The 50,541-nt window shown below is 39.2% G+C and overlaps 1 protein-coding gene across 1 annotated transcript; it reads right to left on the minus strand.

Moving 5' to 3' along the window:
* Window positions 1-17,643: 17,643 nt before the first annotated feature.
* LOC119783844 (TCDD-inducible poly(ADP-ribose) polymerase) lies at window positions 17,644-37,647 on the minus strand. Its single transcript, XM_038285536.1, has 7 exons — window positions 37,351-37,647; window positions 35,588-36,544; window positions 27,514-27,703; window positions 27,111-27,298; window positions 22,103-22,402; window positions 20,310-20,567; window positions 17,644-18,727 (listed from the first exon to the last, which is right to left on the minus strand). The coding sequence occupies exons 2-7, from the start codon at window positions 36,517-36,519 to the stop codon at window positions 18,538-18,540; spliced, it is 2,058 nt and encodes a 685-aa protein (XP_038141464.1). The 5' UTR covers window positions 36,520-36,544; window positions 37,351-37,647; the 3' UTR covers window positions 17,644-18,537.
* Between the last annotated feature and the right edge of the window lie 12,894 nt (window positions 37,648-50,541).

Genomic DNA, 50,541 nt, shown 5'->3' on the forward strand with positions numbered 1-50,541 from the left:
GATATTTAAAAGAAGGAAATGTTCTAAAAGAAGAGGAAAATTTACATAAAATATTTTTGCCAGCTGCTAAAAAAGGAATCATGAAACAATTGAATTAACTTATGATTCCTTAACTCATAAGTTTAAAGTCCAGTACTAAAAAAACTAGAAGAACTGGACTAAGTACTTATCAAATTGGAGAGACATAACAATCCAATTCTCTTCTCTAGTTTTTGTTTGCGTTTCACATTTTTATTTTAACATTTTCATAATAATTCAATAAAGAGTTTAAGGAGGGGGAAAAAATTCAATGCAGTTTTCATAGGCTACGTTCACACTGCAGGCCTTAATGCTCAATTCCGATTTTTTTGTGAAATCGGATTTTTTTGCGTGTCCGTTCACACTTCCAAGTATATGCGACTTGTATGTGATCTACTGTGTGAACTGAAAGCGTTCAACCGAAGTGTCCCGCATGCGCACTCGAGGACGCGATGACGTCACATGTAGCAAGCGTCCTCAGTGTTTGCGGAAGTAAACATGACTCTAAATACCGCAGCGTATATTGCGTTCTTTAAGTTCTTCTCCAACAGGAGCAGGTACATTACGAACGAAATCTTTTTAAGAAGATCAAAAAGAAAGAGAGCCAGGTTCCGGTAAGACCCTTCGAGTTTGATCTGAATCGAGCTATCTTTCCAAATATGAATTAAGTCAGCAACCTCACTTTCTCTCCATTGACTGCTCTCTGTGTTATCTTCCGCAATGGTTGTTAGTTTTTCCCGCCTCCGCTTAGTAGGACGCAGATTAGTAACGTTTAGTAACATTTGTCAAGTATCAATGACGTGTAGGTCAGATGAATGCGACCTGGCCGTACAGACATAGGTCGCATTTGAAAAGATCAGATACCTATCGGATTCAGGACCACATATCCAAGTGGCCTGGGTCGCATTTGAAAAAATCCGATCTGTGTCGTTCAGACTGTCATAAAAAGATCAGATACAGGTCACATATGGGCAAAACAATCGGAATTGGGTCACTTCAGGCTGCAGTGTGAACGTAGCCATAGTTTCCTAAATCTAGTGGCCTCTGTGATCATTGCAGTCTTTTACCAAAAAAACATGATGAATCAATCCAGGCTAACCATGAGTTGTGATTTAATACTGTGGTTCCGAACCTTTTTTGACGTGTGTTCCCCTTTGGGCATTCTGTCTCACCATGAGTTCTCCTCTCAGTCAAAAGTATTGATGATTGTCCAAAAGTGTAACGTATAACTAAAATAAAGAGTATTTTACTGAATCTTTTGATTTGAGCATTTAATTCTTATCATTTCATGCTTTCCATCTCAAATAAAAAAAAACCATCGTAAATATGTTGCCTGAAAGACAGTAAAGAATCGAAATAAATACAAAACAAAATCTTATTATAAAACTGTATTTATAAAATACATGAACTTAAACATATAAGAAGAACATACTTTTTAATTTATAAAATCCTGTTTATTTTTGCAATTGGGTTGTCAGAAAGCAAACCAGATCCAAGCCCTCTGTTATTTTACTACCTAAGAAATAAAATACTTTGATGTACCCCTTGTAATGCACTCGTAGACCACTAGGGGTACACCTACCCCCAATTGGGAAACACTGTTCAAATACATGTGGAGCTCCATGAACAATGTTTCATTAACAGAGTTTCGTCTGAACATTCAAAGCTTGGGGCAATCAAACATAAACCCAGACCCACAAAGCAGAACTTTCAGATCACAGATAAAGGATGTTTGACTGAGAGTTTGGAATATTTTAAGAGGCTAATAAAAACTAGAGCTATCTGTTCTTTGTAGACAAAAGGTCCTGAGTTCAAACCCGATGATGTTCTATGTGGAGTTTCCATTTTCATGCATTTGTTCTTTCTGGGTACTCCGGGTTCTTCCCTACATACCAAATCACACACACCCTCTAAATGATCCCTGGGGGAATACACATGGTTGAACGTCACCATGTTTTCCTATGATGAAATCGTTGTAACAGGACATGACAGTTCCTGATTTTTATTTTTATTTTTTTTTTTCACCATGGAACTGGTTTTGCACACAATAAAACATGTTTCACTTACTTTTTATTTTCTAATATGCATAAAGGAAAAAATTTACTTTAACATCTTTTCTATGATTTATGTTTTCCGCTGCTCTTAAAGGTCATACAAATGTTATTTGAATTACCCCAACAAATTGTAATTTGTGAGGAAAACTGCACAAAACCTCCAGTCCAGCAGGTGGTGGTAAAAAAAAAAAAATTATGAATGCAAACCTCACCTATCCCAGTGTAATCTGAAGGTTTACGCCGAGATCAGGAACTTTTATGCAAAAAGGTTTGTTCCAGGAAAATTCCAATCACTTAGGTAAAACCTTATCGAATGATAAGGAAGATTTTCAAAATCCAAAGTAAACTGTTGGGAATGGATTAACAGCCCCTTATCCCTGAACAGGAAAAGAATCTCTCCTGGTAAATTAATTAAAAAACAACTAAAACCTGTTAGATACTGTAAAGACTCTGGACTGGAGTTAAGGTTTAGATCATAGCGTAAATCTGGGTAAGAGTTGTAACCTAAATACCATTGAGAATTCTATGGTAAGAAATGAAAACCTTTATTTTTCATCTATCATTGTGAATCTTTTAAAAGACCTGTCCTCCCCACTTAAAAAAAAAAAATGCATGTGCGAGATCGTGCACAAGCCCATTTCTCCTCGTCCACACTCATAGCTCGTATAAGCTTGCTGTGTCCAAAGTCCGCCTTAACCCCTAAAATCCTCAATGACTATATAGAGCGAGACTATATTCTGGACTTTATAGTGAACTCAGTTAACTGACCATTCGGACAGATGATTTTGATCTGTTGGTCACATAACTCCTCCTCCACTGAGTGTTGCCGCTGTGACAGCAAATCCCATAATGCTTTGCAAGGACAGCTCTCCAGGCAAAGCATTCTGGGATATAGCTGCCTCTTCTGAGGCCTTTCTTTTCTTCTCATACACTTTGTAGACACTTTTTACATTACGACCCTCAACCATTTTCAAAGAAAGGTGAGCTTCAATGACTATCTGAAACTTTAGCTCACCACACAAAAAATAGCTTAAGGGATGACTGACAGATTGACCAGAATGATTGACAATTAGGAGGACCACTTATTTAGATGATCCACCTGGAAATAAAAGATTGTTACTACATACCGGTACTTATATTTATTTATTTGTATTTTTTGTAACTTTGAAAACCTAGAATGCAAATTAACCAAATTAGGGTTTTCTATCATAAAAGAAAATGTAAAAAATACCATAATCATTTTCTAAGATCCTGTTTCTTTAAAAGGTTCCACAAGGTTCAATTCAATTCAATTTATTTCTATAGCGCCAATTCACAACACATGTCATCTCAAGGCGTTTTACAGTTCACCGGTTGTCACTTAAAACTAGAAAAAGCTAGCTCTGGTTTCAAGGATTTTCTTAGCTAAAAAAAACAGGACACGAAGAAATAGTAGAATGACTGAAAATGACAAAAACTATCAAGATAATCATTAAGAAAGAACAATCAGAAATCAAGTGATCATGAAGAACACAATGCAGGCCTAAAATTTGATCTTGTCGCTAATAGTTCACACATTCATAAGTTAACACCTTCATATTTTATATAGAAAAACCCTTCCATGTTTGTTTTTTTTCTTACTGTACAAATGGTCCTTTACATCACAGGATGGAAAACCAACAGGTGAGGCGATTTTCCAAACTGTTGCACGGCACAGAGCAGGCTGACAGCTAACAGCTAAAGGAATGCGGGCCTGCTGCGGCTGGTTCGCCATGCAGAGCTACAGTACGCAGCATGCAGTGCAAGAAGTGCAGTCTGTGCTGTTCTATTACATGGTGTGTTCTGTTCTGGTTTCCAGAATAATCAGGACAAATGGAGAGCAGCTGCTTTTTTTGGGACCGGGGATGAGGAGACACGGGGGAAAGAGGAAGGGCTGTGTTTGGGCAAAATGAAGAAGGCAGCCTTTTAACATAGGAAAAGAATGTGGATGAAATCAATGGGAAGAGAACATGCCCAAGGCTACTTTAGAAAAAAAAAAAAAAAAAAACATGATTTGTTTAGTGCTGCTGAGCTGACTAAATGTAAGACCCAAGGTCTAACTGATGTAGTTAGAAACACAATTTCTGACTTTATTTTCAGGGATTCTCTGTGTGAGTAGGATGGAGAGATAATCGCCTGTGACAACAAAGAGGCCACCGCGTTTCAAGTCGTGAGTCTCCATTTGTCTCTCAAAGCACCCTTGATATTTTGGGGTAAATATGACGTAAGCAAGAGCAGCAATATGTGAAGCAAGAGACGGGGAAATGCCAGCTATGAACCGCTACAGGAGAGGTTTGAGAGCAGACAGTAATAATAGGATCACACATTTTATCCTGTTCACTCTCTGTCTCCCTCCTTTTCATCATCGTTCCTAAGGAAGTCACTTTTGCCAACATCGGAAACAAACCCTGTTCATCTGTTTCTGTCCAGCACCACCTTCTTCTCTTTAATTCTATCCTCTAGCTCAGCTTACCCCCTGGCTCCTATCTGACTCATGTCATTTACAGAGAGGCCTGCAAAGAGGGGACCGTGCAAAGAGGAGGAAAGGAAGAAGGAAAGAGAGAGAAGGATGAGTTTCACAGACATGCCAGCAACTTGCACACATTCCTCAAGGGCTGTGCATCCTGTTCCTTTGTCCCCACCTCCATCAGAGCTCATACAGCGGTCTGCACGTACACAAACACTCACAGCCCCCTCCCCCAGAACAATGACTGCCACTCAGTCAATATGGTGGTGGCCATTACCTTTCTTTCTTTCTTTCTTTCTTTCTTTCTTTCTTTCTTTCTTTCTTTCTTTCTTTCTTTCTTTCTTTCTTTCTTTCTTTCTTTCTTTCTTTCTTTCTTTCTGGGTTTTAGTTTATTCTTGCGTTTATTGTTTCCATTATTTCCTGGGATTTATGTCCATATTAATTCAAAACATCCTTTCTTTGTTTTTCTTGCGTTTTTGTTGCTTTCTGACACTGGATCTATTTCTCTGTATCTATTTTTGTATTTTTCCTTAGCTTTTTATTATTAAAAATTCTATTTTTTGCCAGCCACTCTCAGCATTTGGGTCCCTTACTGTCAAAAATCCTGACAATAGTAGCTAAGGTTTTGAATTAATGTCTTCTCCTATTACAGGGCAGCTTCGGTTGTCTTCAACATGTCTGGCTGCCCTGAAATGGAGGCACTTTTTGTGTTTTCTAACCACATATCTCCTGATTTTACAACATTCGGCATCACTTGAGTGGAAAATAAAAGCTGCAGAATAAAATGAGAGGATTTTCTAGTTCACTACATAGATCAAACTGTTCTTTTCTTGATGGTAACTTGTTTTGTCTTAAAAGGCCCGAACAGGCCATTAACTGAAGAAGCACATCAGGATAGAACATGAACATGAATGGGTGTGCTGATTCACAGTCATCACATAGCTACTGCCAGTGTTTTGTCACGATCTTGTTTAATTATTAAAAGTGTACATAAGCCTGATTACATGAAGGGTGGAGGAGATTTAAAGCTTTCTGGTCTCAAATCCTTATTCGACCTACACTGAATATGAACACCTAAGAGATGCAACATGGCTGAGTGTTAGTCAGAAGCTTGAATGTGAGTTTCTAAGCTCTAATCCGGCAGGTAGGTGCACATACCCACTCTTTGCCTGTTGCCTCCTATTAATTCCACCTGTATGCACTCAGAATGAGCCCACGCTGACTCTCACCCTTCCTGTTCCCTCCCTGGATCCGCTCCTCCCTGACTCTAAATCCCCACACGTAGGCTTCCAAACACCAATAACGACCTGTCCGCTCTCTTCTGTTGCACGTTGTTCCTCCCTGCACACCATGTCCTCACTCTCTGCTCCACAGTTCTCCTGTTAATTCACAGGATGGGTATCTTTATTCAAATTGGGGACATTAAATGGCAATTTCACTGGAACACATCAGACAGCTGCCACATGGCTGCTGAACTCTTGATAATGTTGCCATGGGAATGAGAGCTGGCGCTGTGTGCCTGGGCCGCGCAGAGCTGAAGTGCTGCCAGCTGCAAGCTTTGGGTCGTGGTTTTTTCCGCTTGCACACACACACACACACACACAACACACACACCCATAAGCACAACATTATGCATGGCTATGATGCTATGTAACTCTTGAGGAAATTCGAAGCAGGGTAAAAAATAAACAAAACAAAAAAATCAACTACAGTGTGGTGAGGTATTTTTAAAGCTAGTTTTAAATATGCAACTTTTAGCAGATAAAGTAATATAAACAATAGGCAAAACTCTTAAGAAATGATTTAATGAATTTCTTCCTACAGTTGAACTGTAAATCAGGAAATATTGATTACTAAACTATATTTTGTGATGGTGCATCTCAGTTTTCCCATTGAATATTATATTCTTTTTTTCTCTGAAAAGCAGTCCTTTGAATTACGGACCTCCACTTATTGTTAAGAGATTCTGTATTACACCAGAGGTGTCAAGTTACAAAATACACATATTTTGTTACCATACTTAAGTAAAAATTTTGGCGATCTATACTTAACTTTTTACTTCTACTCCTTACATTTAAAAAATCGACCTATTAGTTTTATTTCATTTAAGCTCTTTTTTTTGTTGTAGCTGTTGGTATTTAAAAAAAAAAAATTAAAACCGTCAAAATAATTAGTTTCATCCAGACAATTTATTTCTTTGTGGTTGGATTCGAGGCTGCACCAACTTGTTATTTGCCCCAAACCAAAATAAATAGTTTTTTAAGATGATGTAAAGTTAAATTAGACCCTGTTATCATTAGTTATAAAACTAAGAACATTCAGTATAAGGAAATGATCATCCAGAATTGTAGAAAATCATATCTTTAATAGGGTAGTGCAGTAAAGTAAAATTTTTCCTGCATTACTTTTACTTTTATACTTTAAGTAGTTTTAAAAATTGTACTTTTACCGTACACTTTTAGTTGAGTGAAAAGCTTAAGTTGATACTCTAACTTCTACAAAAAATGCTTTTAAACAGTAGGATTTATACTTCTACTTGAGTAATAAACATTAATAGTTTTGACACCTCTGCACTACACAAACACAAAGTAGTGGATGATAGTGAGGAAAAATTTGACACGTTTTCCCAACATTTTTGTAATTAAAATATAGAAAATGTAACATAAAATCTCATTCAGCTCACCTTAGTCAACACTTTTTCAACATTTTGAGCTCCATGTAAGTCATTGTATTTGGTTGCAGCGTTGGACGTCTGAACTTTGATTGAATCCTTCTAATACATTAATATACACTCCATTACTGATCTGAACCTTATGGCAGAACTTTCAAGGTCTACTTTTCCATAATCTTTTAGCAGCTTTCCTGTATTGCTGGAAAAAAAGGCTTTCCACACCATGAATCTAATGCTGCCGTGTTTTTCTGTGGGAATGTTGTGCTTAGTGTGATGAAGACGATTACTTCTCAGATTTGGTCTTATCTGACCAGAGCAGCTTCCAAATCTTTGCCTCTTCTCTTAAATGCCATATGTGGCAAACTCTTATTAAACCATTTCTTTCTCTTCTTGCTTTTCCACAGAGGCCTTTTTTAGTGATATTATATGTTAATTAAGTGACCTCTAAAGACAACTAGCCTCACTAGATTTTATTTTGGGGTATCAGAATAAAAAGCCATGAAGACAAATATATGTGACACTTTTAAGATATTTCTTTGTAAACAAACACCAAAAAAAATGTATAAATGTTTCTTCCACTACACAAGCATCCATCTTTGTTGGTTGGATTAGCTATATTTTATTCTCATATAATCCTAGAGCCTTACCAGAGTAGCCGAAGCACTATCGCCGAGATCATTCATGTTAGAATCTCTTTGAATCTGGTTCTGGTCCCACAGGTTTCTGACTCACTTTAAATCAGGGTTCACTAAGACTAAAGGCAACATTGCTCAAGATGCGGATCAAAATCAGATACCCAAACTTTGGCAGCGGCGTCAACCTTTTATGTGGTGAAGAGGAAGATCGCACCTTTTTTTCCTGAAGGAAGATGAGATTAGATTGATGGTTTTCTTTCACAGTGACTCATAGGTCAGTGGGAAGGTGTGTGTTAATTTTTCTCACTGTTACATGGTTGCAGGAATGTTTTTAACACGTAAGGATGTACTAAGATTAACGAATGCAACTCAAAAAAGGTCAGAATTTAGTGTAGCTGCCTTTGGTAGTTAAACCTCAGTTTAAAATGAAAATGAGCATTAGCACCTCACTGGAGATGCTGGTTTCCTCTGAGGCATGAAATATCTTGGTGGGGTAATAGTTATTCACATATAAGGCTGTATGCTGGGATAAACCTTTGTTTCTTTGATAGCCACTGATTTTAATGGATGAATAAGCTCTGAAATCCCAGTTTGAGCTTGGTTTAAAGACTCACACACCACCCATACATTAAATCAGCTCTTTCAGTTCCTTCAAAGAGATGGAAGCGCCTGTCTCAATCCTTACACACGACAGAAACACCTTTAAAATTTGATTAAACTGTGTCATTGAGCTCACTGACAAGAATAAAGCAGCCAAACATCTGTAGCCACTTTTTCTGTCTGTCTCCCTTTAAACTGCCATATTACGCACATAAAAGAAGCAACCTGATTCAGCTGTGACTTTGAAAAAATGTTGCTCTGCACGTTTAAAAAGCAAAGCACTGCTGTGTGCCAAGGAGTGGCTAAAACACTATAGCTTAAAAAAAATTATAACAAACTCATTGATCACACAGTCCTATCCACTCATGGTGGTATTGTTCATGAGTTGATTGAACCAGGTTATTTGTGTTTTGCTCTATTAGTTAATATTTATTTGTATTTTATTTCTTTATTTTCTTAACTCTGTCATTTATTCTGTTTTTTATACACTTTTTTTAAAGGTCCACATTTGTGTGGCAACTTTTGCTATAATCTTTTTGATGATGTGACACCACAATTTCCTCATTGTGGGACAATAAAGGGATTTTCTATTCTATTCTATTCTATTCTATTTTTATTTAATCTATAAAAAACAAATCCATATACAGTAGCTGATCTGAGTACCACCTCTTCCTATGAAAAGCTGACATGGTGTCACCAGAAATATCTCTTAAAAGTCTCTGATTTCTGACATTTCTATAATTCATACCCAAGAAGACCTCTGTGATGCTTTTGAATCATAAAACACTCAAATGAAGGAGTAGCTGTCTCTTAAAGAAATTAAAGCTAAAGAAAAGGAGCATCTCAGATACCAGATAAAAAAAGTTCGGAATCGCTGTACACCATTAATATCACGTCTGAAAGCTAAAACACGCTGGTTTTCTTTTTTTGGATCCTTTAAACAGAAAAAATATAAGTCTATAAATTGATATAGAATAGGCTCTTTAACATGGCAGAACACCCCCTGGTTTCTGATTTCTCAAACAGTTCACATCAGCTCTGCTGTAAATGTGTTTACTTTAAGGGCTCCTATGAGGCCCTTTTGTCTTGCTCTGTCACCTCACGCTTGTCTCTGTTCTCTGTTTCCCTCCCCTGCTGGACGTACGTCCTCTGAACCCCAATTAGGTAAACGGGAGCTGACAGCAAGTCTGGTGGAGCGCAGTCAGTAAGATGCAGAATGCATAAGAGAGAGCAAACAGGAGCCAGACGCTAGAGGGTCTCAAGTTTAATGGCTCAGATCAAGAGGAGTTACCTGTTTCTTATGTGTCTCCTGCTGCCAGCATCAGCATGACTCTGCAGCACTGAGGACAATGCTTAAAAGCTGATCATGTTTTTGTTTTGTTTTTTTTATGTGGAACTTATTTCCATATCATGAGTCACGTCCAGGCTCCTGTTAGGTTTTATTTTCGAGGCTATTCAGGTGTCAGAAACCAAATGTAGACTCACCGTCTTCTGGGAAATCACACAGCTCCATCCTGTTTTTGCAACAGGCCGCCCCATTGTTGTAAAGCCTCTCTGCTCAAAGCTATGAGCGGTAACAGGTTGAAAATCCACGCTGAGCAGTTCCCCCTTTTAAACGTTTTACAGCATCAATAGGAAGTCATAAACTGGAACAGACGGAGAAAAGAGGACAAACAGCTCTGTGGCTGAGATGATCGGGAAGCTATTAAAACGAAAACAAAACTAGCCGAATGATGCTCTTGTGTCTAATATTTAGCATAGCACAGGTCATGAACTTTCTTGGACCTCACTGCAGCGGCACTTGTGTGCACATCCCTGTCTCATTGCTTTTCCTGATCGTGCAAAAGAGCCCCCAAAGCTCTCCACCTCAGGCGGGGTCTCAAAGGTCACGGCTCCCCATGCAGCTTTAGAAGGGTCGAGTAGAGTTCATGACACAAGCCATGCCATATTTGGCTGCTTGCACTCTTTAAGGCTTAGAGACGAAATTTGAAATGATACAGAGGGAGGGAAAAAGACAAACAGCACCGGGAATGTTCATTGGTTGCAGCTGGGCATGGTTGGAGGAATACGGAGAAGGGCTTAATGGAGGAAGTGGGCGTGTTTTTTCTGTATCTCTCTGTGTGAGGGAGTGCGTGCATATCTGGTGTTTACACGGGTGCATGCGTGTGAGAGAGGAGTTATGAGTTATTGGGTTAATGCAGACCAAAGCTAGGACACTTCCACACACATATGCATGTATGTGTGTGAAGCACATGTATGCCAAACCTTACATGCATGGCTGCATCTGTGTTAATGCCGGGGATATTAGAGCAATATAAAAAAGCTTAAATCTGCGGCAGTAAACTCAAACTTGCGTGAAGCATGTTTGGTTTTCAGAGAAGAGGTCAAAGAAATTTCTAAAAAACTGGTAAAAAAAAAAAAAAAAACATTTACTTCATGCCAACAGAAATTTGTTAGTATTTTATTTCTGTTATACGAACAATAAAAATAGCAAACATAGAACAGCTGCTTATTTTTGTATACAAGAATAAAAATGGAGCCGTAAATGATTTGTAGATTTGATTGATTTTTATTTTTTGATTTTTATTTTTTGCTTGTTGTCAATAACAAAATGAGGATTAGGGTCACCGATTTATTCTTGAAAATCTTTCTCTTGAAGCTGTAATAGTCCCTGATGGAACAAGTTTGTACCATTCTTTGAGCCGTTGAACTACACTTAGGATACCTCTGCTTTAATGGTCATATACTGTGAAGTATAACTGAGTAAATTCAATTCAGTTCAGTTTATTTATATAGCGCCAATTCACTGCACTTGTCATCTTAAGGCACTTTACAGTTCACCAGATTATACAGTCAAACTGATGGTACTCAGATAAAAAATATATATGTATAAAAAAAATTTAAAAATAAATGAAATAAATGAAAATATAATCGAAAACTGTGTTTGGTTAAAGTGAAATATATGTATATTATGTAGATAAATTAAACGGGGAGATACATTTAGAGTGTTTAGTTGGACTAAATTTAGATTATGGCTTACATCTAAGAAACCAAAAAATTCCACGCCATAAATTAAAAAAATTAAAACAAAAAATATTTGTATAGTCTATATGATGAAAGGAAATTCAATTAAGTTCAATTCAATTTATCTATAAAACGCCAATTCACAACACAGTTCATGTCAAGGCACTTTATACAGACATTATAGACAGATTGATTAAAAGTTTCTATCAAGGAAAAAAATGAGTTGATTGCATTGAGCCATTGACTTGCAAGAAAGCAATGCACATCCTGGATGAGCTTGCAGTGACAACCTTTGCTTGCATTTTATCATAAACTCTTCAGCAATCCATCACACCGAGCATGCATATAAGGAGACAGAAGCAGACATACAAAGTCAAAATCATGACTCAGATGTTAATTGTTTTGAATTTGTATCCCAAAGTGATGAGATGCCAAGTTATCCTATCCTTTATATCTCATTACTTTGACTTTAAAAGTCAGAACTAGGAGTTTGAAAATCATTTTGATAAACCATGTTTCAGCTCTTGTCTCTTTTTTTTTTGGCCTCCATTTTTTTAAAGGTTGAATATACTCCATTGAACCCTACCTCATAAATGGTCAAGAACTGTCCCTTTACTGGCCGTGTGCTTCTGGATCATCTGTGCAAAAAGCACAATAAGCCCATTTGACAAAAGAGACTCTGAATAATGCAGAACTAATCAACGTCAAATTGCCTCTATTTCTCTGCTGATTAAAAAACCTTTTTCAAACACATCATCTAAATTGGAAAGTTTAATTAGACTGATGGCTTCTGAAGTCTCTGTGCTTGTTTGTTTAGTCAACTACAGAACAGGATGAAGAACGAAACCCAAATGAATTATCAATCCTTTCAATCTGATCTAAATCTAGACTTTAGTCCTAAGTTGCTCTTTAAATAAAAAGCAAACATTTAGTGAAGATATGAATCCATAACAAGCAGTTGCATCAAACAGCACGTCCCTTTGAATAATTTAAAGTACTATGGCCAGACTTTATCTGTCCCTCGCAGACACAGCCTTTGTTTTTATGCAAACTCATCTTCCTTCCGCATCTGTTCCCTGTCTCATGAGTGTCCTCTGCACAACCTGATGCTCTCCTGCCATGTCTCACCTCTCCTAACATCAGCCACCAGGTCAAACAGTGCTGTCGCCATGTCAGCGGCAATTCCTGGAGGGCAGTCAGGCAAACAAACCCAGCCAGCAGCAGCTGGATGACTCACCATCAGATGGACGCCTATTGTGAGAAAGGGAAGGGGTCGAATCATTAAAGTGGGAGGAAAGAGAAGGTTCAGGATAGTTAGTAGACAGACTGGGGGTGTAAATTGGAAAAGAAGGCTAATAAAGGAAAGTACAAGGAGCAGGTGAGGCTGTAAGAGAGATTAGGAGAGGGAGGCACATGGAGAGACGGAAAGCGAAACAGAGATAGGAGGGGTAAACATAGGACAACCTGTGCAATCTTGCATGCACACGAGACAAGCAGAAAGGCACGCAGCTCAGAGAGGAGGCACGAAGAGGAGACAGTAACTCCTCCTCTCATCTGTCAGAACAAAGCTCACGCTACACGCTAGGAGACCTTAACACAGAGCAGCACATTTATGGACCAAATGAATAACAGGAGTAAAACGATTTAAAGGAGAATGAAAAAGCCAAGATGGACACTAAGAAATGGTGAGAATTAATACATGAAAGAGGTGGTGGTTTAGGAAAGAAGTCAGTTTTTCTTAAAACTGATTCAGTTTTTTCAGTGTAGGACATAAAAAAAAAAAAAACTGAATGTTGGAACTGTAACTATGCAGACATATGTTTACATCACTTTTTCATCACAGTGTTTTTATCAATGCTGCACTTTAAAACAAAAATAGTCTAGAAAACTGTACTTAACAAAATTTATTTTTGTTTACACTTGTGTGTACAAAATAAAATCTGTCTAAAAGGTGTGCAGTGGATGTTCAGAGTAGATACAAGGCTGCTTCGACAGCCTCACAGCTCTCCAGTTCAGATCTTCTCTGCAAAACCTCTTGTGTAGAATTTGTTGTTTCCAGCTTCCTCCTATTAATTTGAGAACATGGATCATTGATGATTTTAAAAAGACCTTATGGGAGTTCGTCTCATGTCTCTCTTTATTGATTCTGCTTCAAAAGTCTCCAAATCAGGAACCGTCATATAAGAGAACAGATGGATGGAGTGGATACCAGGATGTCGCACACTGGCAGGAGAGGAGGCCGGTCAATAAATGGTTTTAAACCATTGAACAAAATACAGAAACGTGATATAAGTTACAGTCAGAGGTATTAATGTCATTCATCTTTGCGGATTTAAATTAAACCTTTAGGTAAGAAAACTTCTTATGGTCAGCGGAGACACAATGACAATACATTTTAAGGAGTTATGGTGAGGCAGCTGTTCAGCATGGTGGAGGTAGGATCATGCTGAGGGTCTGTTTTAAATTCATATGTTTAAATTCATATAGGGCTATTTTTTGTTGTTAAGGGGATGAAGTAATAAAGGAGTAGTAGCTTTCCTTTGATCAGATGCCAGGCGGTTTAAACTTGGAGCTTTCCAGCAAGACAATAAATCCAACCACACGCCAAAAATGACCATAAAATGGATAAATTTGGCTAATTACAAGCTGCTGGAATGACCCCAGCCTCAAGCCTGTTTAAATTTGATGTACTGTAAATGGGAACTATACCAAGAAACACTTTAGTTTAAAAGAGCTCTTTCTTTTCTGAAACAAAGTGGTCAGACATGCAGCTCTAGTGAAGGGACAGTATTTTGGGTAATAATGGGGGTCATTAAAAGTTAAAATCCAAATAGTTAAACCTTTCAGACAAAGTCTTGGTTTAAGAATTATGGATTTTGCATAACCAATCCACCTGAAGGTTAATTAAAGTTCCATACGTAGGCAACGTTCATGCAGATTGAGTGAGTGCATGTACAGGAACTGTAGCTTATAAACAACAAAGCTTCATTTGGAGCTGACAGCACATTAGATTGATTTTGGAGCCATAATTGTTTTTTTGTTAACTAATTTATTTTGTTTTCAGATTTTTGTAAACATGAGCGTCCCTTTTAAGACTAGGCTAATGTTTTAATATTGCCTGCGTTTTATTTTATCAGAGCCCATGTTTGAGAAATATATTGAAAAAAATAAAAAGGAAAGCAGCTCAGTCCTCAAAAGAGTCTTCAACCAGATGAAGATCTCAGATGAGGAGGTTTATTTAGCATATGAGATGAAAGCTATGATGGGTGTGAAGTAGCTCTGTTAGATCCAGACTGCCCCCCTCTGCAGCCCATCAGAAGAAGAGGTAAGCGTGGGCGACGTGGCAGACCATGGAGACATGGTAACCTTCCTTTTTTCATTCTGGACCAATAATAAATGCTTAGATGACCTTTCTGTGGGAGCGGAGGTACCAGTCAGTACGCCCATTGTTCCATTTTCAGTCCTGCCAAATGAGACTAGATTGGAATCAAACTGGGAGCCACCTGACTGTTCTAACAGGAAGAAACAGCCGTACTCCACCTGATCAAGATAAACCTGATACACATAGCCTAACATTAACAATCTAATGCAAAGTCAAACATATCTGTGCATAAAGAAACATATCAGAGGATTTTTCCCCCACATTTGTTTGTGAAAACATATGGCTGTTTCTGAAAAAAACACCATGCGCTATTTGCATGTTGTGGATCTATATTCAGCTAACTTTCTTGCTTAACTACTTTGCACCTTCTAGCCTGCAATCTGCTTGATGATGTCCGCTTAAAGTGATGTGAAATGGTTCTTTTCACATCCTTGACTTCATCAGCTGAAGGTTCCTGAGTGTGCTTCCTGCACACAACATCAGGGCTGATTGATTCTGCTGCTAGGAAACAATCACCAATGAGCCTAAATACGAGGACACTGATCGGGTAAACATTAGATTTCATAATTAATATCAGCTCCTCGTGATCCTGCAGCTTTGACTGAATGTTTCTATTCTTGACTGAGAACAAATAAAATAAACCACATCAACTAAACAATAAAAGTATTTTTTTTTTGTTTCCAACAGATTTGTTCATTATCATTTAGCAGTAGGTGTAGGTTAGGGCATGAATGCTTCCAATTTTATGTAGATGAAGCGTTTATTCAATTTTACATTTTTACCATTGTTATGAGTTTAGTCTGGGAGGTTAGGAGGGGAATGCCAAATGCAATACAAAGGAAAATTAAAGCAGCCAAGGTGAAGGAGCACGGACACCTGAGAGCACTGTAACCATTAGAGGAAATCCATGTGAGGCCAAAAATCAGCAGAAAGAAACTTCAGCAAATGAAAAGCAATCAAGGCTGAACACGACGACGGCCTGAAGAGAAAGAGTGCAACATTTAGGGGTAGATAGGACTCATTTCTGGGCTGAGGGACTGCAGGTAGTTTCTAACAGAAATATTAAAGTTAGGGAAGAATCTGAAGGCAGGATCATATCATGGGGATGGTGACCGCAACCTATACCTGAAGAAGTCATATAATAAAATAGTGATAGAGTGAGCAGAATCTCGTATGGAGTGGCTACCTCAGTCCTTGAATAGAAACATAGTGATGCAACATAAAACTATGAATGAAACTAATTATTATTTTGCAAATCAATTAATCTGTTGATTTTTTCCTTTTTTGGATTAATTGATTAATACAGGGTTTATACGGTAATGAGTAACTCTAATTTAATGCTCTTTTAATGCTCTTAGAAATAATTTTAAGGACATCAACAAGTACCCATGACTCTCGTGTGTGTGTGTGTGTGTATATATATATATATATATATATATATATACATAACAAACATGGCAAAATCCTTCGTCATTTTCCTTGTTTTCCAGCCACTTTTGTTGAAATTTGCATTTTCTCATTCTCTAGCTTTTTCTCCGCCTCGTGCTTCTTTTCCGAACATACGGCTTTACGATCAACTGGAAGCAGTTCTGCACAAACACGCGTTAACCAGATTTATACCGGATATATTTGACAAAATTGGTTGTATAAACTTTTTTTTTTTTAATAAAGCATTTTAAATGCCACTATATTCACATTTAATTTTAAATCCAATTAAGGCCTTAATTTAAAAAATAATAATTTAATGACTATTAATGATTTTTAATGACACACGGAAACCCTGTAATAATCAGATAGCCCAAGGTTCCTTAAAGAAGATTTTTACGAAATTAAACCAGGTGAAACAAGATATTTTCCACTTGAGGAGTTCTGAATAGAGCATATTGACCTTTTTTTTTTTTTTTTTTCTTAAATACAAAATGTTTTTTTTCTTCTCACAATTTTCTTATAATTACTGCTCTAAATGGGTCGCTCTGTCAGCGAAAGGAATGTTTCAGAGTCTCTATACTCAGTTAATGATTAATCGATTAATAAATACGTTGATTATTATTTCAATGATTGATTCATCAATTAATTGTTTCAGCCCTACATCCAACACTCCGTTTCTGGAACAAATAAAGAGGAATGGTGGAGCCTGGTTAAGTCATCCTGTGCTTGATCAAACTCCCAGTTACCGGAGGTTGGTTAGCTCAGTTTAACACCATTTATGATGCAGCTCTCAGAAATGTGGGTATAAGACCGTCCAGCATTTCTAGCTTTTGCACTAAACAAAGTTTGAAAAGAACACAGAAAAGAGTTTGTAAAATTTTTTCTCCCTTTCTGTATTTGTTTCTTTGTTGTTTGTGTAAATATTAATGTAAAGTGTTTCTTTAGCTTTTTTCTAAAAATGCAAACGTAACTATGCTCAAAAATTGGTTGATCTAATCCTCTTTATGAAGACATCCTCACTTTTCATCTTCAGGTTTCAATCAAACGTTTTCTAATTAATGCTGAAAGAGGAGCTTTCAAAATGGTCATTTGAAACAAGGTAAACAATGGTCATCTCCATCAGCGTGATCCGAACAAAGCACAGGTTTGCTATTGGATCGTTTTCTCTTTTAATTTCTTTATTTAATCAATGTTACATTAAACTAACATAAATAAACATTTTTTATGAACAAAAGGCACACAGTTCAAATATAAACAAAAGGAACAGCTGTACAGTTTGTTTCAAAAAGAAATAAAACATAAAATTGTCTACTGTCTCTGAGAAAGAGAGCGGTCTAAGAGAGATGAGCTTTAGCTGATTTGATGACAGAAAGCTACAGCACAGCCCAACTGCAGCAGCTTAGAGTCCAGGCATCACCCTGCAGTCAACCTGCAGACAGGGACCAGAGTGCAGCAGGGGGGGGTGACTGGGAGCAGCTTGATGGGAATCCTCTTCCAGGAGGTTTACAGTGAAACTCATCTCCATTGTCAGGATGAATAGGCCACAAGATCAATGTCCACTAGCTTAAGAGGTTCAAACACGCAGCACAGAGTTTAAATAAAACATGTATGGGTAGGAGGCTGGATGAAAGTATCTATGGTTTCTCTACGGAGGCCTCTGATTGGCTGAGTTCCGATTTTTAACGTCAGAATTTCACTAGCTGGTCATTCACAGTACAGGCAGGATATTAACCGTCTCCGACAGTGTTTTGTCCTCTGAACAAGTTCACGTACACATTAAGCCTAAATAATAATGGAAAAGTTCTTCTATTCTGCATCTGCTCCAAAGCAAGAAAAACAAATCAACTCTGCTTTGGCTCAGCAATGAACATCCATGGGATCCTGATTCATTAGTAGCGGTAAGTCCACTCAGTCTGAACACAGACGCCGGCTGTCCTCTGCTAATCCAGTTCGGTCCACTTCGATCTGGTCTAACGCAGTCCAGTTCGACTGAATCCAGTTGACAATCGTCCTGAATTGCCCGACCTCTGCAAGCTTCTCTTAGTCTGCTCTCCAGATGTTTTGAGATGGGGGGTGTGGGACCGTGTCACTCCGGAGGGGAGGGTTGGACCGTTTTGGTTTTAATGGGTCCTTTTATAACGTAGTAATAACCCCAGTCCATCCGTCACCTTAACGGAAAACGTGCAGACCGCGAATCCAAGCTTTGGCAGGTACAGACACCAAAGGTTCTGATGCAGGACTTAAATGGCGACTGTGTTGGGTACCTCCTCGTAGTGAATGATAAAATAAGGGTAACTCTGGTCGTCGTTGAAAATGACATAAATCTGGGGGTCCACCCAGTTGTCCACACAGGAGTCATAAAGGTCACTGGAGGGGTCCCGGGGATTGATGGGGGGAGGCCTGCGCATGGAGGAGTTTCCTACGGTGTACCTGAAGGGACAAAACAAACCAAGACAGAGAAAACATTAGCTGTGCTACATGAACCCTGCAAAAACCAGAGAAAGAAAAGGCACCAGTAAAGGCATATTCTAAATAGTTAGAAAGCAAACATTCACCTCATAAAACAAGGCTTTTCTCAATCTAACTTTACACTACATGATCTTTAAAGCCAAAAAATACAAGAACCTGGAAGTTAAACCTAAATGAAACATAATTTGACTAAACGTAATGCATGTAACAGGAGAGCATTGCTGCCTGCAGCTGTACACAAAACACAGATTAGGTTTATGAAAGGAACTACCCAAGAGGAAGGATTTTTATAACCCAGTTAACTGAAACCATTTTGGTCATAAGATGATAAAAAATTAGGAACTTGGTTTATAAAGAAGGATTAACCCAAAGCTGTGACAGAAACTTCCTACAGAGTCAACAGCCAGACCATGGAGCCAACAGTAGTTGTTTTTTCTGAGTTTTTAGAATGTTTTCTCTTTCATTATCGTTTTGTCTAAATCAATAACTGCTTTTCTACTCCCCGCACATTTCTAACAGTGATTATTATAAGCAAGAGAGCCTAAATATTTTCAGTGACCCACAAATGGAATAACAGAAAACAGTACTTTGGCTAGCCTTACAATATTTTGAAGAATTTCTTTTTATAATTAATCGATCTTATGTAAAATCTGCTATCAGTCTCACTTTTTCAACAGGAATTAAGACGTATAACAGAACCAAGAAGCAAAATTTGTAAAAATCAATGTTTTCCCTTTTGATAATCTGCCTGAAATAAAGCAATGCATTTCAACTTCTTGTATTAGAAACAGCTTTTATTAAAAACTGATCAGAATTAAAAAAAAAACTTTTCAGTTTTATCTTTTTTTTACAACGTATTTGTCCTACAGCAAAGATTTAACGTCTAAAATACTACTCAGTATGAAGCCAAAGTCTCTGCCTGTTATGTGAAACAGAATAAAAGCAGGCTTAGAGTAAAAGTGTGTTTAATTCAAGAAGGAAGGAAGGAAGGAAGGAAGGAAGGAGGGGGCTTCTTCCAAACCACTGCATGAGCCACACCGAGGACTGTCTGCCTCGGCATAACAGAGGTGGTGATCTATGATGGGCCCAGCCAAATCAGCTGTTTTACATGTGCGCCTGCGGATTTGACTTTTGTTTGAAGGAAGGGGAGTAGCGCGGCTCGGCTGAAAGATGGTTTATGGAAAAGAACCTCAGGATTTTCCTGATCCAAATTAATGTTGATGCGTTCTGTAAATGTAAGAGCTGAGCACGTGGGGGAAGAGCTGGGGTCAAAAAAAGCAAACTTGTTTGGAAAGAGGTTTGTCCTGAAGGGAACCGACTTGTCAAACACACCGAGCTGCTCATTAAGGACAATAAACCATGTAACCCTGCAGACATAAGGCCCTGATTTAGCATTTAATAAACGATCACATATGCAGCTCTCTTCAAAGCAACGTTTGGTAGAAAAGTAGAAAATGAAAAAATGAATACCACTTGTTAGCAGAAAGTGGTGCCTTTTTGGAAATGAAAGCCATCTTGTCTGGAGGAGCACACAAATACACACCTGCCAGTGAGAACTTTAGCCAGAAACATGCAGTGGATGCCTTTGGGTGAGCGCTTGGAGAAGTTGTGGGAGTAGAAGGCCCTGCGAGCGAAGTAGGAGCCCTGGCCAAACATGGTGGCGTGCTTGCCGCAGACCCGCGGGTCAAAGTTGTGCTTGCAGATGCCCTCCACCACGTCGGCCGAGGTGCCGTGGAAGAGGTGGCGCTCGCTCAGCAGCCGGTCCATCTCTGACATGCGGCGTGACATGTACTCCTTCTTCCTGTTGGAGCACAAAGAGGCAGACACTTCAGATGTTGAGGTACTTTATGGCTTCTTAGAACACCATAGAAACTGCTTTTTTTATATTATTCGTATTTATAGAAATGTTTAACTTTTTACCGATATATGTTCTGTGTTTATAAAAAAAAGTGTCATATTATGGCTACAGAGTGATGGAGACAGTTTAACACTTTGATCATTGACACCCTCAACATTGAAGTCTCAAAAAGTTATAATGAAGTCAGTTTGAAAAGTTTACTAGAAGGACAAACCGGGATAGAAAAACATGCATCAGAAACAGATAACATTCTTTAAATGATTCTGACACCGGACACAACTATACGTCTTTAACTAGTCTTATTTTGTAACAAACTGAATTTCGCTCAGAGTCATGATCATAAAAATAAACAGGAGTAGGGTACCACTTTTACTTTCTTCTATAATTCATTTGAAAGTACTTTTATTTGACCATATTGAATTGAACCTTCTTCATTGAAATGCATCTGTTTAAAAGCCTTAAAAAAAGAGGTTTTATTTCTATTGATCCTGAATCTACAAAAACACACTGCAGCTCATCTTCCTTCGCGGCGTACTGCACGCACACGCCGCCTCTGACAGAAGCAGATCAATAGGAAACGCCGAGAAGAAAGCGAGTCGAGTCACCAAGGCTGTGACCCACACGTGAACTCACACAATGCCACATCTTGCGACATGACACTGCACGCAAAGCGCTGCTCGCTCGCACGCTCCTGGCTTCCTCACTACCCCCTGTGTAGTTTGCAGAGCTCAGCCATCGCATGCAGATGAACTCGCACAAACGAGAAGTTATGGTTTCAGTGCAGGAGCCAGACTGTGGGAAAAGGAAATCAACAGAGAACCGGTGAGGGGGCATCACTTTCTGAGGTGAGTTGCCGAGGTAGACGCACAGTAACACGCACCGGCAGTCATTGTGAAACCAGCCGCCGGTGTAGGAGGGTTTAACTGTCACAGCTGATAGAAGAGGGCCTGCTCCGACCACAGCGGTTAGCCCGCTGCCTTCACAACAGGAACACCATCATCACCAAACATCTCCACATCTGCTGAGTTCTCACACTCCTGTCGGCTCGTTCTCACGAAGTCCCACACAGCTGGTGCCATTTGGCCTATTTTTCTCTAAGATTCGTCTCTAATCTCGATTAAGATCTGATTATGACCTGATTTTTCATTGCATTGTTTCATACGATGGCAAACAGTTTGGCATCTGAGAGTCCTTTATGTTTTTTTTAGAGGTAAGCTTCTAGGTTTCTTTAGCAGACAGTTGTATGTTTGATAGAAAATTTTAGACTGGAAAACCAAAGCCCTCTTTACAACGAGACCCTTAAAGTAAATTCAGCAGCTTCAGTTTAAATCGAGCTGTTTGGTGGAAGGCCTCATTGGATATATCTATATCTGTGGTGAAACTAGTCAACAGTGAAACATTTCTAAAGCTAAGTGCTGTTTCCACACAGGAACAATGATAAGTTCAGTTGTTACTGAAGGTTTTTCCAGCTTCCTCACCTCTTATATTTCTCCCAGAGGAAGGGGTTCTGGACCCGCTGGATCTTGATGATCCTGAACTTGGTTTCCGACACCGTCTTGTGGAACAGGCTGTACACCGTCCTGTAGCTGCGGTCTTCGCGGGACACAGGGACCCGCAAGAAATCCTGGCTCATGGTCATTGGCAGCCATGTCTCTGGGAAAAGGCTTGGCGGGTTGGTGGAGGTCGGAGAGAGGGGGTGAGACGCGGAGACGTCCATGGGCGTGGATGCAGTTGCCGACGAGGAGGGGAGAGCGGGTAAAGAAAGGGCGCCCAAAGTCCTAAAAAGAGAGAGGAGTCGATTAAATTTCAAGTTTTGTTTTAGTTGAAAAAACAAAGAGAGCAGAAAACTTTATTTAGAAACATTTGAGCATCTCTGTTAACCTGCTTTACAACTAACCGAGCTAACAGCTGTTATGTTTAATCTTGAATAAACAACTGAGTAATGAGTTGGTCATTTGACTAAAAAAAAGAAGAAATGAAAAACCAATGAAACTCCATTTTAACAGCCAGGGTACTTTAGGTAATTATGACCATTCTAATCTCAACCTTTTCACTACCTGCAGCCCATTCAGGATGCTGTGGCTTTTATTACCAACTCAACCCCAAACGAATAAGCTAGGAAGCTAGAAACCTTCCACAAACACTACAGTATCCAAGTCTCAGTGAAACATTTCTGCAGCATCAGATCTAAATTAGACTAAAGGAGTCGACAAAAAGCCAAAAAACAACAGAAACTTTACACATTTCAATCTATTTTGCTGAATCTATATTTAACACATGCTTTACTTTCGACACAGCTGAATACATAATCATTTACCGGGAACTAAACCATGTGAGTTTTAAATAGGTTTCTGAAAAAAAATAGACTTCATCCTTCCTGACTGCAGCAGTTTCATGTTCAAGGAACTGACTTGACTGGGTGGAGCTGACTTTCAGCTCCACCTATTAACTCTAATCAGCTTTTCCCTCGCCGATAAATAAGATCTTCCCCACAGCATGATGCAGCCACTGACATGCACCACAGTGTGAAAAATGGCGAGGGAGTTTCATTTCCAACATAAAATGTCTGTTTTAATTTAATTTTTTTTTAGAAACTCAAAGCTTCTATTAATTTACATTTTATTTTAATTGGAAGTATCAGACAAAGGTTCAAACTTTTACTCAAAACCAGTCACATCTTTGTGCACATAAAGTTCCAATAAAGTAAAGTTAGAGGTAATATATCTTGCAGCTGAAATAACCAATAAAGAAAATTGAAGTGGCCTGAATATTTAAAAAGCTTGGTATGTAATTTGGTTCCTGATTTCAGATGAGAAGAGACTAAAGAGATTTTCTAAAACTTATTAAAGTTTCTCCTTCTGTTATCCATGAACATGGATGTTAAATCTCAGCAAATTTGCCAGCAGAGTATCAACACAAAAACCAACAGAGCCAGGATCAGGTATGATTACTCCTGTCTGCTGTTCTGCTCCTTATTAAAAAGCCTTCTGCCTCATCCTGGAGCTGCTTCGTTAGGTGCAACAAATGCATTAGCTGCGTGCTCTATAATCCAGCTACCAGAGCTTTTAGTCTAAGCGGAAATGAAAGTCAAAGCAGTGTCGGGACAATATGACTCCGGCAGGAGAAACGGCTGCATAGGAGGACCGCATTTGAAGCCATTTCTGAAAGTCTAAAGGCAGAGTTGATGTCTGTACGTTATAGTCAGTCTGCGATCGCCTGACAGCTACAATCAAATACATTTGGCAATAAAACCCCTCCATCTGCTGCCTGGTAAAAATCCCAACCTGTCCCGACTCTGACTGCAGGGCGGCGCCGTCTGACACCAACCGACACAACATGATTGTGCGAAAATGAAGCCCAGACACCAAACAAGAGAGGATGAGAAGAGGGGGAAAAGAATGGCAACAAAAGAGTGAAAACAAGGAGAAAACTCCAATTGTGGAGCTGTCGTTGAAGTAAAAAAAAAAAAAAAAAAAGAATAGAAAAACCCTCCACTATTTCTGGCATTTGAGTCAGTAACAGTAGTTTTCCTGTCAAGTTATCACCTTCCAAGTGTAAATGCCGTTAGCTCTATCATCCATACGAAAGCGACTATGTGTGTGTGTGTGTTATCAAGAGGCTCTGAGGTAGTGTGACAGTTATTCTTGTCTCTTTTCTCCCACTCTCTCTTATCTTGTCGGTCCGGTCTTAGACATTCACCACCTCCTACATTCCCTCCCCTGCAATCGATGTCTCTATTCCCCGGGCGCTTTGAGGAGATCACAGGCTGGCTGCTGCGGAAAACAAGTGTGAAATGTAAGGGGACAGATAACTAAAGAATGATGGAGCCAGGCAGGAATGAGAGCGAAGGAGAGAGAGAGACGAGGAGTGATGAGAATAGACGGAAATGGAAGGGAGGGAAGCTGAAAGTAAAAGAAGGGCGAGCAATCTGGGTTTAGGTCACAAAGAAGATGATGGCGTCTTTTGCTCTCTTTTTTTCTCTCCCGGTGCCATACTATTTCATTGTGGATAAGCAAGCTGTGAGCCAATGGGGCCCAGCAGAACCATGGTCATTCAAGCACCAAGTCCTGCTGGAGGATAAAATCTCCATAAAGCTTATTTGCATAGTGATGCATAAAAGCTTCACTATTTCCTGGAAGATTTCTGATCTGCCACTAGATTTTAAACAAACTGGACCAACACTAGCAGGGGACCGCTCTTTACTTCTCATGCAGACCTAATCTTATTATCTAAATGTAGACCAGGCGCCTCCAAGCGTCTTTGTACTCCTTGTTCTTAGCCCCAGTGAGATGCTACTCACTGTTTCACAGGACGAACCTCTTAAATGGGCTTTGTGACATTTTTTCCTTCCACTTAACTTTCCATTCATTACTTGCCTACTCCATTGACAGAGTCAGCTTCATTATAAATTATATTTTTGTTCTTCACAAAATAGAGCATCCTATTCCATCTGCTCTCCGTTATACAGACATTTTTAGGTCTATGAGATAATATTCTGAGAGTAGGGTTTCCATTAGTTGTAATCCGTAATCCTTAAAATGACAAAATTCAACTAAAGAGCTGAGAAGCCTCTGCATGTGTGTTTCATTGATGTACAAATGGAGCTAACAGCTGAACCATGGGGCCCTCGGTCTGAATTCCAGCTCCCTGCAGTAACGTTTTACACTCTTTCACTCATCAACACGCCTCTCCTGTGCTCGGGTCTGGAAACCATTTGGATCCTCCCCGGCTGCACTCCCTTTTCACCCTCCCTTGCCTCTTGTTTCTTCTTCACTTTCTGTCTGGCTCACGCCTTCGCCAGCCTGACTGCTTCCCTTTGCTCCTGCTCTTTCTCTCCTGACTGTCCTGGCCCCGGCGGGCACAGCGTGTTCTGAGAAACCTGCTCTGAACCAGAAGCATCTGCAAAATGGGCTAAAATGGATCCACTTGTTTCCAATCAAGTATCACTTGTTCTCAGAGTAAGGCAGAGGGGAAGCTCTGCAGGCACAGACGTGGAGAAAAATGTCCCTTCAAGAGAGGGTTGACAACACTGGGAGCATTAGTTCTCTTTGTCTGCCTCCCTCTTCCTCTACTCCTGCTCATCTGTTTTCATTTGCTTCATTATCTTGTTTCCCGTCTCGTCTGCTCCTGGCGTGCTTTCATCTGCAGAGGACAGCTCCTGGTGTCCTAGTGACCATGTCTGACTCGCCAAAAATCGGAGCGCTTCTCTCAGCTCGCGTTCCGCAACGGATTAAGAAAATGGACGTGGCGTTCAGAGCTCTTTTGAGCATTCATTCCTGACTGAGACATTGGCATTGTGTCCCGGCCTGTGTGTGCCTAAACAGAGTTAGGACGCCCGGGGAACACAGAGAGCCTGGAGGAGACAGAGTGTTACACATTAGAAAGCCAACAGTGAGAATTACACAGCAGTGCTGCCAGGCACCACATCTCTTTTTTTTTTTCCTCTAAAACCTCAAAGGCTCGATGTTCTCTGACAAGACCGAGGAGTAAGAGATAAATGATCAGGCTGACCTGCCACAGAGCACCATGGAAAGCAGAAGTGAGGAAAAAACAACAGACAGGAAGCAATCAATGAAGTGATTAAGCTTCACCTCCATGCTGAGGACTGACCACCCTTCCTTTTCATTCATAAGCACCAGTTTCATAACGTTAAACCGCAGCAAAAACCGTTTTTATCTGCATAGATCTTTTCTGTGACACATTTACCAGATGAACACTAGAGACGTGAGACTTAGAACCATTAATACCCACAAAAGAAAACTCCCTTATTTCAAAACTAGCGCTTTTTCTCCATGGAAATATTTCCACATTTCTCTTCAGTTACCGAATGCTGCAGCGTCACCTTTCCCACATTTAGATTTTAGCTCAAATCAAAAAGCGGAATTTCAACATTCACTGAGGGCTTATTTTGTCAAGTAGGCACAAAGATGGTGGTAGCCATGAGTCAAATATGCTGATTGGCTTAAAAGAAAAATTTAAACAATTAAATAAAACCCACTCCAGTGATTAATTAGGGCTGCAACTAGAAAAAAAAAAAGAATCAAATTGATTTTCCACAGCCAGAAGGACAGCTTGCTGCCTAGAAATTCATCCAGTGAAAGTCTAATCCTCCCTCTGCTCCCAAATTCTGCATGGAGACAGTTTAATAAAATCTTTAGTAACATGAACCACAGTGTTTTCCCTCTGCATCACCATCTTTATCAATTCTGTTTGAAATAACATTTATAAACTCTGTCTGGACATATAAACAGTGTAATCCCAGCTCTATATGGAACACTGACCTACTTAAAGTGACATAAGGAGTGAAATCAAAATACATGGAAACAGACTGAATCGATGGAGTGAAGTCCAGCATTCATTGAAGACAGACACGGGGAAATCTGAACTCTGAACTCAGACTGACTGTTTCTATTCTGTTTCAAAGCTCATCTGGCCTGCTAAGCCTGAACAGAAACAACTGGATCAGTAGTAAATGGCGATATTTACTGGAGGTGTGGAGTGAGGATCACAGACGACATAAACATGGGTCGCTTCTTGATCTGTCGTCTGAAGCCGAAGACGGCGTTCTGCTGGAAGCCCTCCTTGATGTTGAGGATATACTGGTTCTGCAGCGTGATGAATCGGACCTCCTTAAGACCCCTCGAACTTGCCTCCTCAATGAGCTTCACTACCGGCTGCAAGTAAAAAAAAAAAAAAGCAGAAATGAGACCAATCAGTTTCCTTTACTGCTGGTTAAACCCCAGCAGATGTGAATGTGAAATAAAAACCAAACTCAAATTTGATCCCATCACAGCAGCTAGGATTGATGGGTACGAGGGAAGATAAATTTGTCTGGTCTTGTGTTCACAGACCGTGGGTAAAAAGGGAACACAAACACATGAAAACGCACCTCAGAGTACTCCCTCCAGCCAAAGTTGTCTCTGCAGTAGTACTTCCACACCGTGTGACAACTCGGGGCAGAGTTTGGGTTAGCCGTAGGAACGGGGAGAGGGCAAGGGGGGGTGGTCAGCCGTCGGACGCAGTCGAACTCCAGGTCGCACACTCGCATCGTGGCAAATTCCAGCAGAAACACCCGGCCCCTATAAAAAAATAAACAAAAACAGGTTTAAAGTTAGTTAGGGTGTAAAAAAACCAACCAACCCTCTGTGACCTTGCTGTTAATTGGCCCTGATTCATATTTCAATCAGCTTCCATGTGACCAAACATGCGGCTGTTAATGCATGCCATGTGCCCTGGAGTGAGGCCACTGAACCTTCAGTTGCTCAAACAGAGTGAGTCACACGGGGTGACAGAGCAGGAACAGGAGATCAGGAGAGAAGAGACAGCTGAAAAACTGTCCTGAAAAACACACAAGGCTAATGGCTCCAAAGAGAAGCTAAATGGATTGTTAATGATTGCTGGGAGGCAGACTGTGACTCCCAAATATTTATACCTCTTTTTCAACATTTTGTTACTTGACAAGAGCAAAACCTGCTGTGTTCCTTGATCTGCACAATGCTGTTTGTTCCCTCTATCAACCCTCTGAGGTCTTCACAGAGCAGCTGTAACCGCACAGAGATTCAATTACATACCGGTAACTTCCTTTTATTAATTATCCTCCTCCAGGCAACGGGTTGCACACATTTTTATTTGGAAATATTAGATCTAAGGGGAAGACAACAACTGCAGGCCAGTTTTCAGGTTTTATTTATATAATATTGTTTTTTAAATATGAATTAATAATAAGTCAATAAACCGACTGTTGAATAATAAAGGTGAAAAAAATGTCTATCCGCTTTTTATTCAAGGACATTTTACCCTATGCATTTATAATCCTTTGACCCTCAGATCACACACACCTTGAACTTTTCTTTTAAACAAAAAGAACAACAAGAAACAAACAAACAATTTTAATCATCATTTTGCTTTTGGTCAAAAATCTAAATGAGAAAACTAATAAAAACAGCTTTTAAAATTTTAAAAAAGGTGTTTTTTTTAATTAAGGTAAATGAATCACCTCTTAGGTAAGTGAGCCAATGAAGCTCTTATTACCTTCCTAGTGGGTTTAGGTGTCTCTCTAGTCTTCCTCTACCCTCTTCTCTCAGCTTGTATTTCTAGCTAGCTAAAGGGAGATTAAATCAATCTGGTTCTAAATGATACACCAAACTAAACTACATGAAATAATTTTATTGCCAGACTTCTACATTTGAGCAAACCTTTCTCTTAAAAGCCAAATGTCTTATTGTCTTTTTATTATAATTGCAGCAGGAATAATGAAGATGACCTGACTGATTTTATACTAAAATGTTCGGATATCCCAATCGATGATATTGGAAATCCATCCAATATAAGCAAAAAAAAAAATTGTAATATACCACCCTACCTCTATAATATTTGATAATAAAAAAGCTCATAACACTTTGCTCATATCTGATGTTATTGTTTTCTGTTTTAAAAAAATTACTTTATCACTATAAAATAAATCATACAAGAATGTATCATTTATGCCGATATCGTATGGGGTCAATATCCGAAGCTGTGATATCGCTATTGTATCGGATAAAAAAATGATATATCAGGAGATCCCAAAATAAAATTTGGAGTTAAACGTGTCAACCTCAGCTAAGCCTCCATTAGCAACTGAAACCAGCGGTATTTAACAAGGCTGTGTTCTTGGCCCCCTTCTTTTCATTTCAAACATGGTTTTACCCACATTTTTTACTTTGACACTTAAGATTGTCCATTTCTTTTTATCGGAATAGCAAAAGCAAAAAAAAAAGGATATAAAAATCAAAAGGGGGGCATTTTTACCACATAACTGGCGTGCTGTGACAAAGAATGCAATCACAGACACTTTGCTCCATATGTGGCTAATAGCATCAGAACTGAGTAGATCAACACGAACACAGCAGAAATAAACAAGTGGATCTAATGTCAAAGATGTTGTCTATCTAAACCAGCTGAGCACCAGAAGCAGTGAAACCTTGTGTTTTTATATGTAGGCAGTAAACACGAATTAAGTTTTCCTTCCTGTAATTGTAAATACTGGCCACTGAGGTTACAGGCACTTAGACAAAAACACCCTTTTCTGTCAGGATGACACGGGCTGAGTCACTTTCCAAAATGTTACAAACAACTCCTATAAAAATATTTATAAATAGTAACTGGACGTACTATTTTCATTAGTCGCATTTTTGCTAAGTCATAAGGCGAGTACCATCTCTATTAGAGGAAGTGAAAGTAGTGGCTGCTTAATGAGCACGTGCAGAAACAAAACAGTAACTGAAAACAGAGTCACAGATCTACAGATTATCAGTGTCAGAAACTAGGAAATGTAAGGCAGATGTGTGATTTTCTGTTCTGTATATGAACTGTGTGCTTCAGCCTTGAATGAGCTGAAGGGTGTTTCAGTTTCATGGGAAAACAAACACACAAGTTCGTTTGAAAGCTGAATGCAGAAGCAGAAGAGAGAAGCAGAACAGAAAGGGTGATGGTAATGGGTGCAGCAAGAAGGTACTGGCAGATAAAAGTGAGGTTGGTCAAGAAGCTGCAAATGTAACCCTAAGAAGTAAAGTAGGTTGTGGCTGAACCCCCCCCAAAAAACAGAACATCTTCTGCTTCGCCTTGGGTCAGTTCGTTCTCTGCAGCTTCTTTTATTTTCCTAATTATTTCTTGCTCCGTTCTGTCGTGTCTGCATTTTAGAGTGTTCCGTGTTTCACTGCTATTCTTTAGTCTCTGAAGAACATCTCTGTTCTGTTTTCAGGAAGACCGAATGAGCAGGCCAGGCACCTGCATGGACTCCTTTTACTGCAGAACAGGCCTGCTAGGGGCAGTGAGCTGGATGACATCAATAAATCGGCCAGAGATTTAAAATTAGCACATTTCCCTTTGAGATCCTCTTTACTGTTTTATTTTAGTGCAATAAAAATCAGATTATCTAATAAGAGTAAATCTTTTACCCCCAAAGGTCTCCCAATGTTTCTGGTCTTGAGAATAAATTAGAAGAATAACTTAGACTCGAGACAAGCGGGTCAGAAGTGACAGAACCTGGAATACGGCATCAGGAAAAAGTAACAGCGCTGCCCTACCCCCACCTGTTGCTGTGCACTGCTGGTCCGCATGCTAAGGATAGACTGACAGACTCCATTGACAGAAACAAATAGGAGCAGCCAATAGTAGGGGTGTCCCGATCTGATATTGGATATTTTGCCTTTTCTAACATTTTACAGCCCAAAATAAGTGATAAAAGCATGCCTGATTCATGCTAATATTGTATCAGGTCAATTTTTTAAGCTTCAATAGCAGTACTGAATCAGAAATTCAAAAGATGGATCGGGACAACCCTAGCAGATAGCCCTACCAACCTATTAGGAGCATAAAATGTAAAATATGACGAAATTTAGACAGTTTGCTCTAATTATCAAAAAAAGGATCTCATAACGAGCTCATTGATGTAACATCCCTACTGGCCTTTCGAGATAAACCAGTGTGTGTGTAATTTATTGTTCAAAATTCACTACTCAACAGCTCCGTCTCACACACACATGCCCTCTTTCACTGACGCTCAGTAAAAACAAAGACGGCTCTCCAGAGATGTCACACAATGATTTTTCCACAGCGTCCTGCTCCCTCCCTCCCTGCCTCGCTCGCTGCTAGACCGGTTTGCACTACTCTAAAAATAAAATTCCACTGGTTAAATCAAGTGCAATGAGATCCGAGGCTTTTGACGCCGAGGTCAATCAAAAGGTGGAAAGCGATGTAAAAATAAAGTGAAACCTTTTAAATCTGCTGACAGGATAGTGATGAGGGAAGGGGGATAAATCTATGAAGAAATGCTTATCTCAGGATGAATAATGATTAAAACAAAACACCACTGCTCTGTCATAATGGCTCTTACATGACTAAAAACGCACACTTACATATAACTCAACTTTCTCACGGCTACATACACAAGTACATGCATCACCATCATGAGTTATGCCCTTGTGAGTGTCACAAACTAAATATGAGCGCTCTTTTACACACACAAACACACACACACATTCTTCAGATAGATTCATGTACACACATGCGAACTTCACCCAGTCACGCCTAGATAAGTCAGTCAGTCAACCAAATCTGCTGATGAAGTCCTCCCCAACACACTTGCACACACACACACCAGCGCATTGATGTCACAAGCTCCTGTTATTTCCTCCTGCTGGACTAATTCACTTTCATGCTCAGCAGTTTAAATGCGACGGAGCAGAGCATCTGACGTCTCCTCGATTGTTCCTGTTCAGGTGGATGGCTCCTGTGGCTGAGCTCATAGTTTAGGGCCTCCGTTTGCCACAAGTTGCCTCCCTTGTTAATAAAACTCACAGGTAGGTGGATTAAGACAAGGCGATTTAATAATCTGTTTCTGCATTGTTTTGTTGCATTTTAAAAACCTGGAATAACAACAAAAACAAAGCAAAAAACTAAAAAATACGCTACGAAAAGACAGGTTTGAATTTGAAAACCGTGACAAAAGCAGATATGAAGGGATGGAGCCAGTCTGACTATTCAGAGGCAGGGCGACCCAGACCTCGCCTCTCTGATTCACGCCACTATTGGTCTGACATATTAAAGCCTCAAGAAAAGAAAAAAAAAACACCTCACGCAGAAAATGTTTCACAAAAGTCCTTTTTTTTCTCCTCACAAACCAGATTGTATGAAACACACCCATCCGGGATTGTTATTATATTTTTCCATTTTATTCAAGGTAACGAGGTAACATGGAAACCCCAGGCGATATAAACTTAAAGACACACTGGCGCACACACCTTGGTGTCAGGTCGCTCTGCCCTTGGTGCTCAGTGACTCTTTATGTCAGTTAATGACAAGCAAGGCTTTTATCACATGGCTGACAAAAGAATCTGTCTCCAACGCTCCCTCGCTCACAAAAACACACCCATGATGAATGTGGCTATGTAAAAACTCAGCCTCATGTATTCTCTTCCTGTCAGCTTCTGTTGACCCGAGGCTGGTTTTATTTCAATAAACCAGCCTGGGTATACAGGAGACGAGGTGGAGGGTTTAGAAAAAAAATTTTTTAACGTGAAACTAATAGTTTAAATCAGCATAACAGCAGATAACTTGATTGTGAGACAGAGGATTACTGCAATCTAACTTTTTTTTAGCGATGACTGCAGCTTTCTTTCTTCCTGCTGACTTCATGTATAATGAGGATTAGTCGAACTACCATCCCTGCTCTTCACATGGATGGGATTACGTGTGTTGATGGATCACTCACAGACTGGGAAAAACCTCAGAGCCGGATGCACGCTCTAGCCTACGTGCAACAATGCAATGCTTAACCAGATGCAGATTTTTTTTTTTTTTTCCTATCCACTCCTCTCATGCTGCTGCACAGTAAAACAGGCCTTGGTTGCCTCGCCCCAATGTGCTCTCCTGCATTTCACTTAAACCAAGCGGCTTGTTTCAGGAAACCTATCTCAGGTCTTCACATCACAGAAAAACTGATCAAAGGGAGAACTAAGGTTACACCACACAGCTTGAACGCTTCAGGAAATGTAGAAACTCACTGACAAATTCCCCAAAGAGGAGCAATGCAGGGATCCAGCAGGAATAATCCAACAAACCCCCCAACAGGTAGAGTTAATCGAAAATACTACAAAAATAAACGCTATCAGTGGATGAAACAGCTGTGCGAATGAAAGCAGAGAACCTTTGAACATGAAGGAGATCTAGGCTACAGATAATTACCTGACCTGATACTTCATCTGATAATAAATGCTCTGAACTGTTGCTCTGTCTTTTCACAAAAAATCCAAACTGTTGCTTGGTACTGCAGGTAAGCTGACTGAAAAAAACTCAATTTTAAATGAAAGTAACAAACTGTGCCTTATTTTCCAGTCAGGCATAATATATAAAGCAAATACCAATACCAATTTACATCTATGCATTGATGTTTCAACACCTCTACGGTATAATGGAGGAAATAATTAGTTTGATAGTAAAATGAGGATTATATGTATAAATGTGCTTATATCTTTGTAATTATCAGCTTCAAAGTTCTCAATCCCGTCAGAATCCCATAACAGAGACAAAAATTCATATTTTTGTTAAAAATCTCATAACTGGCCTGTCTAACCTTAAGGAAAATGAGTGGTGTGTGTAACTCTTGTACTCAAGAAGCCTAGTGTATAACCATGAGCTTTAATTCGTGAGCAGTGTAAGGCACTTCAAAATACACTTAAATCGCTAATTTTATTGTTCCTACACTTAATACAAATAAAAAAACATTGTGATAATATTTTAAATCTATATTATTCCTCCCAGATTATAATAAAATCAAAGCTTTTTTTCTCTGGGATTTTCTCATCCACACCGGTAGTTCATGACACCAAACCATATGCCTGAGTGACTATGAGACTTTCACAAACCAAAAAGGTCAAAAGAATCCGGGTGCACATCCTGTATGTGGCAACACATTTTGAATAAAGCTGCAGCTGGAAACATGAACCAACAAGTCAAACTCATAGATGAAAATGCAAAAAGGTAGATAACTTTATGATAATAATAAAAAAAAGAAAAGAAAAAAGAAACAAAGCTGCCAGATAGGAACCAAACAACTGAGGAGATAGTGGTGAAATAATCGATCACTGACTATGCTAATAAAAACAAAACATTCCTGTGAGTGGGACCACATGGTTAATAAAGAAACTCGTGTTTAGAATAAGGTCAGAGTCATGCAGAGCGGCCCCCATTGTTTGCTTGTGTGTGCAGCAGTTTTACGGGAAGCACATGCTCCTCCGTGTCACTGCTGCTGGAGGTTTGTCAAGAGCTTGTATTAAAGTTCTGTCTTCCTTAAGGGTGTGAGAGAGTAAAAGGTTAATCTTCATCTACTAAAATGCATGCATGCGTGTGAGCAATGCAAGCCACACAGTTTACCTGTGAACCCAGTTCGTGCGAGCCTCTGCACGCCAAAGTGCGTGTAATCATGAGGGCAAATGTGCACTGCATTGTGCAGGAGGGGACAACTGCAAAGGGAGACTAGACACTGACCAGGAGGAGGGGGGGTCAGGAAAGTTCATGACGGCTTGTAAATTGTGCTTTGGCAGGAACCCTCCCCAGCCAATCATAGAGCTCGATTTTTAGGGGGGGTTGGGAGAAGGAGAGTGCAGGACACAGATAGCATGATACCAACATTAACTGCAAGGGACAAGAGAGGTCTGAGCACAAGCGATAACGTGCATCTACTAATGGCCGTCAGCACAACAGCTGGGGAGCTGATGCTTTCAGTTTGTCGCCAGCGGTGAAACCAAAGAGGGAACTGAGCCTGAGGTTTACGGTTTCCAACAAGCCTGACAATTTACAGGCAGCCTATGAGCTTTCCGCACTGCTGTTGCTATGTCGCAAATACCTATTTATCATTACCACCAGGGGATATACTGCATACTGCTGCACACAGCAAGGGAGCTGCTTTTATACCTATATATGCTGCAACCAAATCAATACACATTTACATGAATGTAGAGGATTAAAAGAAAAAAAAGGTGTTTACACTGTTTCTAGTTTTCTCTAGCTGTATGACATTGGGTAAAAAACTTTGCCCCGCCCCTGCCTGTTGCTGCACACTGCAGTTCAAGATGGCTGAAAGAAAACAACCACATTTGCTTTTAAAAGGAGACAAATTCAGATGCTTGGAAATGTTTCCTGTTGCGAAACATGCAGTTCGTTGTGTGGAAACTTAAGGAGCACCACCCATGTCTCCTTCCCAGATAACCTGTTTGGTTTAAAACCTACAGCTGGTGTGTCCATTAAGGAACAGGCTGATGTTTGTCACCTGCCTAAACACAAAAATATCACTAAAACTACATGGCTTTATAAATGACTATAAGTAGATGTGATGGAATCAATTATTTAGAGATGATTTGCTATTAAAGCAGCATAAAACATCTAATATAATGGAATAACATAGTTCCTGTGTAGACACTTACTGATATTTGAGTCTGACTTGCTCCTGGTCTGGGTTGCAGTACAGTCTCTCCAGCTGCTCCTGGGCATCGTCTGCTATGCTCTGCCATGTCTGGGTGCTGCTCCTGCGGATCTGCCAGTGGTAGGGCAAGACGGTGTGGTGGTGGGCACAGTCGTTCCCAAAAACACACCGTCCCTGGAGGAAATCCACACAGATGTCTACAGAGTCCGACTGGTGCGTGTGATACTGGAGCTGAGTGAGCAGCTCAAACACCAGATCCAGGGAGGCCTCTTCGCTTTTATTCTGAAACAGGACCCCTTTGTCTGGCTGCAGGAGCTGGGAGTGGGGGTCCTGGGTTGTAGAGGAGTCCTTCACTGGGACGCTTTTAGTGCCAGAGGTTAGTAGGTCTTTGTTTTTTAAGATGGTCCCCTCCTGATGGGGAGCCTGGGGTGCGACTATGGGGGGTATATCCCTTTCTGGGGGGCTGATTGTCTCTGTGCTCCCTTTCAGCTGGGGTCTCTCGGTTTCCTCTAGCTCCGCAGTAGTATCAGCTATGTCCACATCTACGTCCCGGTTGGCATCTTCTGCGGCTCCGGGGTCTTTAAGGCACACTTGCCCCACACAGCTCTGCTTCACCACCGCCGCCGCGCACAGAGTGCCCGGAGTCCTGCCAGGCTGACTGCGGGGGACAAACACCTCATCCCCGGACACCAGAGTATCTGAGCTCAACAAGCTACTCAGTATCGGGTCCAGGGCGCGTTGGATGGATTTCGCGTCCAACTTTCTCTGTTTTTTCCTAAAATAAGGTTTCACCAGAGGTATTTTGTCCGAAAGCCCCACGATCGGTTGTTCCGTGAAATCCTCTCCTTCGTCCATATTCAGACTCACATCCAGAGGGATCCCAGCAGGCACATGGTCTGCGGATTTCTGGAGAATGTGCAAAGTTTTATCCATGTCCTCCTGCTAAACCCGGACAGTCCTGGAAGGGAAAGAGAGAATGAAGTAGTCATCAAAGATAACAGCCATAATCCTATAATCTCAGTTTCCAATGCGAAGTCATCGCACTGATTAATATTCCGTTGAACACTCCCTGGCTTTCCTTTCCTGGGAAGGAAAACCTCCACCGTCTAAAAACTGAATCGAAACACCTACAGAAAATCATCCCAGTCTGACCAGGCATACTAAAAAAAAAAAGCAGATCACATCACTTCTTCCCAACAATCTGTTACACCGATTCTTGCTCCGAAAGCAGGAAAAGGTTGACCAATCGAGGCGGAAAAATATTACCTAATCCCGCTGCAGGGAAGTTGATCCTCAGATTAAACATGACACACGAGAACACGTCTCTCTTTTTTTTTTTCGTTAAGTCCTCTTGGTCTATAACGTCATGCCTGCAAATTACAGCTGCGTATCCGCACAGGAGCGATAAAATCAGAAGTTTACCCCCCCACCTCTCCTGGGACTATATTTTGATCAGGAGTCCGATACGCTCGGCCCCTGCCGACTACGTGCCGCTTTTTGCATCACTGCCCGAGCAAGTTCGCACGTAGGCTCCAGCTGACACATCCAGGAGGAAGCCAGCTACGAAACACTGAGGAAATTTCACTCCATAGCCGAAAAAAACCCCAACAGCTCTCTACTGGTTAGCATTAGAAGCTGCGCGCGTGCAGGGTTTAAAAGAACAAAAGAAAAAATAAAAGAGGACCGTCTGAGCTGCTATGTCAATTAGCCTTTCTCAGGCGATATTTATTGAATCCCGGACGATAAAAACGGACAATACCCTACCTGCACAATAAACTCCAACCCTCTCCCCCCGTTCGCGACACTCTTTGCGGATCAAAATCCAGTGTGTACATCGGGCGAAGCTCCGGATCCAGTCCGTAGAAAACAAGCTAGTACATGAAGCGGTATCCGAGTCCAGATCCCTGGCTCCCCCTTTTCTTCGTTGCTCTCATGCCACCGTCTGCTCTCTTTGTATCCTTGTGCGGGACAGGGGAGAAAATAGGCGCAGAGGGGCAGCCAACCGACAATAGAAGTAAGCAGAGCCGCAGCGAGAGACGCTCTGCCCGACTGCCCCAGCTCCGCACCGAGAGGCCCCGCCTCCCGGCCTCCCAGTGGGCGGGGCTTCGCTTCTAGCGCACGTAGACAGAGTCGTCTGGTGGCCGCAGACAGAGCTGCAGTGTGTGGAGATCACAGAATGACAATGTCATAATGCAACAAAACTACATATTCACTAAAAACAAAATACACATTTATAAGTGTTTTATATACAATTTATCTATATAGTATTCTAAAAACTGACAGGACCAAAGTGCTGCAAAAAAGCAGAAATACAAACACCATTATATGCAATAAAAGTTAATCAAATATAATCTAAAAAAATATATAAAATTAGAAAAGAGAAACTTTGCTAATGGACAAGTATGGACCTTAGCAGAATGCATAAGAGTAACATAAAAGTGAAGAGTTAAAAGATAAACAATAAAATACTCTTTTGTAAAGTGTTTTAACAATAAAAATATTGTGTCCCTGGAGAATAAATAACCAATGTACAGCTATGGACATTTTGAAGTAATGGATATTTAAAAATAGCAGCAACATCAGAGATGTGCAAAGGGACAGCTGCATGTTATTTAGCTGACTAAGTTAGATATATATTAGGACTTCATGTAATGATTATTTTTGCAAATACATTAATCTGTCGATAATTTTTTCGATTATGATTGGATAGCCAAAGGTTCCTTAAAGAAGATTCTTTAAGAAAGCAAACCAGGTGAAACTCTAACTTTCCCACTTAAGGAGTTCTAGATAGAACATATTGAAACACAGAGACTTTAAAAAAAATGTGAAATGCAAAATGTTTATTTATTTATTTTTTTTTTACAATTTTGATATAATTTCTGCTCTAAGTGGTTCCTCTGTCAGCTAAAGGTATATTTCACTGTCCCTATACTTCAGTTAACAATTAATTGATTACCAAATTAGTTGACGATAACTTCAGTAATTAATTAATCAAAATTAATTGCATAGATTTTTTTCAGCCCATGTGTATATATATATATATATATATATATATATATATATATATATATATATAAATATATATATATATATATATATATATATATATATATATATATATATATATATATATATATATATATATATATATATATATATATATATATATATATATATATATATATATATATATATATTTATATAAAGTAATTCATAATAAATTTAATATTTCTCCTTAAAGAGCGGAAAAAAATTATGTAGGTCATTATTTTTGTAGGGTTTGGAACATATTGTTTTTACCACACAGTGATTATCTGTATAGTAAACAGCTTTTTCATTATACCTTTAACATAGGATCTTTGGTTTAGAAATGTGAAAATCAAGTTATTGCACCAAAAAACTTAAAGACCAAAAATATAACACTGCAAAAAATCTAAATCTAGATAAATAATTTTTTTCTTAAAATAAGTACATTTGTTCTTGAATTTAGGAGGTAAAAGAGACATTCTGCCAATGGAACAAGACAATTTACACTTAAAATAAGAAAACACAATTGCATTGTCTTATTTCAAGTGCATATTATCTAATTATCTTATTTTAAGAGTAAAATTACTCATTCCATTGGCAAACTCATTTACCTACTCAAATTAAGAGTGAATACCAGTACACTTAATTTAGAGAATTTTTACTTATTTCTAGATTTGCAGTGAAGCTATTCTCACAAAAACTGACTTTACAATTCCTAACCAAATGTAAACTAGGGCCAGGTTAATGGATTGTTTCTGACCACAACCCTGAGTAAAAAAATACAACAGATTAAAATGAAAATGCATGGGATGTGACAGTTGACTGCCAAAGTTGTAGTCTTCTTGCAAGGTGAAACTTTTGAGTTTGACTCCAGTTTCCTCCTTATCATCTTGGTCAGCCCTTGCAGGAGCCTTAACACTAAATTGCCTACTGATCTGTGAATATATATAAATTAATATGTATGATTAAGTTAATGTGGCTCTGAAGTACTTTGAGTCATCAACATAATTAGTAATTATATGACTTCATTCCATTTAAAAGCAATATCTAATTCTGCAATTACTATCTACAAAACACATTATTTACTACAGCTCCAATAACACATGTATGACATTCATTGGTTATTTTAGTTTTGATGCGTAGACTTCAATAAACACATTATAAATAACAGTAAACTTCTTTTGCTCTAGATAAAATAAAAAGGTTAAATTAGGGGCTATCTGGCAGCAGTAGACTGTTTAATACACTTTGCAGAATGGTTCTAAAACAGCATTCGGAAGACTGATTTTCTTAGAAAAAACTCTTGAAACACAAATATGTCTTCCCTGTAAGCAAGCAACCAGTAGTGTGTAGCAATAGGTTGGAGTGGGTGGGAGTAAAAACCTTAAATTAAACATAAAAAATAAAATGAATTAAAAATAACACTGATACCATGCCTTTTAGGTGCTATCTCCCAGAACTATCAGTAAAATATACCGGTACATGCACTAAAGAAAACTATAGCAGTTATGCAAGTATTTCATTCATACCAAGCTATCTTGGTTAACCTTTCAAAATAAGACAATTTGTTCATTTAAATTAGCAAATTAATGTGCATAAAATTACACAAATCAATGAATGTGTAAAAAAAGCTTTGTTAAACAACGAGTTTTTACATATGTTTTAAAAGGAGATGAAACTCCTATGAAACCATTTGAATGTGTTTTTACTCTTAGTATTTTTGCATGAAAGTACACATGAGACCTATTTACAGCAGATACAATACTAAGCCAAGAAAACTGGCATTATTGATCAGAGTTTTAGAAACTTGATATTGTTTCAGTGCAGCTGATCTGCCTGGTTTCCTTACGGGAATGCATTGCCTACTGTGTGAGTCAGCTTCTCTTGCCCGCTTGTTTTACCAGACGTAGTCTTTTAGGAACCTGCTGTGCTGCACCAGTTTCCGGCCTCAGTTTCATCTTTTGAGCACAGTCAACAGTTTTGTAGTTTCTATAGAATGGATTATCTAATAAGGCTGGTTGTTTAAAAAAAAAATCCTAACCATGTTTGCAAGATAAATGCTTTTTTCTTTTAGCTCCAGGGTATCATCTGGGATTGATGTTTAGTATGCTGAACAGCAAAAGAAGCATCAAAAACATTGCAGTTATTTGAATGATAATGAGTTTCCCTTAATTTTAAGTCTTTAAACTTTACAGTTGTGTATGAAAATAAAATACAAGGAAATGTAAGAAATTTTATCTCTCCCCTGGTTGCATGACTCATTTTGCAGGAACTTGACAACACCTTTTTGTTAAATGCTCAAGCCAATAAATCAGTTCCAGTGATTCTTATTTACTGGTATCTTCCAAGCTAACCGAGGAAAACACTTGGCTACTGACGTATGTGAGGGTAATAGCCTGATGGCATACCAATGAATGGTGAGCATTCCTCCCAGCCTGACAAGCAAAACAACGTCCTATTGTTCAAGTCATGACTAGCTTCGGAGGCAGCTTTTAAAAAGGGAGACCTGTCTGCCAACTCCAACTAGTTTTTTGTCTTACTAAGTCTGTACGCGATGGCAGCACATGAAACAACAAGCACTGTGGAGATCCTTTAATCCATCTGAGAGGGAACGCCTTGATTAAAGCTGGTATAAAGCTGTAACCTAACGATACATTCAAGACGGTTATATTATTAGAGATGAAACAAGGGATGTTATAAGCCTTGGAGCATTTTGAAAAGATCTTTTTGTCGAAGCTCAGTTGTACAAACAGATTCAAGATCCTTCTCTTGCCAAAACGCTTGCATTCGGGCTAAACCGGTCTCTGCAGAAAAATCTCTTGCTTCCTTTAAAAAAATGAGGTGAAAGGTCAAGACTGTCATGTGAATGTTTTAAAATACAGAGGAACATATCTTGTCATTTTTAATTTTTTTTAACCAAAGATTAAGTCAGTGAAACTGGTTTGAAGCGACCTTTGGGTGTCCTGTGTTTACATGTCTGAACATAATAGAATTTCTGTAGTAAAATCAATGTCAGGTCTTCAGTTTTGACAAGCCTATCTTACAAAATGGAGCCTCAGCGGGGAAACTTAACAGTATGCGTTTGTGGTTAAAACTGGTTCTGAAAGTGCAAAAGGTGTTATGAATAATGACAAGAGGCTTGCTGATTGAATACTGCCAATTATAATTATAAATGGTATCTTTCATGGATTCAATAGGTGACAAAACATTTTTAAATTAACAATGATCTAATTAACCACACATTAGAAATATTAAATGAAGAATCATCTTTGTCTTTATGTTCTGTTTGGTTGTCGAATTGATAAGTTAGAAAGAACCTAAGATGTATGATGGAATCTTTTTCAAATGGCACAAAGAGACGCGCTTTTTAAAGCTACATTTCTTGGTTTATTTATATTTTTTTACTACTTTCTGTGCAGTTGGTGAACAGAACTGCTTGGGTGAACTTATAGGTGAAGATCACAGTTTGGGAAGTCATGCATAGAATATATAAGCGATTGCTTATCAGGTGATGCAGATGAGAACACTTGTTACCACATCAATATCCTCTGTTGAGGCTCGATACTTTCTGTTCCGCTGACACACAGTTTCAGTACACCGTGTGCCTCAGTCACCTGGATAGGTGCTGCAGAAGAGTTGATTGCTATTTGAATATGTACCAGGGGCGTAAAATTACACATGCATTTTGTTAAGCATTTACAGGGTCATGTGTACTTTTATGAGGATTTGTAGAAAATTCCAAGAGGGGAAAATAGTTGCATTCAACACAAATGCCAATAAAAAAAATACATTTTATGCACTTATTTTAAAAGATGTCTTGTGTTGTGGTTAAATTCTGTACCTTTACATAGATTTTCTAAATTAACCAGAATTAGAATCAATGTAAAATTTTGAACATAATCAGGTAAAACAAATTAGTGTTTTTCCGGTTTCTTGTACTAGTTATTGGCCAGTCACCAGTATCAAGGCATAATTTAGCTTGAACTAGTTACTATTGTTAAACCAACAAAATGTTTGAGAAAATCCTACGGTTTGAAGTTAATTTAGAGAGATGCCAATCAGTGTGGAGTGACCAACGTTTTCTATGGAAACACAAAGGAACGGGAAAAGCAAAGTTGCCCTTCCCCCACATGTTGCTGTGGAGTGCCTGTTAACTGAAGTGTATTTTACTTTATTTTTGCATAACACAAGAATACATTTGGTTGATTGCTAAACAATAAAAACAAATACAGGTACACACTTAATAAATAGTTAAAACTTCTGTTGGGTAGAGCTAACTTCCCCAGCAGATGGCCTGACTAATTAATCAGCTAACATAACCTTGGTATTCTTATGTCTATCTGAAATAAGACGAATGCACCCTCTATTAGGTCACTATGTCTGTTTTTTTCTCTTAAAATCATTTGTTGGGGTTGAGTGGGGGTAGTTATCTGCTTTTTAAAAGATACAAAAGATCTGATTAATTCTTTAATCACTCCTAAGCGTTGCTGGTTTGACAAAAAGCACAGTGAATGACCTGACACTGTTTGCTTTTTATGACTAATGTTCCAGATATGTGTAAGCTGCAACGCCCAGAGCAGGTGTTCTTTACTGTCAGACTGAAACAGCTTCTCTATGCCTTTAAACCGGCTTTTAGACCAGCCATGACCTTTTCCTATGTCTAATAGTTTTCTTTTCCTTATGTAAAATAAAAGCGAAAATAAAAGAGCACTTGAAGTGACATCTGAAGCGTTTTTATGACTGGATCTGATGAAAACTTTGAACAGACAAACAAGAACTGTAAGAGAAATTAAACCTGCTTTGCCTTTTCTATAGCATCGAAGAAACATGCACATAGCGATATATTTCTTACAGTGCTTCCATGGGCTCAAAGACTATGTTAACTGTTATTTTCCTTGGCAGTGTGTGGTGTACACAGTGTAGATAGGGTGTTCAACTCATATAAACACAGTAAAAAGTAATGGCTTTTAAATCGAAGTAGAACAGGGTTGGGGAACTTGCCTCTATATTTTCAAATGTACCTATTAAATTTTATTGAGGCTATAGATAAAAATGTCCTTACAGAGAATGGGTACTTTGGATCTTACCTTACTGCAGCTACAGAGTAACATTCATACAACTAGTCTTGGTTTTCTGGTTGTAGCTACAATCTCGTTTTTGGTTTCAATCTTATTTTGATAGGCTGTGCCCCTGCGTGTTGAGTCTTGTTTGCTTTCCATGCCCTTCCCTTAGCCTGCTCTGTAATTGTCAGATTGTTTTCACCTGTAGCTTATATGTTGTCAGCCCTGATGTGTATTTATAGTTCCTGTTTTTTCAATACCCACATTTCTAGAATTTCTAGGGTTTTTTGTTATTGTTTTCTGTCTGCTATGTACTCAAGTTGTTTCCCAATATTGCAGCAACTCTCTAGTTTCATTGTAGTGTCTTGTTCTTATGTATTGTGTCTTGTGTCCTGTGGTGGCTTCTCAGTCAGCCACCCATTTACCACACCAGGATAAGATATGCTTTCTCCACCTCAGTCAAATGGAGCTAGGTTGGCAAACCGTCCGATTTTTAGATTAACCTTTTCTAGCAAATTCAAAACCACAAACCCTGCTTTTTAGCTCACTTGGCATCCAGGAAACTCAAGCCTGTAAAATCACTGCCAGTGTTTTCCTTTAGAACATGCAGCAAGGATTGAAACGTCAAAGGGGCATTACCTAGAACCAGCTGTAATTATTTTGAGAAAATACATTAAATATGTAAAGTGCAAGCAGAGTTGCTATCCCGATGTGTTAGTTTTATTACATAGATCAATGATTTCTCACATGTAGATTAATGCTAGGGGATTATCTAACTCAACCTTTTGTTATTGCTTTTTTAATTGATTTTACAACATTAAATTGTTTTTTTCTGTCTTTTGGAGATGCATGAAGGTACAGCTGAATGGGGGTTGTGATAACATCTCACGGTCAGAGGCCTTAGATTTGTTGGTCAATCCAGTCTGTATTTTGTATGAGAACTTTTAAACTGATGTAAAAACAATATATTGGATTGACAACTAGAAAAATAATCCTCTGAAAGGGGCCTTAGAAAGAGGCTACCTGACATTGAAACAACAAGAAGTTCATTGTTATATCATGTTGCTTACGTACATTTGTACTTGGAATTTGAACTAGACAACAAACAACTGGCACACCCAATGAAATTGGAGATTTTTATATAAGTATGACCGTTTCAGCCATCAAACTTAAAATATAGAAACCAAACAATTAATTTTTTTTAGATTTAAATATATTATATAAGTTAGATATGTTCTAAATAGCTTAAAATACAGAGAGGGGCCTTATCAGCCTGCATTAGAAAAAGTCTGGCTATTTAGAACAACGACTAGCATATAAGACTGATTTTCCAAATGGAAAGTTACATCATATTCTAATTTTCATAGTTAATACACATAAAAGCTTATATCTATTGGGTCAGTTTGTGAGCCTTCATCTCTTGCTTGACAATTCTTCCCTTGGTGATAATCTGGAACCATTCAATTGTCCTTAATTGTCTTAAAATGTTCAGGTCCTTCCCATAATGTCCCTCCAGGTTCTTCATTGATCGCTGCAGCTCTTAGAGTGTGGAAAATAAGCCAGCATTTTCTATGATTGTGAGACTGAGATTACAAGGCTGGCTAACTTGACTTATAACGCATAAATGAATGTTTTAGATTTAAAAGACAAATTGGAAAATAGATGGACAGGAAAAATTCAGACAATGGTTCAGCAAAGTTCAAACAGTTCAGTCAGCTGTTGATGGTTCCACAGTGCTCAAGGGAATACAGATGCTGTGACCCATTATGGTGTTTCCTTCCCTGATGGGGCTCAGTGACATTGGGAATTTCTCTCATCTGCAGAGGCTTCTTTCAGCTTGGCTCAAGATCGCTCTTCACTCTAATTGTATTACACACCTTGAACTCTCTCCTAAACACAAAGCGTAATGCTCCGTGACATCAGCTGTCAGGTTAGCTGTTAATGTTTCACACTCTTTGTCTATGACAGTAGGGCAGTATGCAGCCTGAAATAACTTACATGGCAAAGGCATGAAATCACCTTTCAGTGGACTTAGTGAAATGTTAGGATATTAGCCATACTTGTGTTTACTGTGCATGTGTGTGTTTAGGTCATTAGTCTTGTAGATATTCCTGTTCAAACCGCCACCTACAGCTGCAGTAAGCTAAAGACATTGGGCCGGATCTATCAAAGGTTTGCGTGTATAAAAACGTGAGCTATTTCACTGCGCACGCTAAAAAATGTACAAACTGATCTATCAACAGCGTGCTAAAAGGATTTGGTCTTTAAAATGTGCTAAATAGCGCCTCTTATCCATTTAGTACTTTTTCTGCAATGAATATGCAATATGGGGCGTTTACACGCAAAAGTGCGTCTTGTGGGAGGAGAACATGTAAATATATTAATTTAGCACTCGCAAAGTGATTTATCAAACCTGAAAGCAATTTTGCTAACGGTATCTGACTCTATATTTAACACGTTTCAAAAGAAGGTGCAAATGGTCTGTATGCGTAATTGCGCACACATGGCAGCGGTTATTGTCGCAAGAAGGAGACACCGAAATGAAGCAAGGAGACGCAGAGAACGAATTTTTTCACTCCGTGTGAATATTTTTGGAATGAAGGAGGAAACGATCATCAAAACATTTCGTTTATCCAGCCTTGCCATTTTGGAGCTGCAATTCCAGTGATTTGCTCCTCACAGAGCGTCAGCTGTACTTGTTCCTCAATGCTGGTCAGAGGCATCTTATCTACTGTGCCCCCTCCTGTTTTGTTCGCAGATGTTTTGTTATATGCCAGTTTTCTTTGGTTCGCCTTCTAATATCCTGGTATCTTCTTTTTACTTCATCCACTGTTCGCAAGGTTTCACCAACAGCGTTTACTTTATTACAGATTTGTTCACATATAGCGTTCCTCTGTGTGACAGTCACTCTTCTTTGCTGTAGCTCACTTAAATGTTTGTTGGCTTCATCCACCAATACCTCCATTTCCATGGGGTCGAATTTCCTTTTGCGCCTTCTGCTGTCCAAACTCGCCATGCCGCAAACCACAAAACGCGCAAAACCATAATTTAAACAGTTTTGCACCTGTCACCAGTTACGCAATCGCTCTTGTTAAATCACCCGCAAACCATGGTTCAGCCCCTCGCGCAAAATTCCAGTTTGTGAGCGCAAATTACTGCACGCAAAATTGGATCTTGATAAATCCGGCCCATTATGTTTCTGGTGCAGAGAGCTGAGTGCACTTGAACATTTTCAGAGCTTGGTCACATGTGGTAGCATGTACACTATATTGCCAAAAGTATTTGCTCACCTGCCTTGACTCACATATGAGCTTAAGTGACATCCCGTTCCTAATCCATAGGGTTCAATATGACGTCGGTCCACCCTTTGCAGCTAGAACAGCTTCAACTCTTCTGGGAAGGCTGTCCACAAGGTTTAGGAGTGTGTTTATGGGAATTTTTGACCATTCTTCCAGAAGCGCATTTGTGAGGTCGCACACTGATGTTGGACGAGAAGGCCTGGCTCTCAGTCTCCGCTCTAATTCATCCCAAAGGTGTTCTATCGGGTTGAGGTCAGGACTCTGTGCAGGCCAGTCAAGTTCATCCACACCAGACTCTGTCATCCATGTCTTTATGGACCTTGCTTTGTGCACTGGTGCACAGTCATGTTGGAAGAGGAAGGGGCCAGCTCCAAACTGTTCCCACAAAGTTGGGAGCATGGAATTGTCCAAAATGTCTTGGTATGCTGAAGCATTCAGAGTTCCTTTCACTGGAACTAAGGGGCCAAGCCCAGCTCCTGAAAAACAACCTCACACCATAATCCCCCCTCCACCAAACTTTACACTTGGCACAATGCAGTCAGACAAGTACCGTTCTCCTGGCAACCGCCAAACCCAGACCCGTCCATCAGATTGCCAGATGGAGAAGCGCGATTCGTCACTCCAGAGAACGCGTCTCCACTGCTCTAGAGTCCAGTGGCGGCGTGCTTTACACCACCGCATCCGACGCTTTGCATTGCACTTGGTGATGTATGGCTTGGATGCAGCTGCTCGACCATGGAAACCCATTCCATGAAGCTCTCTGCGCACTGTTCTTGAGCTAATCTGAAGGCCACATGAAGTTTGGAGGTCTGTAGTGATTGACTCTGCAGAAAGTTGGCGACCTCTTCGCACTATGCGCGTCAGCATCCGCTGACCCCGCTCCGTCAGTTTACGTGGCCTACCACTTCGTGGCTGAGTTGCTGTCGTTCCCAAACACTTCCATTTTCTTATAATACAGCTGACAGTTGACTGTGGAATATTTAGGAGCGAGGAAATTTCACGACTGGATTTGTTGCACAGGTGGCATCCTATCACAGTTCCACGCTGGAATTCACTGAGCTCCTGAGAGCGACCCATTCTTTCACAAATGTTTGTAAAAACAGTCTGCATGCCTAGGTGCTTGAATTTATACACCTGTGGCCATGGAAGTGATTGGAACACCTGATTCCAATAATTTGGATGGGTGAGCAAATACTTTTGGCAATATAGTGTATATATTTGCCTTTTTTTATTGGAATGTGCCGTTAAAGCTTTAGTACTGGAGGGTAAAAATCATCACATTCCTTTTTATTCATTTTATCTAAGAAGTTAGAAAAAAAAACATTTAGAGATAAACTCGATGTTTATCCAGATATATCAGTTTTGATATTTTCCAAAGTGAAGGTTACCAACATAAAGTAATACTTAATTGTAGATGGGAAAACATTTAAGAATTCTTTTTAAGATTTTATGCAATTTCTTTTCAATGCCTTTGAGTCAAGACTGTCAAGGTAACCTTCTCGGTAACAAGTTTTTTGGTCCTTTTTTTTTTTTTTTTTACCACCGTTGTACATCTCTAAACTAAAATTCTTCTCCATTCGCTTTTTTAATTAGTCTCGCTATATTAAAATTGCTCAGAAAGACTCAATAAACATTCAGTTTGTTTTGCCAAATCATCTGGACTTTGACTAGGCCATCTGACCCATAAATTTAATTGGATCTAATCTATTCCTCTGTAGCTATAAGCAAATGATTATGGATGTTTTGTTCCTGTAAGGTTAATCCCTTTCCCTTTCTTAGTTATTTTGAAGTCTCTCATGGTGGATACTCTGTCCCTTAAAGCTATAGTTGGTAATTCTGTTCAGAAATGCTTTTTGTTATTTTAAGTGAAATGGTCCTTCTATCTTGAGAGTGATGAATACATTATCAATTCAGATAAAAGAAAGAAAAAAAAATCCGATGCCTGTGAGAGCTGCCAGCCTCCAAAAACTCTGACCAATCCCTGCTATTTGGCCTGAATGGAAAAACCAATCAGAAGCATTATTCTCCTCCCTCCTCCTCCACGTGCACGGTCATCAATTTTGGCATTTCTAGAGTTATTCACAAGGTTAGGGTTAGGTAAGTATTTAATATGCTCAAACTTGTATAGTTACTTTTGTTAAACCAAGCCTTTTACCTTGAAAATCACCAGAATAGTATAGTTTATTTACAGGTCAATGAGACATGAGGTAATTAGGTTGAAGTCCAAAATATATTGAAAGAAATGTCTGAGTCGGCTCTGCTCTGCTTCGTCGAGTTCTGCTGTGAGATATGCGTTTGATTTTAGTTGGGAGGACGTAGCTTTCAATGGAGGGGGGAGGAGAACTGCTGCTTTCGAATCTTGCTAGGTCTCCAACATAACCAAACAATGGTTTCATGTCTACAAGAAGGGACAGAGCAGACATTACCTTTTCAGGAAGCTTAGGTCCTGACTGCAGCACGATGCTGCATAGCTTCTATCAGTCTGTTGTGGAGAGTTTGATCTTTTCTAACAGCATCAGCGCAAATGACTTAAAAAAACTCAAAAATCTAATACAAAAGGCTAGAACCCCTGGAGATGATTTTACAAGGGACAATTCTTCATAAAATGAAGATAACAGTAAGCATCTTCTTTAAAAGGCTTCTTTAGTTCCTTTAAATCAATACTAAAAACACATTTGTTTAGGATTGCCTTCGACTGCTCTAGTTAAACAGTTCAACTGAAACATCATTAGTTAAATTTTTTTATTTTCTTTAGTCCAACTGTTTTTAATATTCTTTTTTGTTTCTGCATTTTGTATTAAATTTTTTTCTACTTGCTTTGATTCTGTTTTATTTTCCTATATTTTAATCATGTAAAGCACTTTGCATTGTCTTTGTACTGAATTGTGCTATACAAATAAATGTGCCTTGCCTTGCCTTTAAAAGGCTGTTGAACAATAACAGTGTCTTGAGTCAGAGGCGTCTCAATATCCATCGCAAGACAGCCTGCTACAGAAGATCCCCACTGACTACAGTTATCAATACCACTGGTTTAAAAAACATATTATTACTGCAACATTTCAGTGCATTTAGGGACTAATAAAGTATTTTTTAATTAAATTGAATGCTATTGTCATCGCTATGCTCCACCTTGGTCAGTGTGTTTAGGATGACATGCAGAGCAGGTTTTCCTTTATAAACCATTTTACAAGTAAGAATCTTCCAATATGCTTTGAGACCTGTATTTTATGGAAAACTTAGAACTTTGCAGAACTTTTTTCCTAACATAAGGCAATAAATTTCATGTCTAATAGTGTTTCTGTGGACAAATTCTAGCATCTAAGTTGTGGAGCTTTACAGCTCCTCTGCAGTATGGGCATCCTAGCTGCTAATGTGATTAAGGATTTCCCTGCCCAGCATGTCAGCTTATGTGGATGACTGTGTTTAAATAGGTTTGCAATAGTTTTATGCTTTCCATATGATGGACTGAATAGACGTCTGCAAGTTACTGAAAGAAGGATATAATCTAATTCTGTTTTGAACCTTTCTAAAGCAAACTGTCTGTTGTGTTTCTTGGTCTTTGTGCTCGT

This window comes from Cyprinodon tularosa, unplaced genomic scaffold (assembly GCF_016077235.1).
Source record: "Cyprinodon tularosa strain WSP-4 unplaced genomic scaffold, ASM1607723v1 ctg211, whole genome shotgun sequence".
Classification (NCBI taxonomy): Eukaryota; Metazoa; Chordata; class Actinopteri; order Cyprinodontiformes; family Cyprinodontidae; genus Cyprinodon; species Cyprinodon tularosa.

Bases quoted from the DNA above. Each gene is read 5' to 3' on its own strand.
- LOC119783844 (XM_038285536.1), bottom strand. From the start codon at position 36,519: ATGGATAAAACTTTGCACATTCTCCAGAAATCCGCAGACCATGTGCCT. The intron at 27,299-27,513 runs GTGCGTTTTCAT...TTTTACTTGCAG, and splicing joins GCTGGAGGGAGTACTCTGAG to CCGGTAGTGAAGCTCATTGA. The intron at 22,403-27,110 runs GTAAATATCGCC...CTCTCTTTTTAG, and splicing joins ATCCTCACTCCACACCTCCA to GACTTTGGGCGCCCTTTCTT.